Genomic DNA, 61034 nt, shown 5'->3' with positions numbered 1-61034 from the left:
GACAGAGATGAGTAAGAGCAGACAGCCTATTCATCCTACTCTACTGTTTACTATGGCTTGAACTCCCCTGTTCCTGCCTCCTCCCTGTTTTGGTTGATTCCTTGAGACCAAATGGTTGCCATTTCAGCATTTAAAGATGGAGCATCCAGATCCTTCTGGGGAGAAGATTCTAAAAGCTGACAACGCCGTTAGTGGAGCAAGTTTTCATCTCTGTCCTAAATTATTAACTTTGTCCCACTATTCCAGATTTCTCTGCCAGAGAAAATTCTTCCCCCCCATCAAGCCTTTACATCATATCTATGTCACTAAGGGTACATCTCTCATTCTTCTACATTCCACAAAATATAGACTTCACTCACTCAGCCTCTTAGAATGAGATATGGATAGGGTGAATAGCCAAGGTCCTTTTCCCCAGGTTGGGAGTCCAAAACTAGATGACTTAGGTCCTTTTATATCTTTTACCTTAAACCTAAGTGGCAAAAGTTTTCATGCGGAGGCTGGTGTGTGTATGGAATGAGCTGCCGGATGAAGTGGTGAAGAAGTGACAACATTTAAAAGGCAACTGGCTAGGTACATGAATAGGAACAATTGAGGGGGATTTTGGGAAATGGGACTAGATTCATTTAGGATAGCTGGTTGGCATAGACGAGTTGGACGGAAGGCTTTGTTTCTGTGCTGTATGACTGTAGCTCTCATCCCAGGAACCAGTCCTGTAAACATTCACTACTGTCTCCAAGGCTCCTATATTCTAATGTAGCAACGTCCCATAAATACACCCTTTACAAAAAGGCAAATTCAGAAAGATAGAACTGCATGTGAGACAATCAATCAATCAGTAAGAAAGAGATACGTGCAGGATCTCCCCAGAGAGAGACAGCAGTAGCAGCCAGGAGACATTCCCTGCCTTCCAACCCTGCTAAGACCCCAGCAACAACTGCTAAAAGGTAACTAAAAATCCTGGATCTGAGACAGCTAGAGCTAATACACACACCCACTCAAACTGCTTCTATTGTTCCAACTTTCAAAAAAACACCTAAGGCCTTACAAGTTGTTTATCTTCTCATAGACCGGTATCTGTCTCCCACTCTGTCTCTCTTTAAAAAGTAAGGACAAAAATAACCTTGTAAAGCTACAGCATCGTTACGCCATAGTGCATATCAAGAATCTCCTTTCACACAACAAAACCATAACAATGTGAATGGTCCCCTGGGACCTCCATTCACACAACAGAACACTGACACAATGCATCTGCCTCAGGATGTCAGGCAGACTTGGGCAACGTTTAATGTAGATGTAGCTTCTGGGCAGCTTGAGGCAGTACCTGATAGTTTACAGGTCACCTTTCCAGGTAGGCGGAGTCAGGCAGTTTGTTGGCTTGTAGCTAGTGATTTAACACACCAGGAAGAGGAAGCATCTGGTGAATGGTTCACATGAAAGTCCTGGATGGGAATGGGAAGCTCTGGCCTGAAGGCACAATCCAGTTCAGTATCAGGGATGCAGCGTATGCCAACAGTTCTCATGGCAAGGTGAAGCAAATGGACAAAGAAAGCATTGCCATGCGTTGGTTGGGAACATACTCAATTCCTACACCTCTGCTGCATCTGCTCCCTGTATGAGGCATTCTACTCTAGGACTTCCAGATAACAACCTACTTTAGGGACTGAAGTTTACCCTCCTGTTATTAAAAATGTCCTCGACCATGTCGTGCCCTATTTCCCACATTTCTGCCCTCAATCTCATTTCTCCCCCCCCCCACCCCCACCGCCAACAATAAGGTTAGAGTCCCCGTAATCTTCACATACAACCCTACAACCTCTGAATACAAGGCATCATCCTCTGACATATCTGCCACCTACAATCAGACCCGATGACCAAAAAGATAATTGCCTCCCTACACTCTGTTTTCCGTAGGGACTGTTGACAACTCGCTTGTCAGCTCTGCACTCCCCACCATATCCTCCACCATAACTCTTCTCCCGTCCCACCCCGCTGACCTGTCCATCGTTGGCCTTGTCCACCGTCAGAGTGAGGCCAAACATAAACTGGAGCGACAACACCTGGCATTTCGCCATGGGAGCTTACAGCCCAATGGCCTGAATATTGACTTCACCAGCTTCAAAATCTCTCCGCCCCTGTGTCCATCTTCCTACTCACCTATCTGCTCCATTCTTCCCACTGACCAACCACAATTAACTCCTACATGCATCACCTATCTCCATCCAACTGACCCTCCCTCTAGCCCCACCCCCTCACTATCTATTTCTGGCTCCCCTTCCCAGACCTGACAAAGGGTTTCCGCCCAAAATGTTGACTTTCCTACTCCTCAGATGCTGTCTGATGTGTTGTGCTTTTCCAGCTCCATATATGTTGGTTCTCACGGCAAACACACTGCATCTGTTTGAAGGGAATGGTGGCGTGCGGGAGAGAAAGGAGGTGGACTCAAGTCAAGGGCTACTGCTGCAGTCAGTTTAGGGGCTGGACTGTGCTCAATAAGATGGCTAGTCCCACACAAGACCAAGGACTGGATCATGGTCAGTCTTTACAGTCAAACAAATGCAGTCTGGACTTTGCACTCAATAGACATTTGAAGGGAATACATTGTGTGAAATCATTTTCTAAAACTTAGTGACCATGAACATGTCTTCTGATCAAGCAATCTTTTAAAAAAAAGTAACAATGTTCAAAAAGGAAAGCAAGACTTCAAAAATGTGAAATGCCCAGATCCTGGTAAATTGCAGAGACAGTAAGAACTGGAAAGGGACAATATTGGTCACAAGAGTTACAGAAAGGAAGCATGAAAAAAAAAACTGGTCATGGTTCTCAAAGCTTTCACAAAAAGTACTACAATTATTTGTAAGAGGAAGCTGGTCAGGAACAACATTGAACCTTTGAAAACTTATTGTCGATGTGATCATTGAAACCAGGGAAATAATGGCAGGCGTGTTTGCTGAGTTGAAAGTTGACAAACAGAAATCACCGCAGAAACTCAACAGGTTACGCTGAAGACAGGGGCTGGAGGTAGCAGAGGAAAGGAGTGAGCAGAAAGGCAGACATGGAGCCCAGAGAGAGACAGAATTATACTTCAGCAGTCAAAGAGATGGATAATAGTCAGGAAAAAAGAAAAGCGGTCATGGGGACCATAAGTGGGTGACAATGGGTTGGCTGTGCTGAAAGCTGGTCATTTTCATGGCAGGGGGAAGAGGGTAAAGGACATGGAAGATAATATTCAGGCCGTAAAATTATTGAACTCAATATGGAGGACCAGAGGCTCAATATAGGGTCCCCAAACAGAAAATGAGGTGCTGTTATTCCAGCTTGCACTGAGCTTTGCTGGAGCACTGCAGAAAGCCTGAGACAGAGATGTTGCCCAAGGAAAACGGTGGTGTGTAGAGGTGGCAGGCAACTGGAAGCTCAGGGTCATTTTTACAAACAATGCTCTGCAAAGCGATTGTCCGGACTGTGTTTTGTCTCCCCAGTGCAGAGGAGACCACATTGTGATCAGCGAACACAGTAGGCTAGATTGAGTGAAGTGCAGGGAAAGTGTTGCTTCGCCTGGAAAATGTATCTGGGGCCTTGGATAATGAGGGAGGAAGTAAATGGACAGGTGTTACACCTTCTGTGAATGCAGGAGAAGGTGCCATCGGGGTGTGCCATTAGAGGTGAAACAGAATAGGAGCAGGAGAAGGCCATCCAGCCCTTTAAGTCTGCTTCACTATTCATTATGGTCACGATTGTCCAACTCAATAGGCTGTTCCTGTTTTTCCACAGTATCCTTTGATCGCCTTAGCCTCCAAGTACAATATCCAATCCTTTGTTTTTAGAAACCCTAGTGTGAAAGCAGGCCATTTGGTCCATCAAATTCACAACAACCCTCTGAAGAGCATCTCACCGGGACTCTACTCCTACCCTATCTCTGTAACCCAGCCTTTCCCATGGCCAATCCACCTAACCTAAACATCTTTGGACTATGGGAAGAAACCGGAGCACCTGGAGGAATTTCATACTGCCACAGGAAGAATGTGCAATGGTGTAGTGGTTCTGTGAGAGAATATTTTTCAGAGGGGCCGAATGGCCTGCTTCCACAGTGTAGGGATTCTATGATCAGTCCTGCCATCCCAGGAATCATGCTGGTAAACCTTTGCAGCACTCCCTCTCTAGAAAGAACATCCTTCCTCAGATCATAATCTGCCTTCATGTTTTTGCTCCCAAAGTAGATGACCTGACATTTTTCACATTAGGCTACCTCGACCAAGTATTTGCCTACTCACTCAAGTCATCCAAATCACACGAATGCCTCTCTACATCCTCCTCACAGCTCACCCTCCTTTTTGAACATGTGAAAATTTGAAGATATTCAATTTGATGCCCTCACAAATTATCGTGAATAAAATATTGTGAATAGCTAGCACTAAACTCAACAGTGCCCCACAGTAACAGCCTGCTATTAGGAAAAAAGACCCATTTATTCCTGCTCTTTGTTTCCTGTCTGCTAACTAATTTCCTGTCCATCTCAATGCACTCCCCTAACCTCACACTCTTTTTAGTTCTGCTATTAATCCCTTATGCGTGACTTTATTGACAACCTTCTGAAAGTCCAAATAAACCACATCTACTGGCTCCCACCATCAACTTTACTAGTTACATCCTTACCCTTTCTGTCTTTTGCTCTTGTCCTTGATTTCCCTTCATCTGACTCCTTGCACAAGTTCCCAATTTCAATTCAACCCATCCCAACCACTCCAGCAAATACCTGTTCTAGGACTTCATTTTCAGTTCTGCCCAGGAATAATTTGTCCTATTTCCCCCAGAACTGGTCCCATTGCCCCCTGAAACCCGCTCACACCATCTCTTTAGCCAAGTGTTCATCTGATACATCCTGCTATTTCTACTCTGACTAGCGCATGACGTTGGTATTAATCCAAAGATCACTACCTTTGAGGTCTTACTTCTGAAGTTACTTCATAACTTCCTATATTTTGCTTTTAGGACCTCATCCTTTTTTGTTAGCCTATGTTGTTGGTACCAGTGTGTCCCACAACCACCGGCTGTCCACCCTCCCCTTCCAGAATATCCTGTAGCTGCTCTGAAACACCCTTGACCCAAACATGAGGGAGCCAACATACAATCCCGAGTCTCATTTGCAGCCAATGAAATGCCCAGCTGTTCCTGTTACAATTCAATCCTCTATCACTCTTGCACTGCCATTCATTTTGACTCTTTCCTCTGCAGCAGTGTCAACTGTAGTGCAATGAATGTGGCTGTTGCTTTTTTTCCTCATGAGAGATCATTGCCCTCAGAAGTTATCTAAAGTAGTATATTTCTGTTGCAGGGGAATAGCCACAGGAGGCTCCTGCACTGCCTGATTCTCACCCAATGCTTGCCCGAGCAATCTCAGCCTGCGGTGTGACCACCTCTCTTTCATTGTGCTATCTTGTGAACACAACTCAGCCTAAGTGAAGACAATGGGCAGCAGAGTTCTGAGTTTATGGAGGGTACAGAGGGATGGGCTGGATACGAGCTAATCAGGATAGATAGATTTTCAGATAACAAAGGTGTGGCTTGACAGTTTGAACAGCAGATGAGCTGCGCAAGTGGAGGAGTTGGTATCAGAGGTGGATATAAGTGGCTCTAGTTATGCCGCGGATATGAAGTTGGAATCTTGTCTCAAGGTTGAATGAGACAAAGGTTAGTCAGGATCAGATAGCGGCTAAGGACAGCAGTGGAGTCAGGACGTAGGAAACAGAGCACAAGGACTTCAGTCTTCCCAATGTTTAATTGGGGAATATTTCTACACATGCAGTATTGGATGCCAGATAATCAGAACCATGGAGGGGTATGGTGGTGAAGTAGAGCTGGGTGTTACCAGCCCTCTAATGCATACTAACATTTGCCTCAGATAATGTCACCAACGAGCAACATGGAGGTGAGAAACAGGAGATGGCCTGGGATAGATCCTTCAGGCACACAGAGGTAACAGTTTGAGAGAATGAAAATAGGCCACTGTTAATGATTCACTGTTTCTGAACAGGTAGATAAGAATGGTACAAGGTGAGAGTATTCCCATCCAGCTGAAGTATCATGGAAAGCCACTGGAGGATAGTTTGGGCAACCATGTCAAAGATACTGGCAAAATAGTATCAGAGATAATGGGAACTGCAGATGCTGGAGAATTCCAAGATAATAAAATGTGAGGCTGGATGAACACAGCAGGCCAAGTAGCATCTCAGGAGCACAAATGATGAAGGGTCTAGGCCCGAAACGTCAGCTTTTGTGCTCCTGAGATGCTGCTTGGCCTGCTGTGTTCATCCAGCCTCACATTTTATTATACTGGCAAAATACTTTAATTTTGGCAAAGTAACACAAAGATACCATCCGTGGCTTTGACTTTCAGTCCTCTTGCAGGAATAGAAATATAGTTGAAGAGATTCAAACATCTCAAGCACAAAGGCAAGACAACAGCCTAATGGTATTATCACTGAACTGTTAGTCCAGAGACACCCAGGTAATGTTCTGTGGACCTGGGTTTGAATTGTAACACAGCAGACAGTGAAATGTGAATTCAATAAAAACCTGGATTCAGGAGTCTAATGATAATGATGAAGCCATTGTTCACTGATGTCCTTTAGGGAAGGAAACTGTGACTCCAGACCCACTACAATATGGTTGACCCTTAACTGCCCTACGGACAATAACTGCTGTCCTAGCCAGTGATACCTCATCCCGTGAACGTATAATGAAAAAAAAAATTAACATTGTGGATAAAATAGAGCTTTCAGAGGTGACAATAGATTCAAAGTCCTAGGAAAGGAAAGCCGAAGTTCGGGTGGTTGTTTTAAGGCTTAGTTCTACGAGATGTGTACCAGAAGATTTAAAAGAGAGAGACGTGAAGAGAGTAAACTAGCTAATGGGCGATGGAATGGCAGATGGAGTTTAATTTAGATCAATGTGAGGTGCTGCATTTTGGAAAGGCAGATCAAGGCAGGACTTAAACACTTAAAGACAAGACCTGGGGATTGTTGCTGAACAAGGAGACTTTGAAAGAGGAGTCTCAGGTAGACAGGATAATGAAGCAGGCATTTTTTTATACTTGCCTTCATTGGTCAGTGCACTGAGTATAGGAGTTGGGAGGTCATGTTGTGGTTAGGTCACTTTTGGAACACTGAGTTCAATGCTGGTCTCCCTGCTACAGAAAGGATGTTGTGAAACTTGAAAGGGTTCAGAAAAGATTTACAAGGGTGTTGCCAGGATTCCAGGGTTTGAGCTATAGGGAAAGGCAAATAGGCTGAGGCTATTTTCTCTGGAGTGATGGAGGCTGAGGGGTGACCTCATATAGGTTCATGAAATCATGAGGAGCATGGATAGGGTGCATGAGGCGGATAGGATGAATGGGTGGGCGGGGGAGTAAAGGAGGGAAGAGTCCAAAACTGGAGGGCAGAGACTTAAGGTGAGAGAAAAGAATTAAAAGGGACCTAAGGGACAACCTTTCCCACACAGAGGGTGCTGCACATTCAGAATGAGCTGCCAGAGGAAGTGGAGGAGGCTGGTACATTTACAACATTTAAACGGCATCTGGATGGGTATATGAATAGGAAGGATTTAGAGGGATATGGGCCAAATTCTGGCAAATGGGTCTAGATTTATTTAGGAAGTCTAGTTGGCACGGACAAATTGGACCGAAGGGTGTGCTTCCATGCTGAATAGCTCTATGGCTAAATCAGGGGGAGAAAAAAGGGGATCAGAAAAGGAACCAGGATCGTGAGCAGTTTCATAAAAGTCTTGGGGGAACAGTAACTGGGTCTTATTGACAAGATGAGACCAAAAGAGCAGGAAAGAAGATAGGAGAGAAACTGAAGGAAGATGAATGCTCACAGTTCAGTGAGCGGTGCTGGGCTGCTTTGAAAGTAGTTTAACCCAGCCAGCTGGTGGGAAGGAAGGAAAAAGCAGAGGTAGCCAGTCTTAAACATCTCATTAACAAGAGTAAGATAGCCTTAATGAAGAAAACCACAGCTTAATAGAATGACATATCCTTAAAATCAGATGTTTTCCTCCAAGGTTTTTATGTAGCTGAGTAAATTTCACTTATTCTCAAAACATTTATTAATTTGGAAAGTATTCCCTTAGAAAGGAAAAATTACACATATCACTGTACCATTTGGAAAAAAAACAGGAATTCTGGAATGTAAAAGCCTTGTTTGCTTAACATCTGTATCAGAAAATGACTGAATTTACCTGGGGAACAGGGTGACCTTTTCAGCAGATCAGTTATTTTAAATCTGAGATAAGCAAATGGCCTGAGGGAAATGGGCATAAGACAGGAATATGGAGTTAGGCTACGCATATGAGCCAATGATACCACTGAATAGTGGAGCAGGCTTGAGGGGCTAAATCACTGATGACAGGCATACAGCACAGAAACAGACTCTTCAGTCCAAACAGTCCATGCTAAACATAATCCCATAAACTAGCCCCACCTGCCTGCTCCAGGCCCATTTCCCTCCAATTTCTTATTCATGTATTAATCCAAATATCTTTTAAATGTTATAACTGTACCGACATCCACCATTTACTCTTAAGTTCATTCCACACTTGAACCACCCTCTGTTTAAAAAAATTGCCCATCAGGTCGTTTTTTTGAATCACTCTTCTCTCACCTTAAAAATGTGTCCTCTAGTCTTGAAATTCCCCATCCTAGGGAAAACACAACTATCACCGACCCTATCTATGCTCCTCATTATGTTATAAAGCTCTATAATGTCACCACACAACTTCCCATGCTCCAGCGAAAAATGTCCCAGCTTATCCACCCTTTTTTTAAAAACAGCTCAAATCTTCCACACCCGGCAACATCCTGGCAAACCCCTTATGAACCCTCTCCAGCTTAATAATATCCTTCCTATAACTGGGCGGCCAGAATTGGACACAGTATTCCAGAAAGAGACCTCACTAATGTCCTGTACAACCTCAACATGACTTCCCAACTTCTATACTCAAAAGGACTGCACAATGAAGGTAAGAGTGCCCAACACCTTTTTTAACCAAGATAACAAAGTGTGGGGCTGGATGAACACAGCAGGCCAAGCAACATCTCAGGAGCACAAAAGTTGACGTCTCGGGCCTAGACCCTGCTCTCTGATGAAGGGTCTAGGCCCGAAACGTCAGCTTTTGTGCTCCTCTGATGCTACTTGGCCTGCTGTGTTCATCCAGCTCCACACTTTGTTATCTCGGATTCTCCAGCATCTGCAGTTTCCATTATTTCTGATCACAATTTTAACCATCCTAAATATATGTCATGTAAACTTTGAAAGAATTATGTACCTGCTCCCCTAGGTCCCTCTGTTCTACAACACCTCCCAAGGTCCTACTATTCATTGTATAAGCCCTACCCTTGTACATTGCACCAAAATGCAACACCTCACATTTGTCTAGACTGAACTCCAACTGCCATTTGATCAAGATTCCCTCGGTAATCTTACAAAAACCTTCTTCTGCTACTGGGTAAACATTTGATGGGATGGGAGATGTTATATTTCAAAAACCTTAGGGGCAAAATAGAAAATTAACCTGCTCTGCCGCGCGGTGCAGCTTGGGATTCCTGGCGCCCAGCCGCCGCGGCCGTGGCCGCGCGGGGCAGCGTGGGATTCCTGGCGCCCAGCCGCCGCGGCCGTGGCCGCGCGTTGCGGCCTGGGATTCCTGGCGCCCAGCCATCGTCGCCGTGGCCGCGCGGGGCGGTGTGGGAATCCTGGCACCGGTTGAGGAAAAGGTGGGTGGGGCGGCGGGGCCCGCGCAGTGCATCATGGGCCTTTCCCCCCCCCCCACGCCCACCACCGCCGCAGCCGCTCGAGGGTCAACGGAAGTTGGTGAGGAGCTGGAGAGAGGGAGACAGAGAGAGGGGGCAATGAAAGTGAGGGATTTAAACCCCTGCAACCAATATAACTCCCCACCTCACCCTCGGGCCCAGCTGAGGACCACTGCCAGTGAGTCGGTGCCGCTGTCTGAGCCGCTTTACGTTACAATGTGTTTGCTCCCTGGCAGGGCCTCCCCCCCCCGCCCCACCATCTTTTTAATCAAATCTGAGGGGAATAGAGTCACAAGGAAAATGCGGGAAACTGGGATGGAGGAGCGGTGAGGCCCCTACCCCCGTGAGGGGGCAATAATAATACCCTCTGAGGGGCAATAATGCTCTGAGGGCGGCATCAATACTAGAGAGAGAGCAATAATACCCCCTGAGGAGGTTAAAAATACCATGTGGGTGGCATTAATAACCTCTGAGGAGGCAATAATATCAGATGGGGGCTCCAATCCCCCCTGATGGGTTCAATAATCTCCCAGAGAGGGAGCTGTAACACCCACTGTGATGGGGACAACAATGCCCTCTGAAAAGGTGCTGAGCAGAAGAACCCTCGTCCTCGCAGTGAACAGGGGTCACCCATGCCCCACTGAGAAGTCAATCCCTGTGTAATGCTGCCCTGTCAGGTTTACAGTGTTTCTCCAGTGAGAGTGGAATTAATAAACTCCAGAGAGGTGGCAGTAATTTGGCCCAGTGATAGAGACAGTAATATACTCAGTTAGGGGTTGCTGCAAAATCCCCCAGTGAGTGATATTCCCACTGAGGGTGGCAGTAATCCATGACCAACAACCACCTCCAACCTCCACTGCTGATGACAGAAATATCCTGTTGGAGTGAGACAGAGGAATATGCCTAATGAGTGCAAGGATGGTCGCCCCTCACTGGAGGTGATGGACCCTAATACTCCTAATGGTAGTAAGGGACATTAACAAACTCTCTCCTAGGTATGGGGTGTTCTGAGATTGGAGATTTGGGATAATAAGAAAGCCCAACCGCGTTAGGAAGGGGAATAACTCCCAATCGGGGTGAGGGTTGGTAATAACCTCACTGGGAGTGAATGGCAATGATCCCTGCCCCACCAACTGATGATAGGACAATACAGTACCAGCCCAAGGGAGTGCAAATTGGTAGAACCCTTACAGATTTGGGAGTATTAGGAAGGAATGCTAAAAACCCTAATAGTAGTGTGGAGGCACAGCGTTGCAGCTAATGTGGCATATGATGTAGAGCAGAAATGTAAGACATTGTGAGTGAGATTGTCAGTGGGTACAACACTTGTTTAAAAATGACCAAATGATAATTTATGCTTCCTATATTCAGGACTTCCACATTATATGGATTTTGATTCTGAATGTTGTACTCATATTTGCTGCTTTTCTATTAAAAATGTTTTTCTTATGGCGATGGTTTTAGTTTTATAACTTGACATTTACACCGTCTGGTGCAGTTGAATTCCAATTAGATAACGGTTGGTCTATGGCATATTGAATTTTGTGATCACCTTAACAGTTCAAATTGTACTAAAAGGTTTAGGGTTTTTACATAGATTTTGCATTCCATGTTTGTATCTAAGCAGCATTTTTATGTGAAGCATTTTGTGTTAAATTTTCTCAGGTAATGTGGGGAATTATTTAGAAAATCTAACATTATAATCTCAAGGTGTGCTCACAGATAAGATTACAAAGCTTGGTCCTACTTACTGGATTTGTGTCTCAACATGTTTCCCACTTCCTAATTATTTTACACCTGACTTGCTTTTCTAAATTTACTCCGACAATTTACTCATGAGTATGCATGTTTGGTCTTCCTCACTTTTGTAAAAAAACCTTGTGGTACATTTATTTTGAAATTAATCTGTATAGCACATTTAGACAGCTGGTGTAGAAATGGCTATGTGTGTTGCAAACGTATCCATTTACAGACGTTGCTTATCTATCTGCTTTAATTCATGGTTATTTTCTCAGTGTTGGTACAGAGTTTTCTACTTGTTGAACTATGTAAGTTTGCCTTTCTATTTTATATCTTTTTGGCCTTTTTTGTAGGAAAACAATGTTTCAGCAATGAAACCCTTTAGTTGCAATGACTAAATTAAACTTTCAATAAAGCCTCAGTAAAACCTGAAAAGGACATCTGATATAATCTCTCCTGCTGTTTCCGCAGCTTCACTCATTTTCCATTTTGAACCAGTAATTTTCTCTGTGGTCAGAAAATAACAATGGTCAGTTGTGCTGTAAAACCTTAGCTGAAAAAAAACTGTGGATGCGATCCTGCGCACCATCATGGTGAGATTATTGTACTGTCTACAAGAAGCTGTGTTATTCCTGCGTTTGGATAGTTATTTACAAGTGCATGCATGCCCACTGTTGCACAAAGGAATTGAGTGCAATACTGATCAAGGATGAAGTTGACTGGGCCAGTAACTGATAGGGAAAATTACTTTGGTTTACATTTCATAGGAAATAAACTGAAGCTTTTACTGAGACATTGATTGTTGATTATCTCACCTATATCAATGGTACAAAGTATGCACGTGTGTTTGCTGATTCTGACTCTCATTGCCCGTTGTTGAACATTGCAGGCATGTTTGAGCCTGCGCCAACTTTCAGTGAGCAATCCAGTTCATCCCATTTCCTTTCTCAATCCCATGTCCCTGAAACATTTTTGCTTTCTATGCAGTTTCTAATTGAAAATGACAATTGATCCTCCATTCTATCAGATGGTGTACACACATCTTTTAAGAAGTTTTCCCTTACATCCTAAATGTGTCTTTTATCAGTCATCTTAAACTTACCTTGTTGATATTTTCCTTTAAGCCAATGGCAATAGTTCTCTTAATTTACTCTTGTCTAAAATCTTTTTGATCTTAAACACTTCCATCAATTTCTTAGCCTTGTCTGCAATATGGAGAAGAATTCTATCTTCTTCAGCCCATCTACATAATCATATGCCCCATTCTATGAACTGTTTGAATGGTTTTTCTCTCTACCCTTTCCAAAGCTTTCACATCCTTCCTGAAGTGTAATGAACAGAATTGGACAGCTGAGCTGCAGTCAAACTATGATTTTATATAAGTTTAGCATAATTTCCTGACATTTGAAATCCAGGTTTCTTTTTATAAAGCATAGGATTCCATAAGCTACATTAGTGACTTTACTAATTTGCCCTGCCACCTGCACAAACAGCTTCAGGGTGTTCTTTTGTCTCCTATTCTCTTTAAAATAGCACAATTTCTTCTCTAAAATCACTGCACAGTTTTCTGTATTGAATTTGATCTGACACATTATCTGCTGATTCCAGCAAATTGTCTGTGTTCTCTTTAAGGTATTTATACTCATTTTCCTCATAGTTTAATACATGTCAAGTCTTGTGACATCTGCATTTTGAGAAGTGAGCCCTGTGCCCCCAAGTCAGGTATATGTCTCAAAACAGCGGTAATTGTGAACTTTGGGGGATGTTACCTCCCACCAGTCTGGAAAATGGATGACGTAGCACTCTGTTTTCTATCCCTCATCCAATTTAGTATCCATCCTGCTGCTTTTCTTTTTATTCCATTGGCTTCAGTGTTGTTGAAAAACTCTGCTGTGGTACTTTATCAAATGCTTTTTGAGCATTCATGTACACAACAACAGCTGCACTACTACAATTGCATAATCAAATACTTTGAATATAGCATGTTTAGCTTTTACATTACCTGCATGACCTGCAAGTGTAGCTTTTTTAATCTTACAGGTTCTCAATTTTCCACACTTATTTGTATATCCAAATTGATGTAAATGAAACATGCTATCGTTTTATGGTTTCTAAAATAGCTCTTCAAGCTACTATAAATATTATAGTTAAGTTTTAAAATTTGATTTACAAGTAATTTAAGTACTTGGTTCTTACATTTTCTCTTTACCTTTCAGCTCGGAAACATCAGCGAGATTATTTCATCTTGTTTTTAAAAAGCTGGACAACATTCCTATAATTTCTTACTACTACTGAGGGTTCAGAATAGCAAACAATTTCAGCAGACTTGATGTAGTGCACTGTCAAAATGTCAAGGGGTCAGCACATAATTAGCAGTGCAAAAAAGGTTCATTTTCAAGTTGCGAATGTTGGCCTGTCTGACCAATCCCCCGTTCAAATAGAATTTGAGAAACTGAGCCACATTCCATACGGTACGATACATTTAGGAAGAGATCAGAAAATTGAACAAATTGTAGAATCCAGTCAGAACTTTGAACTGCTGTCTCAAGATGAGACTTCAGTTAGTGCATCTTCTCGCAAAATCAATATTTTCAAAAGTAGTTTGCCTTCCTTTGAGGCTCAACAACAAGACCAGTTATCTTCACATGTTAAAAAATCAGTCAGTTCACAGAAGGCAAGTAATGTATTAGCTGCTCTTGGCCTTTCGTCTAAGGATTTAGATGAAGTGAAGGGCTTTCCCGAAGACAAACTTACACTTGACACATTGCCAAAGATTCTTAAGCAAATTAAGAAGAAACGAGCATCTTTGAAACACGGGAAAAGTGACAATTCTCCACAACAAAACCAATCCACCAGTACTTCTCGTTATGGTGGCATTGAAGAAAAACTATCGATAAAAGGTCAAGGCACTGTGATCAAACCACTAGTCAACTATGGCTATGATCCTTCCTCTGGAGAATCCAGTCCTGGATCTGAACGGGAAGAACTAAGTGGTGATGGTTCTCGTAAAAAACAGAGACATTTCACTGAGTCCCCAAATTATCGAAGTAAATTTGATTCTGATTCTGAAACGGAATCTGATTACGAAATAGTTGAGGAACATCACATGCCATGTGAAGAAGAATCTCTCCTTGAGACAAAAAGGAAAACTCCTATTCTGCAAAACATAAAGGATTTTCTTGGTTACTTGCCTGTGGTGCTTCCACACTGCTGCTCACTCTGTGACAAAATAATTGATACTCTCCAGGTGAGTTCCTTGACAATATCTAATTCTATTGATATCTGGCATTATTTATTGAGTCATGGAATCATACAGCATGGAGACAGACCCTTCGTCCAACCAGTCCACGCTGACCATGTTCCCAAACTAAACTGGTTCCACCTCCCCGAGTGTGTCCCATATCCCTCCAAAACATTGCAACTCGTGAACTTCTCTAAACGTCTTTTAAATGTTGTAACTGTACCCACATCCACCACTTACCCTCACAGTTCAATCCACACATGAACCACTCTGTGTGTAAAAAAAAAACAAATTGCCCCTCATGTCCTTTTAAATCTTTCTCTGCTTATTTTAAAAATATGCCCCCTAGTTTTGCACTCCCCCACCCTAGGAGAAAGACCCTCGCTACTTAGCTTATCTATGCCTGTCATGATTTTCTCAACATCTATAAAGTCAGTCCTCAACCACCTATGTTCCAATGGAAAATAGTCCCAGCCTTTCCAGTCTTTTTTTTTCATCTCAAAACTTCCATTCCTGGCAACATCCTGGTCAATCATTTCTGAATCCTCTCAGGTTTACTTATATCCTTCCTATGACAGGGCAACCAGAACTGCACACACTACTCCAGAAGGTGCTCATCAGTGTGATGTACAATGTTAATATGACGTCTCAACTCTTATACACAAAGGTCTGAGCAATGAAGGCAAGATAAATGCTATCTTATCCGCCCTGTCTACTTGTGAAGCAAATTTCAAAAAATTTATGTACATGAACCCCAAGGTCTGTCTATTCTACAATGTTAACCAGGATCCAACAATTAACTGTATAAATCCTGTCCATGTTTGTTTTACTAAAACACCATACTTTACATTTATTCAGATTAACCCATCTGCTGCTCCTTAGCCCATTGACTCAGTTGATCAAGATCTTTTTAATAACTTTCCATAGAGTGGATAGCCAGAGACTTTTTCCGAGGGCGGAACTGACTATCATGAGGGGCGTAATTTTAAGGTGATTGGAGGAAGGTATAGGCGAGAGGTCAGAGGTAGGTTCTTTACACAGAGCATGGTGGGTGCATGGAATGCACTGCCAGTGGTGGTAATAGAGTCAGATACGTTTGAGACATTTAAGCGACTCCTGGATAGGCCAGTGGATGATAGTAAAATGTAGGGTATGCAGGTTAGCTTGATCTTTGAGTAGGATAACAGGTTGGCACAACATCATGGGCCAAAGGGCCTGTACTATGCTGTACTGTTCTATGTTCTTAGATAACCTTCTTTACTGTCCACTATAGCCAAAGATTTTGGTGGTATCTACAAACTTGCTAACTACGCCTCCTATTTCTAATTCAAATCATTTATATAAATGACAAACAAAAGTAGACCCAATACTGATCCCTTTGAAACACACCTGGTCATAGGCCTCCAGTCCAAAACACAACCCTTTATCACCTCCCTCTCCCTCCTACTGTAAAGCCAATTTGTGTCCAAATGGCAGGCTCACCCTGAATCCAATGTGATCTAACTTTATTAATTAATTTACCATGCAGAATCTTGTCAAAGGCTTTACTAAAGTCCAAGTAAACAATGTCTACTGCCATGACCTCATTAGTCTTTTTGGTTACTTTCTCAAAAATCTCTTCAAGTTAGTGAGACACTATTTTCCTTTCAAAAACCATGCTGACTGTCCCTCATCAATCCTTGCCTCTTCAAATGTATGTAAATCCGATCTTTCAAAATCACCTGCAACAACTTACCACTGCTGATGTCAGACTCGGGTCTATAGTTTTCAGGCTTCTCCTTAAAGCCCTTCCTAAATAATGGCACAACAATAGCGACCCTCCAGTCCTCAGGTACTGCGTCCGTGTTTATAGATGATACAGATATTTCTGTTTAAGGCCCTGTAGTTTTCTCCCTGACTTCCCATGACATCCTGTGATACACTTGATCAGGCCCTGGAGATTTATCTATCTTTATATTTTATAAGACTCCAGCACTTTCTCTTCTGTAATGTGAACTATTTCCATAACATCAATATTTATTTACCTGAGTTCTTCAGCCTGTATTTCTTTCTCAATAGTAAAAACTGATATGAAGTATTCATCTGATATCTCTCCCATCTCCTGAGGTTCAACAAAAGATGACCTGTTTGATCTTTAAGGCATCCTACTATCTCTCTAGCTGCTGTCAACATATTTGTGGAATCTTTTTCGATTATCTTTGGCCTTATCTGCCAAAGCTGTGTTGTTTCTCCTCTTTGCCTTCCTGATTTCCTTAAGAATGCCCTTACCCTCTTCATACTCTTCAAAATTTGTTCTCCTTGATTAGATTCTCACATTGCAGCTCATTATATGAATTTATTGCTGTATCCTATTTCATAATGTTGCTTCACAAATCTAAATAATTGCATTAAAAATTGTGTTGGCAGATGTATTACATTTTAACTTTGCATGCTCCAGTTTGATTGAGAGTGGCTGTGTTCGATGTATTAGTTCACATGGTACATATCTAGATTTGTTCACACTGAATACAGAATACAAATAAATAACCACAAGTTCCAACATGGAACTTACAATCAACAGGGAGTTCAGATGATGTCTTGTAAAATTGGTGTGATTTTTCAGGAACATTCTAACTGGAGACTTCCACATTCACTATCCTCACTGCTCTGTACAATATATACAAGCATGCTGTCAGTCAACTTGCTTGAATTAACAAAATGAATTCTACTTGCTGGAGTTTTTGATTTTGATTTCTGATGAGGTTGAAATATTACCTATTTGTAATCGTATAGCCTTTTGTTATTGGAACACTAATCTTTTTCATGTTCTACAGGATTGGAATGGCCACATAAATGATCCATTACACAAGCTACGTTGTCTGCTTCTTCAGAGAGTGTATGTATTAATATTAGGATTTGTTTATTGACTTCGGCGTTTGCGCCAGTTTTTTTTATTGGTAGGATATAAGGTTGCAGGGTGTTTAAATAATTTGCATGAAGCTCATTTTGTGATATTAATTTCTGGAATTGTACAATGAGCATCAGTGATGCTTCTCCGTTTTCGGTGGTATATCAGAAAAAGCTTTTTTTTTGCTGTCTGTGTTCATATTCTTTGACCATCAATATTATTGTAAGATGATTATCCAGTCTGGCAATTTGAAGAGAGGCATTGGCTCTCTTAAGAAAGGGCAAGCTGAAAAATAATGTTCTGTTCTTGCAGAATTTTAGCAATTGCCATGTATTGTCTCTATCGTCAATGGCTTTATGGTTTTTTGTCATGTGATCATTCATAGTGGTACCCATTACATTGTTAATCAAGTTAACACTTGTTTTATTTCTAGCTACCCAGAGTGGAACCCAGGAGAACTGCCAGATACAAAGTAAGTGGAATGATATTCAGCAGGACCTGTGTGGATAGAAGCTGCTCCATAGTAGCTCAACGTTTTAGAATGATATGGTAATTAAACTGTGGATCATTAAGATAATTGGAATGGTACCATGATTGGTTGTATTGTTCACTCAAGGAGTTGTGAACCTTAAGGATTCTCTGTTGTGGAGAAGTGATGATGTTGATTGGTATTCACATTTGAGGTTGGCAGATTTTTCGGATAGTAAGGGATACAATAAGAGTATAGTGTGTGAAGATGGAGCTGAAGCCGAAATTCACCCATAATTGCACTGAATGATGGAGGTGCCTCAAAGGACTGAATGGCCTACTCCTCAGATTTCTTAGGTTCCTACGTATTCATGTAGCCAGTGGAAGAAGTGAGCTTAATGAACTGAATTTTTGTTTTTCGTTCTTGGCTTGTGTGCCATAATTTTTGATTAGTTTTTGATTAACTTGAATTCTCAAGTCTTGGTTTTACTGATTTTATTTCTTTGTTGGGTGAGTTCTTTGCTTGATAAATTGTTTGGTGTCATTGGCTTATAGCATTGAACGTGGACAGAATATTAAGGTATGGTCACACCTTGTCAAGGTGCATTAGTGCTGACGTGGATTTTGGGGACAAAGACTGCGTGGAGAATTGATATATTTACACTGAAGTTTAAATGGTCACTTAGACAGTCTGTGTGTCTTATGGACAAGAGTTCCTTTAAATGTAGAAATATGCATTAGATTTAAACAGTAGTTTTGTTGCTGCAACAATCATGGGCAAAAGGAAACTAGATTCTTGGGCTTTCTCGTGCTTCAATTGGACTGACAGTGCAGTGAAAATTAGTTGTTGCATATGAACAAATAATATCACTAAGAACTTAGAACTTCCATTTGACAATTGGTTTTCTGCGATGTAAACTAAAAATGCTGGAAATATTCAGCAAGTCAAGAAACCTGTTCAGAGAGAAAAATAGAAATCATGTTTTTCTAACTGTGACCTTCATCAAAATTAAAAATTATTGTCCCATTAATAGCAGTTAAGCGAGCACGAGTTTAGAGAAAATGATGGGGAAAGGAAGGACGATAGAACAGTAGGGAGAATTGCTTTTTGTCTGCACCTTCCAGAACATCTTACCCTGGACTTGATGCTAACCTGATCATATTTAAAGTTTTCTCATTCTGATGGAAAGTCGCAGATCTAGAATATTAACCATGTCCCTCACTCAAGACGTCCTCCCTGGCCTGAGTATTTCCAATCTCTCGTTTATCTTCAAAATTTCTAAAATCTCCAGTGTTTTACCTTTTGTCTTTCATGAGTATTATGGAACATAAGTAATTTTCTTCCATTTTACTAGGATTTCTTTGCTAGGATTATAAAAGCATCACTTGCAAAATCTACATGACTAATTATGTTTGTTTGTAGAGTGGGATCTAATTTAAGTGTAATCTTTCAGTTTGATGCAATATTTATAATAAATATAAAAGCCTGCAATTCAATTCTGAGGGAAAATTTATATGATATTCAATTGCTTGAGTTTATACAAATTATGAACATTGGTTTTCCTTGTATTTTAATTATCATGACAACTCTCCTCTTCATTGAAACCTCTTCTGCTCCACTTATTAAGTTGTAGTACTCCTGTAAATTTTTTTGTTGCATGCAGGAAAAGTCCAGAGAAGATCAAAGCTCCAATTGTCGTCCTGAAAAAAAAGATCAAAAGAAACACAGGTAAAAGTAATTTCAGACCACTGATATTGCTTTGTTTCATTTATAATTGTGTTAATCATTTGGTTTATTCCTTAATACAATCATTTCACAAGTTGAATATACCCCCCCACCCCCACCAAAACGGCTAGTTCCGAGTCCAGTATTTCCTTTTGCTTTTGCTTCATCCTCTCAACTTTACTAGAACTCTTTTCCTCTTTGACAGTTCATTCAAATTTTTGTCTCCTCTCCTTCCTCAGTATGTGAGTGAGTTTTCTTTCACAGGATATACACAAATCAAACTTCTGCCACTCTATCCAAGGACCAATCTACTAACTGGATTGTCTGCAATATTGAAAGATATTTACAAAATCAGTTAGATGCATGGGAATGAATTAGGGTGTCAACATAGTCTTAATTACTAAACCTTCCACAGAAAGCAAAATGCTGGTACTGCAAGCATCTCATGAGAGAGGAAGAAAAATCATCCAAGGACTTTTAATGCTTTTGGAAATCTACACCATAGAGCCTCTATTTTAGTCAGAGCATTGTGTCAGTCTATAATATAAAAGATCACTACTCATCACTATTATCCACACGTGCCAGGAAAAAAACTATTTCAAATCCAGAAACTTAAGACTGAGCATCCAGGAGGTGCTCTGGCCCATCATCAACAATTGAATTGTACTCTATCACAATCTGCAATCTGATGGCCCAGCACATTCCCCACTCTTTCTCTGTCAGAGAATCAATCCTGATTCATTTGAAGAGTGCAGGAGGGCATGCCAGGGGCAGCATCAGGCATACCTAAAAATATTGGTCCCAGAAACTTCAAGACAAGACTATGTGTGTGCTAAGAAAGAGACAAGGAAAGGGGCTAAGCGATTCCACAACAGACACATAGCTACTAAACTTTGGAGTCCAGCTACATCTAGTCTTGAATGCTAGTGAATAATTAAACAGCTCACTGGGAGAGACGGTTCCACAAATACCTTCATCTCAGTGATGGAGGAGCCCAGCACATCAGTGTAAAATTGCAACAATCTTCAGCCTGAAATGCCGAGTACATCCTCCACTCTGGCCTCCTCCAGAAGCCCCAGAAATGTGTGGAGGAACTGGAGACTGCAAACGTTTCTGCTCCTTAAAACATTGTGGCAATTGTATCAAAGATATCTGCTTCAGAGCTTGTCATGTCTCTTGTAAAGTTGTTCCAGTACAGTTAGAACACTGGCATCTCCTGATAATGTGGAAAATTACCCAGGTATATCCTGACACAAAAAACAGGACAAATCCATCCTGGCCAATTACCCCCCAATCAGTCTACTCTCAGTCATGAGTAAAGCGGCGGAAGGTGTCATCAACAGTGCTGTATACAGCACCCGCTCAGCAATAATCTACTCAGTGGCACCTAGTTTGGGTTCTGCTAGGGCCACTCATCTGCTGACCTCATTACAGCCTTCTTTCAAAGACATGCAAAGGAGCTGAATCTCAGAGGCGAGGTGGGAGTGACAATCCTTGATATCAAGGCTGCATTTAACTGAATGTGACACAAAGGAGCCTTAGCCCTAGAAAAACCAGAATTAGTGGAAATCACGGGAGAACTCTGCACCGGATGGAGTCATAATGAGAAGAAACAAAAGTGGTTGTGATTGTTGGAGGTCCATCACGTCAGCTCCAGGACATCTCTGCAGGAGTTCGTCAGGGTAATGTCCTTGGACCAGCTATCTTCAGCTGCTTCAATGGCAGAAGGTCAGAAGTGGTTTGTTTGCTCATGGTGCATTATTCAGCATCATTCATAACTCCACTGGTACTAAAGCTATTCTTGTCCAAATGCAGCAGGATCTGGACAATACTCAGGCTTGGATTGACAAGTAGAAAATATCATTTGCCGCACACAAATGCCAAACAATGGCAGTCTTCAAAAATAGAGAATGTAACTATTTCCCCATGATGGTCAACTGTATTGCCATTGCTGAATCCTTCATTATCAACATCCTGGGATTACCATTGACCAGAAATTCTACTGCATTACCTGTATAAACACAGTGGCCACAAGAGCAGGTCAGAGGCTAGGAATATTGCAGCAAGTGACTTTGCACCTGAGTGCCCCCAAGTTAGTTCATTGCCCACAAGTTGTAAGCTTGACGGACTACTCACACTTGCCTGTTCCACCGACACTCAAGAGGTTTTACACCATCTAAGTCAGCGTGCTTGCATAAGAGAATCAAAGGTTATGGAGTAAAGGCAGGAAAGTGAAGTTGAGGATTATCAGATCAGCCATGAGTTCATTGAATGACAGCAGACTTGTTGAGCTGAATGGCCTACTTCTGCTCCTACATATTTTGGTCTTCTGGTCTTGATTGGAATACCATCCACAAATGTTCAGTGCCTCCACCACTAATGGCCAGTAGCAGCAGTGTTTACTATCTACAAAATGGTCTGCAAAAATTCACCAGAAGCTCCTTAGGCAGCATCTTCGAAACCCACAATAAATAGCAACTAGAAGAAGAAAGGCAGCAGATACTTGGGAACACTGTCATCTGTAAGTTTCTCTCCAAGCCACTTGCCATCCAGATTTGGAAATATATTGTCATTCCTTTGGTGTTGCTGGCGCAAAATCCTGGAAGTCTCTCTCTAACAGCATTGTACACCTACCCACGCCAAATGGACTACAGTGGTTCAGAAAGACATTCACCAAAACCTGAAGGACTGTTAGGGATTGGCAATAAATGGTGGCCCAGCCTGCAACATGGATATGTCCCAGATATGAATTTTTCAGAAAAACTGCTGTCTATGGGGAAATGTAGAATCACTGTCAACTCCTGGATCTCCAATCTTCACAATAAGTGGGCCTCTCCATTAGTTGCTGTTAGCTTCACCATCATTACATATTGCAAAATTGAAATCAGAGTACTTGTAGGAAATGCTTTGGCTTGATTTTAATAATTCACATACACTGAAACTGTGCTGTAACCCAGCCTGCATTTTTTTTTTGTTTTTATGGGGTTGACATGTTGAAGCTTTTTTTACTGTAAATGTGATATTCATTGATGTTTGCAATTTAGTCATGATACAGTAGTGTGCTGTAGTGGTTGTTCACTGTATTGGAAGGTACAATACAAGAAAAGAAAATCAACTGCAGGTTATTTGAGAGAACTTGAACTGTAATTCAGTTATTAAATTACAATTTTAATATTCATCAAATCTTTGGTCAGTCTCTGAAGGTAACTGCATTGAAAGCCAACCTCATTGCAATGCTTTTTTTCATTTTAGAATTTCCTGAACAAAGCAAACGAGAAAATCTGGTCAGTGTAAATTTTATTACAATGTAACTCTAATTCTTAAAAATGCAATATTTTCTTAATACAGTATTGAGTGTAGAATTGATGTGGAGGTGCTGGTGTTGGACTGGGGTGGACAAAGTCAGAAGTCACGCGACATCAGGTTATAGTCCAACAGGTTTATTTGGAATCACAAGCTTTCGGACTGCAGACCTTTGTCAGCTGCAGTCTGGTCCACACTGTGCCTGATGAAGGGACAATGCTCTGAAAGCTTGTGTGACTCCAAATAAAACTGTTGGACTAGAACCTGGTGTCGTGTGACTTTGGACTGAATATAGAATTGAATACAGTATAGGATTGATATAGTGAAGTTGAAAATGTAGGCTAGAGGTCTTTTTTGTAGATTTCCCTTTCAGTTTTGAAACTGAATTCTTATGGTGGTCTTTATTTCAGTTAAAATGTCGGTTAATTGGAAATGGCGTCCTTCTGTTGACCTCTGCCCTTTTAACTTCCCACCCCTTTTTCAGAAAGTAAATATGTTTGGCTCATTGATGTGCTTTAATATAAAATCACATTCTTCCAAACATCTGCCCTTTTTTTAAACCTCAATCTGAACCAAGTAGTTCCCTTTCATTGTATATCATTAGACTCAGAATTCTGGAAGGACCTCCAAGAGGCTTCAAATGATTCTTAGCCAAATTCCAAACAATAGGATGGCAAGTTGGTCTCTTTAGATCATCCAGTACTACTTATTCCAGACAGGGAAGGTAACAGGTGAGTTTTACTGAGAGCTTTATTACTTATGGTCTTGAAGAGCCCAGTGGAAAAGTTGGTCAAACATGGGCAAGAAAGGTTCTAGCTAATTGCCACCTATATCCTTCCTTCAGCTAATTAATGTTGGATCCTCCACATTGAATAATGCTCAGAAATACTGAAGATAGCAAGGACACAGAATGAACTCTTGATGGGAATTTTAACCTCTCATCAATCACACCTTTACTGGCTGAGTCCTGAAGGGCATATTTGTCATTTTAAGCCTGCAGCAGGTATCTGGAGAACTAGCATGGGGAGAGAAAAATCACTTGAGTTCATCCTTGCTCCTCTACCCGTCAAAGATGCATCAGTCCGTAACAGGATTGGTGGACTGCACAGTCCCGGTGGGTGCCAAAGGAACTGGTTATGTTCTTAAAAGAGAGAAAATTTCAAGGCTGAGGAGAGAGTGATGTCAAATGCAACTTACTGGATAGCTCTTTCAAAGGAAAAACTGAAAGGACTGCAGATGTTGTAAATTAGGAACTAAAACAAGTGGCTGGAAAAGATTAGTAGTTCTGGCAGCATTTGTGAAGAAAAAAAAAAATCAGTTAACTGAGTTCTGAGGAAGGATCACCAACCTGAAACGTTAACAGCGATTTTTTTTCTACACATGCTGCCAGAACTACTGAGCTTTTCCAGCAACTTCTGTTTTTGTTAGCTGTTTCAAAGAGCTGGCACAAACATGAAGTACTGTTCAGTTCTGTTCCATAAGCATCTTCCCACCTTAGTTCATCTCTCCATATCCTCCCATTCCTTTTTCCCCACCTTACCTAGCTTCCCTTTAAAAGCTTCACTCTTTTTAACCATAATCATCTGGGTTCTCACTATGTTTCTGCAGCAAAGTGGTCAATAATCTGGAAGCACAGATGTGAAGTAGTTGGTGAAAGAATTAGATGGATTGAGAACTCTCTTTATCCAGAGAGTGATTATGTTGTGAAATATATTACATGAAAGAATTTGTCAACTCTATGGAGCTGGAAGAACACAGCAGCAGCACACTGTATTGACTCTGACTCCAGCGTCTGCAGTTCTTGCTATCTCCACATGAAAGAATAGTACAGGAAGAAACCCTCATTCCGCTTAATAGAAAACTTTAACTTCCAGATTAAGAGCTGGATAATTGGAATAGAGTGGTCTCCCAGAGAAGAAAATGATGTGAACAGCAGATTGAATTCCAAAGGAAAGTTAAAGCAATTGAAAGAGCCCCTTGCAAAGTCTCAATCACCTCAAACCACCAGTTTTAGCATTGAGCAACCCTCTGGCTTTTTGGCAATTAGGATATGTTCTTTATGTTTATAACTTAATGTTGACAGCATATCAGCCAACAAGTGAAATCTCTCTGGAAGTCTAACCACTCAATACTCTCTTGATTCTATCATTACTTTCAAGCCAGAGGAGGAGCCCTATATGAATGAGTGCAGAAGAGCCTGCCAAGAGCAGTACTAGACCTGTTCAAAAATGAGCTGCTGACCTGGTAACGCTACAACACAGGATTTAAATGCATGCTAGACAATGGATGCAGTGTAACATAGACAGCCAAGTAACTTCACAATAAATAGATCAAATCACAGCAGTCAAAGTCCATTCATAAATGGAGGTGGACAATTAAGTAAGTAACCCTTCTATTTCACTAACCGTAGACTCATGGAGATGTACAGCATGGAAACAGACCATTTGGGAACGAAATGTGCCATCCTCATCTGGTATGTGGTATGTAACATGTGACTCCAGCCCCACAACAATGTGATTGACTCTTAACTGTGCACTGGGCAATGGGAATGAGAAGTAAATGCTGGCTTCGTCCATACCCCATGAATGAATAAAAAATATATGCAGAGAACTCTCCATGGACATCCCCATCCTTGATGATTCTGAAGTCCAGTAGGTGAACACAAAGGACAAGGCTGAAGGATATGTAACTATCTTCAGTCAGAAGAGCCAAATATTTCATCTATGCTCTATCCTAAGATTTTCATTAACATGTACCAGTTTCAGCCAATTTGACTCACGCTGTGTGATATCAAGAAACAACTGAGTGAACTTCACACAGCAACAATTCTGGGTTCAGCAATGCCCTGGCTGTAGAACTGAAGGTTTGTGTTAACCTTGCTTCAATATAGTTACAATACTGACACTTAAATTAAGAATTGCAAAATTTCCCTTGTATATTTTATTCACAAGATAGATGGAAAATTACAATTTAACCAAGTGCTGTTAAATTAGTCAACCGTCTATGATCAAAAAAGTTTTGGAGGGATTTGTTGGCATTGTTATCTCATGGTATGTACAAGTAACAAGCTTACTGATTTCAGTGTGGTTTTTGACAGGGCAACTCAGCTCAGATCTCAGTATATCTTTGGCTGAAATATGGAAACAAGTGTGGAACTCTGGGGGTGAAGGAAGAACCATTTTTCTGTAGATCATGGGAACATTTTCCCAAGTGTTAGAACAAGGACCCCTAGTTAAATTGAAGTCAATGGGTATCAGGATAAGAACTCTAGTTGGAGAAATGCCTCGCACAAAGGAAGATGATTGCGGTTTGTGGAGGCCAGTAGTTTTACTCCAGACATCACTGCAGAAATCCCTTAAGGCAGTAAGCTAGGCAAAATCCTCTTCAGCTGTTTCGTCAATGGTCTTCCCTCTATTCAAAGGTCACAATTGTGGATGTTCACTTCTGGTCACGGGCTATTCACTTATATTTACAATTCTTCTAATAGTGAAACAGTTTTTGCTTGTATGAGGCATGACACACACACATTTAGACTTAAACTGATAATGGCAAGTAATATTTATGTGATGTAAATATCAGACAATGTCCATTTCTAACAAATGAGCCTAACCATTTCCCCTCACCACTTAATGACATAATCAGGGTCAAACCCTTTCACTGTCAACAGCTAGAGGGGCAATCCTTGACTAGCAATGTATCAGGAGCAGCCACACAAACACTATGGCTGAGAGTTTTGCAATTACTAACATAACTCCTGACTCACCTAACATATAAAAGGCACAAGCTTGGAGTGCAATTGAGTAGACTCCATTTGCCTGGATGAGTGACTATCAACCAAATCTCAAGAATCTTCCCTCAAGAATCCAAGACAAAGCAAGCCACTTGATTTGTTTTGTCTCTACTACCTGCGGACTACAGCTGCAGAATGTGTCTTCGGTCAGATGCACAGGAGTAGCTTGCTAAGCCTTCTTCAGGAGCACTTTCACGACCTGTAACTTCTACAGTCTAAAAGCTCAAGGACTGTACATGTGAGATTGTGATCACGTTGTAGTTTCCCTCCAACTCTCACACCAACCAGGAAATATATCACCATTTTGTTCTTGTCATTGGGTCAAGATTTTGGATTTTCCTAATGACCAGAAGTGTCATGATTTTCAGCAGTTCAAGAAAGCAGTTCATGACCTGTTTTTCAAAGCCAGTTAGAGATTCATAAGTAAGTTCATGCTGACATATCCTGAGAATGAATGAAAAGAAAATGGTAGATTTCTTTGCCCTTTGCATTTCCTCCTTTCTTTCTCCTTTGAGGAAACGCCTGATGTTTTCTTGGTATTTGGGAACCATATGATGTGTAGCAAAGCAAAGCTAATTGTCATTATAACATTAATTTATTTCATAGTATTGGTTTTAAGACTCAAAAAAAAATTCACATTTAATACGTTCCATCTCCTATTGTAATATTCTTTGCACTTTTATAACTTTCAGAAAGAACTCCGTAGTCGCGTTGTGGTCCTCAGCAATTTGCCATCGTCTGGTTTTTCAGATTTTGATACTGTGAGGCTTGGTTCTGCTTTTGGAAGGGTCCTCAAGTATTTAAAAGTTGGGGAAAAGGTAATGCAACATCTGGTTTATTTTTAAGCTATTTCAAGTAAAGAATTATGCCTTTGGGGCAGCTTTATATATGAAAGTGCCAGATCGGGGATGCATGTGCATTTGAATGTATTAATATCTAATTCCAACTGTGCAAAAGCCATAGTTACCCCTTTGCTGAGTTCTTTATTTGATCGGTGCCAGGCAGCAAGTGTCAAAAAGCAGCGGCACTATCAGGTGAAGAATCCTTCATAGTTGCGTACCCAGTTAAGGCATATTTTGAGACAATATTGGAATACAAATCAATTAGGCATTGTACTTTTCCAGCGTCTTTCTGCTTCCAAGGCCTGAGAATTAAAAGTGAAAGGTGAAGTTGTCATGGTTCTACTAGGCAATAGGTCTGCCCTGTCAGAGAGCTGGTGCGGAGCTGGTGATAGTTTAACCTGAGAGTCACTACGTCTCAGGTGAGGGGAGATAATGAGAAGCAGAGCCCTTCATGGTAACTTCAGCTAGTACGGCCACATTGTTGGTCTAACTCGACATTACAATCCAACCGTCCAGCCAATTTCGCTAACTGATTCCAGACTTGAACTGAACCTTGGCCTCTTTTACCAAAAGTTGGTTTCAAACCAACTGACTTAAGAAAGGCTGCTCCACAAAAATAATGCATTGAGGGCAGCCTATATTTGTAAAACCTGCCCCTAACACCATAGATTCTTACCTTATTTAGCGACCTCCTGTGCAGTCACATGCCTTGTGAAAATCCAAATAGATCACACCCTCTCTCATTTGTCTAACTTGCTCTTTACCTACTCAAAACATTTTAACAGATTTGTCAGATATGACCACCCCTTGAAGAAGCCATTCTGATCAGCCCTATTTTATCACCCGCTTCCAAATACTCTGCGGTCTCATCCTCAGCAATAGGCTCTAAAACCTTACCAACAGCTGAGGTCAGGCTTAGTTTGGTAAACTTGGTCGCATGGGCAAGTTGGACCGAAGGGTTTGTTTCCATACTGTCTGACTATGTCTGTGACTCTAGTAATAAACTTTGTTAAATGTAGAAAAGTTCAAAAAAGTTAAATAGGTGTTGATAATTTAATGGTTTGAGGGAGGGTACGGTATCAAAGTCTTAAGATACAAAGCTACTGTGATTGCTATTAGGTAGATGGACTTAATTTTTAGATGTCAGGCAGATAAGCTGCAGGGAATGAAAATTTGCAACAGAAAATAAAGCATCTTACTCTTTTTGCAGTTGTAATTGGTAAATAATTGTATTTCTTCTGAAAATTATTTAATAATGATTATATGTATGATTTAATGAATAGGCTTTCCTGAAAATGGATTCTGAAATTGCTACTAATAACTTGATTGAACACTTCAGGAGGAATCCTTTATTTTATGGTAGATTATTGACTGTAGGTATATCTTCTGCTCAAATACAACCATTGCTTAAGGTAAGTAAATTTAGGCATATTTATACCTAAAGTTCTGAATATTTGACCATTATATTTTTGTTTATTTAAGTATGCAAAACGAAGTAATAGAAAATACTTTTCAAAATAATTCAAAGTACAAGCTTTTTAACGATTATTTATTCTGTGCAAGTTATCTGCTGTTCTGTTAACTATGACATACTCTTATTGAATCACTGTTAATTTAGTTAAGTTTTAGATTTGAAGATACACACACTTGGACTAAAATTAAGCGTTGTGTTTGTATGCTATAATGGATATACTCACAAAATTGTACTGCTGTGTTCTCATAAGGAATTGTAATTGCCTGTGTCAAAATTGCCATTGTAATTGGTTGGAAGCTGTACTTACAAATCAGCATGTTTACACAGACTATTTTAAAATGTATTTGAACTTGCAAAAGTTGACAAAGCATGGAGCTGAAAAATATCTAGGAAAAAAACATTATCCTCAGGGACTTGATAAAAAAAACCACAACCAACCTTAAGCATGATACAAGTTGAATAGTTTATTTTCCTTCGTGTTGATGAAACCTGTAAATAGCTTGGCATTCCAAGGAAAGGTTTTGAGTTCTGAGGAAGGGTCACCAGACCCAAAACATTAACTCAGATTTTTCTTCACAGAGGCTGCCAGACCTGATGAGCTTTTCCAGCAACTTCTGTTTTTGTGCAAAGATTTAGATTTTGTTTGATTCAAAACCAAAATGTTGTCAATTTGTCATTACTTGTACTTACATTAGCATTAGTGAATTATTGAATTTTGCAGTAAAATAAAGTACGTAATTTGTGGAACTACAGAAGGTACTTTGCCTTGTGAACGTGTTCTTTCCAATCTCGTTGACTATTTCAACTCCCATGAGCTCTTACTAAACTGTTAGTCTCCAGGATATATGTCTGAAAATCAAAATCACCCCTGCTTCAGACCACCACGTGTTCATAACCAGTGTGTTTAATTCATTATTTTCAGAAACCATCTGCAAAGATTGAAGAAATGCTGAAGAAAGTAAATCAGGCAGATATAAGGTAAATGCTTTAGTTGTGTGTTTATCCAGATTTGCAGACCTAAATTATGTATTTCATGGATAATGAATGTTTTAGTGTTCTCCTAGCCTTGGAATTAACATTAAAGACGGATGGAATAATGGGTCTATTAGCTACTCCGTTCAAGCGCAATTAGTGAATTAGCAATAAATGCTGGCCCAGTGATGCTCATTTCCACAACTTTTTTAAAAAACAAGTGAGGTACTGAAGGCCTGTTTGTGTGCTTGAAAATAAGCTCGGAGATATATCTTTAAGTTAGAGGCTGAGGACAATTGAATGAAAGGGAGGGACAAAGCTCCAGATTTTCTCTTATAGGATGTCGAATCAAATATGGGAGAGCATTGAACTGCTGTTCATGACTTGGACTGTTGGCGTAAGTAAATGAGATACAAACGAGCTGTTTCTCTGGGAGAAATTGGATAAACAAACTAGAGACACAACGGCCAAAAGAAGGCAGTATAATTTTGTATACAATCACTTTGTTTTTGTTTACAGTACAAAAGAATGTTTTCTGGGTCCTATCTTAAAGCATAAACCTGATGATTTAAAAAGGTCCTCGCCATCTGAAAGAGAGAGGAAAAGTTCTGAAAGTAGTGAGAAAGCAGAGTCAAAGAGCTCCGATGAGAGTGATGGAACAGAGGGGTGGAGAAGTTTTTCAAGGACAAGGCACAGAAACCGTGAGAAAATGCAACACGGAAGCCGAGATAGAATAGCACGAAGAAACTCTAAACTAAAACAGCAGCAAAGCCATGAAAGTAGAGAGTGGAGGGCCAACCAAGGAAGAGGAATGCGGAGAACCAGCCGCGAGAGGGGAGAGCGCAGAGGTAGCCGCGAGAGGGGAGAGCGCAGAGGCAGCCGCGAGAGGGGAGAGCACAGAGGCAGCCGCGAGAGAAGAGAGCACAGAGGTAGCCGTGACAGGGCTGAACATAGGGGTGGCCGTGAAAGAAGGGGACATAGAGGTAGCAGGGACTGGCGAGAGCAGAGAGCCAGCATTGAGAGAGGGGTGCGAGGAGGCAGCAATGAAAGACGGGTGCGGCGAAGCAGTAGACAGAGAGTAGAAAGGGGAGTTGGCAGCAGCGAACGGAGAGACAGTAGTGAGAAGGGAGGTAGCAGTGAAAGGGAAGAATGGGGAAGTAGTAATGATAGGGAAGAACGGGAAGGCAGCAGTGAAAGACTGGAGTGGGGAGACAGCAGTGAGAGATGGGAGTGGGATGATAGTAGTGAGAGACGGGAGTGGGGTGACAGCAGTGAAAGACAAGTGTGGGGTGACAGCAGTGAGAGACGGGAGTGGGGTGACAGCAGTGAGAGGCGGGAGTGGGGTGACAGCAGTGAGAGACGGGAGTGGGGTGACAGCAGTGAGAGACGGGAGTGGGGTGACAGCAGTGAGAGGTTAGAGTGGGGTGACAGCAGTGAGAGACGGGAGTGGGGCGACAGCAGTGAGAGACGGGAGTGGGGCGACAGCAGTGAGAGCCGGGAGTGGGGCGACAGCGGTGAGAGAAGGGAGTGGGGCGACAGCGGTGAGAGACGGGAGTGGGGCGACAGCGGTGAGAGACGGGAGTGGGGCGACAGCGGTGAGAGACGGGAGTGGGGCGACAGCGGTGAGAGACGGGAGTGGGGCGACAGCGGTGAGAGGTGGGAGTGGGATGACAACAGTGAGAGACAAGAGTGGGGTGACGCCAGCGATAGGTTAGAATGGGGTAACATCAGTGAGAAAGTGGAATGGGGAGACAGGAACTCAAGGATGGAGTGGGGCGACAGTCATGAGAGGGTGGAGCGGGAAAGGGCTGAGAGTAAAGCAAAAGAGTGGACAAAATATGAAAACACAGGAAGTGCAGAGTGGGAAAGCTATGCAAATAGAGGTGGAGCAGAGCAGAAAAATTATCCGAGGTATAATCCAGAAGATAGGAGGGAGCCTAAAATAAATGATGTAGAAATGAATGCAGAGGAGCTTCGAGAGGAAAGTGCTATTCCGTTTCTGGGAAATAATTCAGAACTTGAAGCTCTGTTGGACAAATCTGAAACGAACAATGATGGAGGCATTCTAAAGCACGAACAGGATGAATCGAAGGATGAATTGAAAGAAACCGGTACTCAAGTTGATACGAAAATAAATCTACAAGAGACAGTGTTGGAGAAGGTAAACAATACTGAACTGTTTTCTTCATTTTTGAGGGCTCCTATGCCATCTTCAACTATTGTTCATTTTTTTTGGGTGCAAGAGGTTATTGCTATGAATAGAGCTATTGCTGAAGACAAAAGTTCCATGGAACATAAGATGTAAATAGTTATTTGCCTGAACATTTAATATGAAGTACTTATTTATAAATCAGCAAAAATACCAAAAGGAGTTAAAAGCAGATACTTTGCAATGATTTGGCTTATTGGCAAGACACTTGTAATACTTAACTTAAAGTTTTAATGATCTTTTTAACAAGACTTCTACTCACCAACATATTTGGGATTAAGTTCCTCTATTTTGACCTAATAACTGGAATGAAACTTTCTTAAGCTCTCGTTCCTTGAAAGTTGCCTTTAACTGTGGGTATTCTTAACTGTGTAGCTGTGTCTACCATTGCAATAATACAATATACAACTGCTGGTGTGTATGAAAGACAGACCTACAAAAGCCTAACAATTATGTTTAATTGGGCCAAAGAAGGAGAATTGTGTTTAGTGTCACATACTTTTCCTTGGTCCTAATTTTTAATATTTTGGTGGTTTAGAACTTTAGGACCATAGAAACGTTACAGCACAGAAATGAGCCATTTGGAATAAACTGGCCACCCATTCTAATCCCACTCTCTAGCACCTGGTCTGTAGCCTTTCAGCTTATAGCACATCTGATGCTGATCTGGCTTCCTTATAAATGAGTTTATGGTTTTCAGCTGAACCGCCAACCTGGGCAGCAAATTTCAGACACCCATCACCCTCGGAGCGAAAACACTCTATTGATCTTTCTACCAATCACTTCAAATCTGTGTCTGCTGACCTGGGAATTGACCTGTCTGATTAGTGAAACACCTCTTTCCTGTGTGCTCTATCTAGCCCCTCATTATTTTGTGTGCCTTAATTAAGTCATCACATATCCTAAGGAAAACCCAAGCGCATCCAGTCTTTCCTCACAATGGCAATTTTCACGCCGTAGCAACATGCTTATAAATCTCCTCTATAAATTCTTTAGAACAATTATGTCCTTCCTGTAATGTAACTGGAGCTGTACACAGAGCTTTAGCTGTAGCCTAATCAGTGTCTTTCCTAGTCCCAGAATTACATTGCTGCTTTTGTATTCAATACCATGCCCAATGAAGGAATATATCTCATGTGTTTTTACTTCCCACTTTAATGATTTCTCCTGCCACCTTAAGGGGTATGTTGACATTCTCTCGCAGGCCTCTAACTTCCCCAACCCCCCTTGATGTCTTCCTGTTTATTGTGCCTGCACTGTTAGCTCTCCCCAAATGCATAAACTCTAATTTCATTTGCCCCATCCACTCACTCAACCAAGCCATTGTTATCATCCTGCAGTCAATATCTTGCTTCTTCAGCGTCAATTGCCTGGCCAGGTTTTGAGTCTTCTACAGATTTTCCAGTTGTGCCTCCCATGTTTAAATCCATGAGTATACGTAGGAAACAGCAAGGGACTCGGCACTGGGGAGGAAATGGCCGAGTGGTATTATTGCTGGACTGCTAATCCAGACATACAGAGATACAGAGATCCAGATATTGTTTTGGGGACCTGGGTTCGAATTCTGCCACGGCAGATGGTGGAATTTGAATTCAATAACTATCTGGAATGAAGACTCTAATGATGACTGTGAATCTATTGCCAATTGTCGGAAAAGCCATCTGCTTCACTAATGTCCTTTAGGGAAGGAAACCATCATCCTCACCTGGTCTGACCTATATGTGACTCCAAACCCACAACAATGTGGTTGACTCTTAACTGCCCTCTGAGCAGTAAATGCTGCCTGGCCAGCAACGCCCGCATCCTGTGAATGAATAAAAAATAACACTGACACCTGTGGAATACGCGTTGGAAATTGCTTTCCATTGACAAAAAAGTTCATCAACTTTTACCCTTTGCTTCATTGAGCCAATGATCAGACTGACCACATTTTCACGAATGCCATGGGGTTTTTTTATGTTTCTTTCTGACTAGCCAGTCATGTGGGACCTTGTTAAATGCTTTACCAAAATCCATTTAGACATTGACCACAGTGCTATCCTCATCTATCCTCTTTGATATTCTCTCAAAAAAGTTCAATTAAGTTGATAAGTCAGAACTTTTCCTTAACAAAAACAAGCTGACTTTCCCTGATTAATCTATGCCTTTCTAAGTAACAGCTGATCTTGTCTCTCAGTATTGATTCTAGTAATTTGACCGCCACTAGGGTAAGATTGACCAGTCTACATTTAAATGACGGTTACATGACCATAGACCTCCAGGCTTCTGCAACCTTGCCCCAGTGTTCCAATTGTGGTCTAACCAGGATTTTGTGGAGCTGCAGCATAACCTCGCAGCCCTTAAACTAAATTCCTCTGCCAATGAAAGCCAACACACCATGTGCCTTCTTAACAACATTATCAACTTGGGTAGCAACTTCGAGGGATCTGTGGACGTGAACCCTGAGATCCCTCTGCTCCTCCACACTGCCAAGAATCCGGCTATTAACCATGTATTCTGTGTTCAAATTCGGCCTTCCAAAATGAATCACTTCACGTTTTTCCGGGTTGAACTCCATCTGCCACTTCTTTGCCCAGCTCCGCATCTTGTCAACACCTACAACAGCCCTCCACACTGTCCACAGCTCCAGCAACCTTCTTGTCATCGGCAAACTTACTACCCCACTTTCCACTTCCTCATCCAAGTCATTTATAAAGATCACAAAGAACAGGTCCCAGAACAGATCCATGCGGAATACTGCTGGTCACCGAGCTACACGCTGAATACTTTCCATCTATTTACACCCTCTGTCTTCTATTGGACAGCTAATTTTGCATCCAGACAACCAAATTTCCCTGAATCCCATGCCTCCTAACTTTGAGTGAGCCTACAATGGGGAACCTCATCAAATGCCTTGCTAAAATCCATATACACCACATCCACTCCTCAACCTTCATCAATATATTTTGTCACAACCTCAAAGAATTCAGTAAGGCTCCTGAGGCATGACCTGCTCCTCTCAAAACCATGCTGACTATTTCTAATCAAATTGTACTTTTCCAAATATTCATAAATATTATCTCTCAGAATCCTGACCAAAAATTTGCCCACTACAGATGTAAGACTTGACTGGTCTGTAATTGGGGCGGCACGGTGGCTCAGTGGTTAGCCCTGCAGCCTCACGGCGCCAGGGACCTGGGCTCGATTCCAGCCTCGGGTAACTGTCTGCGTGGAGTTTGCACGTTCTCCCCGTGTCTGTGTGGGTTTCCTCCTGGTGCTCTGGTTCCCTCCCACAGTCCATAGATGTGTGCAGGTTAGGTGGATTGGCCATGCTAAATTGCTCGTAGTTTTCAGGGGTGTGTGGGTTATAGGGGAAGGGGTCTGGCTGGGATGCTCTAAGGGGCAATGTGGACTTGTTGGGCCAAAGGGCCTGCTTCCACACTATAGGGAATCTAATCTAATCTAATTTCCAGGATTATCCCTATTCCCTTTCTTGAACAATGGAATAACATTTGCCACACTCCAATCATCTGGTACTACTCCAGTGAACAGTGAGGGCGCAAAGATCATCGCCAAAGATGCAGCAGTCTCTTCCCTTCCTTCCCGTTGTAAGCTTGGATATATCCTGTTTGGCCCAGAGGACTTATCTGTCCTCATGTTTTTCAAAATTTCTAGCACATCCTCCTTCCTAACATCAACCTGTTCGAGCATATTAGTCTGTATCACGCTGTCCTCACAAACATCAAGGTCCCTCTCACTGGTGAATACTGAAACAAAGTATTCATTAAGGACCCCTGCCTCCTCTGACTCTGCGCACAAGTTCCCTCAACTATTGGCTGTACCCTGTCTCTGGCCATCTTCTTGTTCCCCACATAAGTATAGACTGCCTTGGGGTTTTTCTTAATCCTACCTGCCAAGGTTTTCTCATACCCACTTCCAGCTCTCCTAAATCCATTCTTCAGTTCCTTCCTGGCTACTTTAGAGCCCTCTAGAGCCCTGTCCAATCCTTGCTTCCTCAACCTCAAGTAAGCTTCCTTCTTCCTCTTGACTAGATGTTCCACATGTCTTATCGTCCAAGGTTCCTTCACCTTACCATCCCTTCCTTGCCAATGTGGGACAAACCTATTCAGTAGTCGCAGCAAGTGCTCCCTAAACAACCTCCATATTTCTGTCGTCCGTTTCCCTGAGAACATCGGATCCCAATTTACGCTCCACAGTTCTTGCCTAAGAGCATTGTAATTCCCCCTCTCACAATTAAATACTTCCCAATACCGTCTGCTCCTATCCTTCTCCATGACTATAGTAAAGGTCAGGGAGTTGCGATCACTATCAGTGAATATATAGAGGGATTTTGAACTGTCATCCTTGCCCCTCTTTAAGCCAAATTTCTATTATAGAACTGACATCATGCTGTGTGTCTTTCCTCTCAGTCTGTCAGCTTTACTTGCTGTACTCCTTCTTTATATGTATATACCGTTTACTACCATCAAATTCTTGTGCTGGACACTTTTTAGCTACTGTTTTCTCTCTTTTTAAGAATCACTCACTTCATTTCCTCCTCCCAGTCCTGCTTTGAATTTACCCTCAGCTTCCCAAACTCTTGCCAATCTCAATAAAACCCTCCTCAAAGGTCTTAGTGACTCTTCCTCCAAGAATATTTCTTCCAAACACAGTCAGGTGTAGACCATCAGCAGGTCCCACCTTTCTCAAAAGAGCTCTTGTGTTGCAGGTGTAGTGTCCCTGCCTCTGCACTGGAAGGCCTGGGTTCAACTCCACCCTGCTACAAGCCTACATCGTGATATATCTGAATTTGTTGATTAAAAGATATCCCACCTTTCTTAATGCTGGTCCCAGTGCCCCAGAAATTTGATGCTCACCCTCCTATACAGGTTTTCCAACCACTTGTTCCATTGCTCGATTTTCCTAATTCTATGCTGACTAGTGTGTGGGACTAGGAGTAATCTTGAGACTACTGTTTTCGAAATCCTGCCTCTTGATCTCACACCTAGTTCCCTGAAATCTTTATTTCAGTTCCTGTCTAAGTCTTTGGCACTTGCTGTGGCTGGTCACCCTTCCCCAGATGAATATCTTACAGCAGCTCCGTAACATGCTTTACTCTGTTACCAGGGAGGCAACATACTGTCATAGAGTCATATTGCCAGCCGTAGAAAAGTCTGCTGATTCCCTGGCTGTGGAATCCCCTGTCGTTATTGTTCTTCCATTCTTTTTCCTCCTCATCCTGTACAGCTGAGCTGCCCGTGGCACCACTGACGTGGCACTGGCTGCAATCTCCTGATAAACCATTGCTGGCACCAGTATTCAAAATGGAATACTGATTAGCAAGTGCTGAATCTTTTCTTTGCTTTCTTTGGCAGCCTGTAGTCACCCCTTCCATCTGCCTTGTAGTATGAATGTCTGTAAATCTGTCATCTACTTGATCCTCTGCCTTGTGAATGGACAACAGTGACTCCAGCTGCTGTTCAAGTTCCCAATCCCAAATTTGTGCAGATGTGTTCATCTGGGACATATGGTGTGTCCATGACTTCACGCATAACATATGATGTGCAAATCTGTCATCCACAACTTTCAAAATTATTTATTACAATTAGAGAAGTAGAATAACTTAGTCACCAATCAGTTTCATCCTCAGTACCTAAGTGTGAGATACCTGCTGGAGGCTGTGAACAAAGAAAAGAGCACTTTTGTTTTTCTTAAACAACAAACTTAATTTTCCAAAGACTAATGTAAACCAGCTGCTAATTAACTGAACACACCTCTGTCAAAACTTGTATACCCCTGATTTAAGACTAAAATAAACTTAACAGCTCTTTCCTCAGAGAGTAAAATTTAAACAGAAATGGCCCTTTACACTCTCTCACTCACCAGCTACCAGTGCGGATTCATTTTCGTTCTTGCAAATGTATTGTCATTATTGGAGACTGGAATGTCAGATGTGTGGTGCGTCAGTATCACCTGTGCACAAGAGATAGTAGGAACTGCAGGTGCTGGAGAATCTGAGATACCAAGGTGTAGAGCTGGATGAACACAGCAGGCCAAGCAGCATCAGAGGAGCACGAGGGATGACGTTTCAGGCCGGGCCCCTTCTTCAGAAAAAGGGTCTGAAGAAGGGTCTAGGCCTGAAACATCAGCCTTCCTGCTGTTCTGATGCTGCTTGGCCTGCTGTGTTCACCCAGCTCTACACCTCGGTATCTCACTTGTACACAGGTTGAAGATAGCATAACCATGCTCCCTTTGGATTAATACGTTACCAATATGCAATCATCAGCTCAGAAAAACGTACTCCATGTAATGTGAATGTGGTAAGACAAAAAGATATGACATTAAAATGCGATATCTGATTGTAATATATTTTCTTCTCTTTCAATCTAGAAGAAAAAAGAATCATGTCCAGAGAAACACATAACATCACATGTAAATTTGCCTCACAGTGGGTATTCAAAAGTTGCTATTGGAAAACTTGGTGCTAAATTTGGAAAAGTTCAGAATTACCCCATGATGAGGCCTGTGAACCAGGTATAACCAAGAAAATACCATTTCTCACTTGTCTGACAACGTATAGAAATTACCTCAGTTCTGCAGAAAAAAGTATGTAATGATATCCATATAAGGTTGATCACTTCCTCTACTCTGTGCAGCAGCAAAATACACACAATTTTATTCTTTAGGCACTTTTCATGAAATTAAGTAAAACATTTACTCTGTACTCATAAGACGCAGTGAGGCACAGAATTATTTTTAAGGACTCGTCTTTAAATTTTCCCTAAGGCTGCATTTTCATTCTTAGTAAAATTTATTGGTTGATTCAGTCACATAGGAATTATACCTTTTGAATTTGTGTTCATAAATGAAATATTTGAACTCTCAACAAAATTAGAAGAATTCATCAATAATACCAACACTCCATTAAAGTTAAAGCCACAGCACACAGAAGTCATTAATTTCTGAGAGACCATTATTTAATTTGGTACAGGATAACAAGTGTATGTTTGCAGAAGTCTTTTTTGTGCAGTAACTGAGTCATATTTGCATTCAAAAAAGCTAGTAGCATAAACTACTCATTCTTCAAACTAGTGAGGTCACTGCATTTCCATTGCATTTGTACAAAGCAAGAATATTTTAATCTACCAGTTACCACCATCTTATTGTACATCAAATTTCAGTTTCGGGTTTCGAGGCTTTGTCTGTCCCCTTCTTGCAGCCTCCGTAATGCTCCTGCCTGGCAGCTTCCCTCTTCTTTTCTATTGAAGTACCTCTCCTCCGCAGCACTCCTGCCGAACACCCACATGCACACACTCCCATATGCCCATATGCATGCACACATACCCAAACAATACAATCTCCATCTCTTTCGCCTTTCAATCTTCCCACATTCCCCTTTCAAGTTTGCCCTCCCTGGTTTGTAGCCAGAGCTGATGAAGAGTCATCTAGACTCAAAACTTTAGCTTGCTCTGTCCAGTATGCTGCCCGGCCTACTGTGATTCCAAACTTTTTTTGTTTTCAGTTCTGAGAGCCTTTGTCTCTTTTATTTATGAAGGTGATTTTCCTGGTCATTTTTGGAATTTTGGAGGTAAATTCATCCCCCTGTGTGTTTTAGACATTGGGTCCTGTGAGCACAGTTTGAGCTTTTGGGATTGTGGAGAGCTAGTGTCCAGGATGTGCTGTCAGCAAGTACAGTACAGACAATGATGTCTGATGCCAGCGGTGGAGGTGTAAACAGGAGACTGCAATGTTGAATGATTGTCTGAGTTTATTCCCTTCAGAGAAAATGTTTGAGATGATTCGATGGAGGTGTTCAAAATCTTGAATAGTTTTTAATAAAGTGAATTTAGATATATATAATATGAAGAGACATTTTTGACTGGCAGAAGGAGTACTGCTCAAAGCAGACAAATTTAGAGAGAACCAGAAATAACATGAAGCAACATTCATTTTACTGACGTTTCTTTTTAATTATGACATGGAACACATTCCTGAAAAGGTAGTGGAAGCAAATTCAACAGTGATATTGCAAAGAGAAATACTTGGCAAGAATATGATTTAACACATAGTCCTTGTCATAGGGTAGAAATGCTGCAGCAAATCCATGCACAATCTTGACTTTTACCCTGGCTTAAGTTAAAGAATGCTTACACTTGAGAATTGCTTGATTGAACATGATTTGAAAAAAAAATGATAGCTGTGACCTATTACTTGCCCAAGGTTGTTTCCTGGGCTATCTGGGAGTATTTCTACGAATGATTACTTGGAAGATTCAGTCATTTCTCCTTCATCCCAAAGGTGCCATTAGTACCGGGCAAGCTCTTTGCAGACTGCTTTGTTTCAGAACCTTTGCATTTGGAGTGAATTGTAAATTTGCTGCTGTTTACTGATTGACGTTTTCATGGCTACCACTCTCTTCTTGAGATTTTCTCCCCCATGAATCACAGAGGTTGTCTTGCAGATGTATCTGATTATATCTCATGTGCTCACTGAATGAGCATCTGCTTGATGGTCCCTTTACCCTGCACTAATACATTACAAAAGTTATAACAGTGACAATTATCTCTGACTGCAAGTACAATGCAGCATTCAAATAAGATGCAAAGGTATCAAACCTTGTCTTCACTTTATGTATTTATCTGCTATTCTCACAAATGCAATTTATTTTCGTTGTGTTACTTTCTATACACACTTAGATGTTCTATATAACATTATGTCATGTATATACTTTATACATATGCAATAATTGAAAATAATGCTTCCCAAACTAACTAGTACATTTCAGCACCTGGGTATAGAACATAGAACATTACAGCACAGTACAGGCCCTTCAGCACAGTACAGGCCCTTCAGCCCTCGATGTTGTGCCGACCTGTCATACCGATCTCAAGCCCATCTAACCTACACTATTCCATGTACATCCATATGCTTATCCAATGACGACTTAAATGTACCTAAAGTTGGCGAATCTACTACCGTTGCAGGCAAAGCATTCCATTCCCTTACTACTCTCTGAGTAAAGAAACTACCTCTGACATCTGTCCTATATCTTTCACCCATCAATTTAAAGCTATGCCCCCTCATGCTCGCCGTCACCATCCCAGGAAAAAGGCTCTCCCTATCCACCCTATCTAACCCTCTGATTATTTTATATGTTTCAATTAAGCCACCTCTCAACCTTCTTCTCTAACGAAAAAAGCCTCAAGTCCCTCAGCCTTTCCTCGTAAGACCTTCCCTCCATACCCGGCAACATCCTAGTAAATCTCCTCTGCACCCTTTCCAAAGCTTCCACATCCTTCTTATAATGCGGTGACTAGAACTGTACGCAATACTCCAAGTATGGCCGCACCAGAGTTTTGTACAGCTGCAGCATAACCTCTTGGTTCCGGAACTCGATCCCTCTATTAATAAAACCTAAAACACTGTATGTCTTCTTAACAGCCCTGTCAACCTGGGTGGCAACTTTCAAAGATCTGTGTACATGGACCCCGAGATCTCTCTGCTCATCTACACTACTAAGAATCTTACCATTAGCCCAGTACTTTGCCTTACAGTTACTCCTACCAAAGTGCATCACCTCACACTTGTCTGCATTAAACTCCATTTGCCACCTCTCAGCCCAGCTCTGCAGCTTATCTATGTCTCTCTGCAACATACAGCATCCTTCGTCACTATCCACAACTCCACCGACCTTAGTGTCATCTGCAAATTTACTAACCCATCCTTCTACGCCCTCATCCAGGTCATTTATAAAAATGACAAACTGCAGTGTACCCAACACCGACCCTTGCGGTACACCACTAGTAACTGATCTCCAGGATGAACATATCTCATCAACTACCACCCTCTGTCTTCTTTCAGCAAGCCAATTTCTGATCCAAACTGCTATATCTCCCACAATTTCATTCCTCCGCATTTTGTACAATAGCCTATTGTGGGGAACCTTATCAAACGCCTTGCTGAAATCCATATACACCACATCAACCGGTTTACTCTCATCTACCTGTTTGGTCACCACCTCAAAGAACTCAATAAGGTTTGTGAGACACGACCTTCCCTTCACAAAACCGTGCTGACTATCCCTAATCAATTTATTCTTTTCTAGATGATTATAAATCCTATCCCTTATAACCTTTTCCAACACTTTACCAACAACTGAGGTAAGGCTCACTGGTCTATAATTACCAGGGCTGTCTCTACTCCCCTTCTTGAACAGGGGAACCACATTTGCTACCCTCCAGTCGTCTGGCACTATTCCTGTAGACAATGACGAGTTAAAGATCAATGCCAAAGGCTCGGCAATCTCCTCCCTGGCTTCCCAGAGGATCCTAGGATAAATCCCATCAGGCCCAGGGGACTTATCTATCTTCACTCTCTAAGTGATTTCTAATGCCTCTTCCTTGTGAACCTCAATCCCACCTAGCCTAGTAGCCTGTATCTCAGTATTCTCCTCGACAACATTGTCGTTTTCTAGAGTGAATGCTGTTGAAAAATATTCATTTAGTGCTACCGCTATCTCTTCTGACTCCACACACAACTTCCCACTACTATCCTTGATTGGGCCTAATCTTACTTTCATCATTCTTTTATTCCTTAAATACCTATAGAAAGCCTTAGAGTTTACCCTGATCCTATCCGCCAACAACTTCTCATGTCTCCCCCTGGGTCTTCTGAGCTCTCTCTTTAGGTCTTTCCTGGCTACCTCGTAGCCCTCAAGCGCCCTAACTGAGCCTTCACGTCTCATCCTAACATAAGCCGCCTTCCTCCTCTTGACCAGAGATTACACCTCCTTCGTAAACCGTGGCTCCCGCAATCTACAGCTTCCTCCTTGCCTAACAGGTACATACTTATCTAGGACACAGGAGCTTTTCCTTGAATAAGCTCCACATTTCTAATGTGCCCATCCCCTGCAGTTTCCTTCCCCATCCTGTGCTCCCTAAATCTTGCCTAATCTCATCGTAATTGCCTTTCCCCCAGCTATAACTCTTGCCCAGTGGTATACACCTATCCCTTTCCATCAGTAAAGTAAACATAACAGAATTGTGATCGCTGTCACCCAAGTGCTCACCTACTTCCAAATCTACCACCTGGCCATGCTCATTACCCAGTACCAAATCTAATGTGGCTTCACTCCTTGTTGGCCTATCTACATACTGTGTCAGGAAGCCCTCCTGCACACACTGGACAAAAACTGACCCATCTATAGTACTCAAACTATAGTGTTCCCAGTCAATATTTGGAAAGTTGAAGTCCCCCATGACAACGACCCTGTCTCTCCTTCTCCTATCGAGAATCATCTTTGCTATCCTTTCCTCTACATCTCTGGAACTATTCAGAGGCCTATAGAAAACTCCAAATAGGGTGACCTCTCCTTTCCTGTTTCTAACCTCAGCACATACTACCTCAGTTGATGAGTCCCCAAACATCCTTTCTGCAACTGTAATACTGTTCTTGACCAACAATGCCACACCTCCTCCCCTTTTACCATCTTCTCTGCTCTTACTGAAACATGTAAATCCCGGAACTTGCAACAACCATTCCTGTCCCTGCTCTATCCATGTCTCCGAAATGGCCACAACATCGAAGTCCCAGGTACTAACCCATGCTGCAAGTTCACCCACCTTATTCCGGACGCTCCTGGCATTGAAGTAGACACACTTCAATCCAATTTCTTGCTAGCCAGTGCCATCTTGCGTCCCTGAAACTTTATTTCGGACCACCTTACTCTCAACTTTTTCTATACTCGAACTACAATTTTGGTTCCCATCCCCCTGCTGAATTAGTTTAAACCCACCCGAATAGCCTTAGCAAATTGCCCCCCCAGGATATCGGTACCCCTCTGGTTCAGGTGAAGATGATCTTGCTTGTAGAGGTCCCACCTACCCCAGAAAGAGCCCCAATTATCCAAGAATCCAAAACCCTCCCTCCTGCACCATCCCTGTAGCCACGTGTTCAACTCCTCTCTCTCCCCCTATTCCTCGCCTCACTAGCACGTGGCACAGGCAACAAACCAGAGACAACAACTCTGTTCGTCCTAGCTCTCAACTTCCATCCTAGCTCCCTGAATTTCTGCCTTAAATCCCCATCTCTCTTCCTACCTATGTCATTGGTGCCAATGTGGACCACGACTTAGGGCTGCTCCCCCTCCCCCTTAAGGATCCCAAAAACACGATCAGAGACATCATGCACCCTGGCACCTGGGAGGCAACACACCAACCGTGAGTCTCTTTGGTTCCCACAGAACCTCCTATCTGTCCCCGTAACTATGGAGCCCCCAATGACTACTGCTCTGCTCCTCTTCCCCCTTCCCTTCTGAGCAGGAGGGACAGACTCTGTGCCAGAGACCTGTGCCCCACTGCTTTCCCCTGGTAAGTCATTCCCCCCAACAGTATCCAAAAGGGTATACTTATTGTTGAGGGGAATGGCCACAGGGGATCCCTGCACTGCCTGCCAGTTCCCTTTCCCCTGACTGTAACAGTAGGTTGGAGTAGAATATTTGGTTAATGACTGAAATAGTGCATGCAACCCTCCAAGGAATGATTCAGATATGAATTTCATAAGTCAAAATGTTTTTAAAAATAATTGAATGCTGAAGATATCAATAATTGTAAGCATGAAAAACAGAATCTACCTATGTTATGCAGTGGAATTTCAGCACCGTGGTGTCCTCTACTGGCATTGTGCAGAGCACTGTGTGTTCAGCATAGTATTGTATTGTGATGATATCCTTTTGACTATAGGATATTCTCTTTGTCTTTAGGATGCGAAGGAAGAGCCTGGACAAGTTGTTTACATCGCTGACATGGTACCAGGCAAATGCACAAAAAATGATTTAATCCACCTTGCAGAGCTTTTTGGGAAGATTAATAACACCTTTCTGATCAAAGCGAAGGGTGAGGTAAGCGCAAGTATTGATTAAACTGGAATCAGTTTGAATCTCATTAGTGAATGGAAGTGAGATTATTTTTTCATTCATGCATTGTGCGCTTTGCTGGTGAAGCTGACATTTATTTCCTAATCGGCAATGAGAAAATGATGAGCAATTCACCTTTTGAATTGTTGCAGTCTGTGTGATTCTGTTGGATGCATAAGATTGTTAGAAAGGGAGTTGCATGTTTTGACCTAGTGAGATTGAAGGAACAATTATATAGTTTCCAAGTTAGGATGATGTGTGGCTTTGACAGATATTTGCAGCGGGTGGTGTTCCCATTAACCTCACCCTTCTAGGTGGTAGCAGTTGTGAATTTGGGAAATGCTGCCAAGTGAGTTTGTTGCCGTGTATTCAGTAGCTGATTGGTAGTGTGTGCTGCTGGTGGAGGATGTAAATGCTTAAGATTGTAGATAGGGTATTGATGAAGTGGGCTCTTTGTGGGTTGGATTGTATTGAGCTTCCTGAGTGTTATTGGAGAGGCAAGCATTGAGGAAGTGAAGAGTATTTTCATCACAGTTCGAACTTGTGCCTTGTAGGTGGTGAATGGACGGGAGGGCGTTGGTTATTTACTGCAGAATTTGCAACCTTTAAGTGACTTCTATAGCATTTATAAGCCTGGTCATTGGAGTTTGTGGTCAATGGCAGCCCAGCAAGATGTTGAAGATGTGGGATTGACAATTAGTGAACTTTTGAACCAAAAGGGGAGATAGTTATATTTCCTGTTTCTTGAAATGTTAATTTCTTGGCACTTGTGCAGTGTAAATGTGACATGCCACTTATTAGTGCAAAACTGAATATTGCCCTAGCCTTGCTGCATGCGGGCATGGATTTCTTCAGTATGTGAGGAATTGTGGATCATGCTAGACCCTGCAATCATCAGTAGACATCCTTACTTCAGATCTTATGTTTGAGGGGAAGGTTATTGACAAAACAGCTGAAGTTATTTAGGCCTAGAGTTCTGCTGAGGAATACCTGCAGTGATGTCCTGGAATTGTGATGTTTAACTTCCAGTTACCACAACATCATCTCTTGTGCCAGACAAACTTCAACTACTGGAAAGGTTCACCTCTGTGATTTTCATTGACTTTAATTTTGCTCTGGTTTCTTGATGTCACATTTGGGTAAATATTACCTTGATCACTTACAGGTTGTTGCTTTCATCTCGCTTCTGGAACTGACTTTGTTCATATTTAGACTGAGGTTGTGTTGAGGTCTGAAGCGAAGTGACCCTGGTGAAACACAAACCAAGCATGGTTCAACAATTTATTTCTGACTAGGTGCTGTTTGATGGAATTGTCAAGGTCATATTCCGTACTGATGGTTGAGAGCAGACTGATCAGACCATAATTGGTGGATTTGATTTGACATTTTTTGTTTGAGGACATATCTGGACAATTTGCCGTATTTGATAAGTACCAACGTTATAGCTGGACAGAAACAGCTTCATTCTGTAGCTACCGAATACCAGGAGGATAAGCTTATAGAGATCAGGAAATAAATCGCACAAACTATACCTGCTTGGACATTTTAGATAGAAGAATGAGCTGGAAGCTCACCATGCAATTTCTGGCTGAATATAGTGTGGCATGAGGTCAAACAGTAACCTTTGTCACTATATTAGCTTACAGGCTATAATATGTCCCTAGATAGTTTCATTGATTTGGGAAAGTGCAACGTCATGGACTTGGCTAGAAAAAATCAACTGTGTCATTACTGTAATGTGCAGATCCTGTCTTCTAATTTTTGAACATATAAGCTAATCTTAGAAATCATACATTAATGGCTACTGTAAATTGAAACGCTGCTCATGAGAAAACTCTGTTGTCTGTGTCTTCCTCCTTCCCGATCTTGTACTGTTTCAAAATAATTGGTGAATAAGGGAGATCCATCTGGGATACATGTTCATAGAGATGGGGAGACATTTCTTCACCAAAGTGTGGTGAGCCTATGGAATTCATTGCCACAGGAAGTAGTTGATGCCAAAACATTGAAGGTATTCAAGCGGCACCTAGACATAGCAGTTGGGGCAAATGGGATCAATGGTTATGGGGAGAAAGCAGGATTAGACTATTGAGTTGGGCAATCAGCCATGACTGGGATGAATGGCGGAACAGGGAGGGGCCAAATGGCAGCCTCCCGCTCCTGTCTTCTATGTTTGAAAACACAGAATATCAAATATGATTACTGTAAGGTTGCATTGATTTACTGAACATCTGGATGATAGTAAGATGATTGCTGCGCAGATGCTAAGATCTAATTATCACGTGAGCTTAACAGTCATAATGGCAAGCAGAATCATTATAGGTGTCAGAGATAGTGGGAACTGCAGATGCTGGAGAATCCAAGATAACAAAGTGTAAAGCTGGATGAACACAGCAGGCCAAGCAGCATCACAGGAGCACAAAAGCCGACGTTTCGGGCCTAGACCCTTCATCAGAGAGGGGGATGGGGAGAGGGTTCTGAAATAAATAGGGAGAGAGGGGGAGGTGGACCGAAGATGGATAGAGGAGAGTATCGGTGGGGAGGGGATAGGTCAGTCCAGGGAGGACGGACAGGCCAAGGAGGCGGGATGAGGTTAGTAGGTGGGACGTGGAGGTGCGGCTTGAGGTGGGAGGAGGTGATAGGTGAGAGGAAGAACAGGTTAGGGAGGCGGGGACGAGCTGGGCTGGTTTTGTGATGCATTGAGGGGAGGGGACCAGCTGGGCTGGTTTTGGGATGCAGTGGGGGAAGGGGAGATTTTGAAGGTGGTGAAGTCCACATTGATACCATTGGGCCGCAGGGTTCCCAAGCAGAATATGAGTTGCTGTTCCTGCAGCCTTCAGGTGGCATCATTGTGGCACTGCAGGAGGCCCATGATGGACATGTCCTCTGAGGAATGGGAGGGGGAGTTAAAATGGTTTGCGACTGGGAGGTGCAGTTGTTTATTGCGAACTGAGCAGAGGTGTTCTGCAAAGCGGCCCCCAAGCCTCCGCTTGGTTTCCCCAATGTAGAGGAAGCCACACTGGGTACAATGGATACAGTATACTACATTGGCAGATGTGCATTGTATGTACATTATAGGTGTCCCTTGATTCTGGGATGACTTTGACTTAGGGTTGCACATTTCCGCTATGATACTTCATGTGACTGAACAGGATTATCTAAAGTGCAGGATTTGCTTCTGTTTCTCTCCTTCTCTAGTGCTGCTGTGTCTCGTCATAAATGTTTGGATTCAAAGTGTGATGCACTTCAAAGAGAGCTTCAGAATGCCTTTTTAACAGTTTCTTTGTCCTCCCTAGAACAATGGTCATTTGAGAGATGACTAAAACATTGATCCAGGATCTGAAAGGGAGGCTGTCTGGACATAGTATTCAGTCTGTCGTAGATGATTTTCATGAGCCTTAACTCAATGCATATGGAGTTGGCTTCAAGAAGGACGCTTGTTTTTGTTTTGTCTGTCCTCCCGTTGAATCCAGAGAATGTGTCGGTTATTGTTGGTGGAAATTCTCTGGCATTCTTATGTATCACTGAAAGACAGTTCAGGTTCCACTGCAGCACAGGCATTTGGTGATACCTGCTGTTGTTGTGCCTTGCTGGAAGTTAAGCCCTACTATTCCTGTGATTTCACAAAAGGGAAAGTACATAAAATCTCCTTATCTGCCTGTCTTTTAGATCCAGTTTGACAGAAAGCATAGATCAGGTTTCTGTACTTAACAAGAATTACTTTTTATTACGAATAAATAGATTCTAGCGGCAGGTAAACATTCATGACAACATTCATAGAACATAGAACATAGAACATAGAACATAGAACAGTACAGCACAGAACAGGCCCTTCAGCCCACAATGTTGTGCCGACCATTGATCCTCATGTATGCACCCTCAAATTTCTGTGACCATATACATGTCCAGCAGTCTCTTAAATGACCCCAATGACCTTGCTTCCACAACTGCTGCTGGCAAGGCATTCCATGCTCTCACTACTCTCTGCGTAAAGAACCTGCCTCTGACATCCCCTCTATACTTTCCACCAACCAGCTTAAAACTATGACCCCTCGTGCTAGCCATTTCTGCCCTGGGAAATAGTCTCTGGCTATCAACTCTATCTATGCCTCTCATTATCTTGTATACCTCAATTAGGTCCCCTCTCCTCCTCCTTTTCTCCAATGAAAAGAGACCGAGCTCAGTCAACCTCTCTTCATAAGATAAGCCCTCCAGTCCAGGCAGCATCCTGGTAAACCTCCTCTGAACCCTCTCCAAAGCACCCACATCTTTCCTATAATAGGGCGCCCAGAACTGGACGCAGTATTCCAAGTGCGGTCTAACCAAAGTTTTATAGAGCTGCAACAAGATCTCACGACTCTTAAACTCAATCCCCCTGTTAATGAAAGCCAAAACACCATATGCTTTCTTAACAACCCTGTCCACTTGGGTGGCCATTTTAAGGGATCTATGTATCTGCACACCAAGATCCCTCATGAACTGTCGACATATAACTCTGCTAGTTAAACCTCAAATGCCTTACAAAGCTCCCCCAACACAAACATACAGGTGGAGAAAAAAATCTAGTGACGTTATGGGCAGAAGGAAAATCTGGGGAGGCTATTCGATGGCCCCTGTCCTTGGGATTTGCTAAGATGATCCTTATGCGTGTAAGGATTTGTTGCTCTTCTATCTTCTCTCCAGGTATTTTCATTTGCTTGCAGAAGGCACCGAGCAACTGGTTCAAATTTATAAAGCCTCTGACTTATTAATCAAAAGCCATTGTTTAGGGCAACTGATGAGGGGAAATAAACTGGCTTTTTTGTGGCTTGAGATGTCTTTTTTATTGCAGAGAAAAGGACAACTTCTTTTTCAAGATCCAATGGCTTAGAAACATAGTGACAACAAGTAGGTCACTCAGCCTTTCGAGTCTATTCCACCATTGAATATGATCATAGCTGATCCTCTGTCTCAAATTCATGTTCCCACCTTCTCCCTTTAAAACCTTTTGATGATTTGAAATCTGAAAAAAAAATCTATCATTTTCTTGAATGTACTTGGACTCCACAACCTATGTGGTAGAAAATTCCACATTAATCTCCTTCAGGGAAGGATTCTGCCATCCTCGCCTGACCTGGCCTACATGTGACTCCAAACCCACAGCAATGTGGTTGACTCTCAATTGCCCTCTAAATCACTGAGCAAGCCATTCAGTTGTACCAATCGCTACAATGTCTCAAAGAAATGAAACTGGACAGATCACCTGGTATCGACCGAGGCACTGGAAAAGATAATGGCAGAAACAGTCCTGTCAAGCCTGCAAAGTCCTCCTCACTAATATCTGGGGTCTACTGTCAAACTTGGGAAAGCTGTCTCACAGCCTAATTAAAGAACAGCCTGACATAGTCATACTCACAGAATCATACCTGACAGACAATGTCCCAGACACCAACATCACCATCCCCGGATATATCCTGTCCCACGGGTAGGATGGACCCAGCAGAGGAGGTGGCACAGTGATATACAGTTGGGAGGTCGTTGCCATAGGAGTCCTCAACTTTGACTGTGGACGCCATGACATCTCATGGCTTCAGGTTAAACATGGGCAAGGAAACCTCTTGCTGATTACCACATACCATCCTCCTTCAGCTGATGAATGGGTACTCCTCAATGTTGAGCAACACTTTGAGGAACTCTGAGGATGGCGAGGGCACAGAGTGTACTCCGGGTGGGGGATTTCATTGTCCACCACCAAGAGTGGCTCGGCAGCAGTACTACTGATCAAACTGGTCGGGTCCTAAAGGATGTCACTGCTAGACTGCGTCTGCAACAGGTGTTGAGAGATGGAAAGATGGAAAAACATACTTGACCTCATCCTTACTAATCTGCCAGCTGTAGTTGCATCTGTCCATGACAGTATTGGTAAGATTGACCATCGCACAGTCCTTGTGAAGACAAAGTTCCGCCTTCACATTGAGAATAACCCCCATTGTGTTGTGTGCCACTATCACTGTGCTAAATGGGACAGATTTCACACAGATCTAGCAACTCAAGGCTGGACATCCGTAAGGCGCTATGGGCCATCAACAGCAGCAGAATTATACTCCAGCACAATCTGTAACCTCATGGCTCGGCATATCCCCCACTCAACCACTACCATCAAGCCAGGGTAACAACCCTGGTTTAATGGGGAGTGCAGGAGGGTATGGCAGGAGCAGCACTGGGCAAACCTGAAGATGAGTATCAACTTGGTGAAGCCACCAAACAGGACTACTTGCATACCAAACAGCATCAGCAACAATGATAGACAGAGCTAAGCAATCCCACAACCAATGGATCAGATCTAAGCTCTGCAGTCCTGCCCCATCCAGTCATGCATGGTGGTGGACAATTAAACAACTCACTGGAGGAGAAGGCTCCATAAATATCCCCATCCTCAATGACTGAACACATCAGTGCAAAAGATAAGGCTGAAGCTTTCGCAGCAGTTTTCAGCCCAAAGTGCTGAGTGAATGATCCATCTCAGCCTCCTCCAGTGGTCACCAGCATTACAGATACCAGCCTTCAGCCAATAAGTGGATACTGCAAAGGCTACTGGCCCTGACAACATTCCGACAATAGTACTAAAGACTCGTGCTCCTGAATTTGCTGCTCCCCTAGCTAAGCTGTTCCAGTACAGTTACAACACTAGTATTTACCTGACAATGTGGAAAATTGCCCAAGTATGTCCTGTACATAAAAAGCAGAGTTAACATTTCTGGTCTTTAAGTTGGAAGACTGAAATACTGTATCTTTTAATTTTTGTGTATTTTTGATTGTGGCTGAAATGGGAAAATAGTTGTTTCAGAAAACAAGGATTTTGGAAAAGATTACATCTCTTTTTAAAAGCAAGTGATCTGACACTTGTCATAACTGCAGTTTACACAGTTGTTTGTTCAAGTAGTGGGAGAGGTTACTACAGACAAGCTGGAGCAAGCGGGAATATAGGAACAGAGAGTCAACTAGCAACAAGTAACTGGTTCGTCTCTGGACTTGTGACTAGTTGCTGACGACAAAAGCCTTCTGCCCGTCCACAACCATGTGATTGGCTCCCTGGTAGCGGAACAGCTCATGGGTGTGAATGTTTAATCAGTTTGATTAGTTATGTTGGAAGAAGGGTTACTTGACCCAAAATTAATGTTCTTCCTTGGTTTGGCATACATGGGATTCTGTTCTCATAGTAATTTCGTCAATCTTAACTATCTTCTGAAATGACGAAACAAAACACTCAGTTCAAGGATGGATGACAAATATTCAAAGAATGTTGCAGCTTTGGATAATGTTATATATTTAGGTGTAGTCCTCAGCAGCCTTTTCCTCTAGTGGAGAATAATATAAAATCAATAAGTCAGTTCAAATCAATTTTTGCCTCTTTGAAGATACGACAAGCACTGTGAGCTAATATAGGCAACCTCCTAAACTCAGTCTAGCACCTATCCTCGAGCACAGACTGATTTTTGGAGGAATTTCTTGGGTTTGCTAGCTTAAAACAAACTGCTACGCAAAGACAATCTATTCCTTGATCATATAACCCTTGACTAAATCAAATTTATCAACCTACACTATTATTCTTTGCAATGGCAGTGATTTATTGTGTTTGAATTAACTTTTTCTGCGTTATTATGTAACCTTGGCAATGCTTATATGCCATAAATTTAATATGTGTTTTTAAGGGATTTGTGGAGATGTCCCAAAGTGCAGAAGCTCAAGCTATGGTGAAGTTTTACCAAACAAAACCACCTGTTATTCAAGGCAACATCATCAGAGTGGAAATGTGCCAGAAATACAAGAAGCTGAATGTGAAGGTATGCATAAGAACAGTCAACCCATTGTTAATTGCACCCTCACTTACTCGAAACACATTTCTCCTTTGTTCATGATAGTAATACTAAGGACAAAGTGGCTGTCAAATGAATGTTACATTATGTTGTTAATTGTTATCATTTGGCCCTTGTAGAATGACAGTAATCCTAGGACTTGGCCAAGCAATGTAACAATGAATGGTAGCATTGAGAATTATTTAATGCAAACAAACAAGTCACCTGGCTTGGCTAGACGAGCAAGCAGCTTGCCTGTTAGGATGAATAAACTTTTCTACCGACAGGTCTTCTAAAAAGTTTTGCTGTGTTAATATAGGAAGCTACGTGAGACTACCTGTGCCGCGCACCCCCCCCCCCCCCCCCCCACACACACACGCGCGCGCGCACACAAACTGTAGATTGTGAACTGTAGACAGTAGGGAATAGATGTGAAATGCATGGATGAAGAAAATTATCAGGCCGGATTTAACCCCCCAATAAAATACGGAACTGTGAATGCTGGGAATCTGAAACAGAAATTGCTGGCAAAACTCAGTCGGTCTGGCAGCATCTGTGGGAAGAAAGCAGATTTAACATTTTGTCCAGTGACTCTCTAAGAACTGCTGTGAAGAAGAGTCACCAGACTCAAAACATTAACTCTGTTTTCTCCCACAGATGCTTTCAGAACTGCTAAGTTTCACCAGCAATTTCTGCTTTTGCTTCAAATTTAACCCTGTATGCTTAAAGATTACTGAACATTTGGTTAAAATTGACAAGAATGTGGAACTCACTCTGTTTGTACTGTACGTAAGTGTTTTGAATCTGTTACGACCAGGTGAGGAGTGGTAAAATGGCTCCCCTCTTTTTAGTCTCTCAGGTTTGACCACGTCAAATGTTTTTAAAAAATTTTGCATACAGCCATATCTCTTCTCAGTTGATATGTAGTTAGCTAGTTTTTCTTGTAGCAATGAGGAGCATTCACAAGGTTTTGTTGAGTAAAAGCACAATTTTATTACCTGCTAATCATGAGAAAAAATAAATTTGTGATGTTACTGTGCAGCCCTAGTGAAATCACACACATACGCACACAAAAATTTAAAAGGGGCTAGTGTCCAGTACTAACGGAAAATAAAGGAATGCAGAGTTTTCAGAGTCAGTCATCAAAGTATCATAGAACCTCTCCAGCGTGGAACAGGCCCTTCGGCCCAACAAGTTCACACTGACCATTAGAGCATCCCACCCAGCTCCATCCCCCTATAACCCACCTAATCTGCACATCCCTGAACAATACGGGCAATTTAGCATAGCCAATCCACCTAGCCTTGTCCTTAGGGTAATTTGAGGTTTAAGGCTTTAAACTAAGACCATGGTTGGTTGGCGTGCCTAGATCAACAATGATTGTAAATATTGCAGATATCTTTTTAAATTCTCAGTATCCTAACATTTCTCTCCAATTAGTATGGTCACTGGGCATTTTTCCTTCTTGAGAAGCAGATAGAGATCTCTAGTTAGTTCAGCTCTATAGTTAAAAATCCACCTCTTATTTGTTCTGTCAAAAGGGAGCTTCTTAAAAGTATTAATGTATTTCAGTGTCCGACTTCTTTGCCTTCAAGCTTGATAATTGCAGATGATGTTTTCATCTCCAACATACCAAAAAGGTATAAATCACAAAGAAAGTTAGGTTTGGATGGCTAGCTTAATTATTTTTGATACAATGTTAATGTTAGTTTTGATTGCTTTGATTCCACTTTGGTTTCATGAAATTTGGCAATTACTGTGACATTGTTAAATCAGTGTTTTTGCCCTTTTTTGAAATCACTTAACACAAAAGTCCTGGATCTTCTAGTCAGACAATGGAATGTGAGAATCAATTTTCTATATTTTACTGTCATCATAGCCATGATTCCTTTGCTGGAGGCAGGTTAGGATCTCTCAGATTTGTGACACTGGGTCCATGATGTAAATAAGGCTTGATATAATTTTTAAGACATGGTTGCGTGTTTGCCATTCACAATCACCTTGCTGGAGCAGCCTGAGACAAAGTAGAAACAAGCCCAGAAGATGGCTGATTAGTTTGCATTTCCTTATAAAGCAGGAATGCTTCTCTAGATATCACAAGGAAATCTTGAACCCAGTCTGTGAACCACCCCCACTTGTTGCCCTCTCCTTGTGCCTCCCCAAAGCCCTTAACTGTGAAAATTGGTGTCATAGTATTTGTATCACTTAAATGGTAGGCGGGAAAAGAACCAAGTTTTTTTATTCAAAAGACTAAATGAAGCATGTATTGTAATGTTGCTGTTTCAGCTTTGATATGTTTTTGATGTGGACCTATGAGGATTTAACGTTTTATTGCCAATAGCAGCCAGTGGAAAAAGCATAATTGTAGCTTGAGTTAAGACCCTGTTTGGGAAATGAAACAAAATGAAGAAAACCAAAACAAAGCTTTTTTTCCTCCTACTCAAAAAGGCTTCTTTGAAAGCGCATTTTAAACCCACAGCCTCTAACACCAAGACGAACAAAGACAGTCAATGGCTGAGAGAACCAAGACCTACAATTTCCCTTCCAAGCCGTGCATGATCTTGACTTAGAACTATATTCCTGTTCCTTCAATGTGACTAGGTCAAAATCCTGGAGCTTCCTAAATGGATGGACATAAACAGCAGTGGTTCAAGAAGGCAGTTCACCACCGCCTCCTCAAGTACAAGAATGGATAATAAATGCTGACCTTGCCAGCCACACACCCATCTCATAAATGAATTAAATGAAAAATGCAGAATGTTTGCCATCAGACTGAAAGCCACCAAGAAGAATAATACTCTGACATGTGCAATATCATAGCTCTGTAATTTTCACTTGTCATGGTGTGCATTGGCACCATGTTATTTTAAACTAAGTAGTCGATAGTAGATGGTGAATGATTAGTAACATTTTATTGGTTTGTCATTACAGTTTCCAGACTGGGACCCAACAGCTGGTGGTATGCCTCCTTTTGCAGCATCTCTGTACAGGCTACATGGTATTCAGCAAAATATTACTGCACCTGAAGAAGACATTTTTGCACCAACATGTGCCCCAAATTTAGCTGAACTCAGGGCTAAACATTCAGAACAGCTGCTGAGGTGGACCAAAGTGCCGCTTGACGGCAGTATGCCATTTAAAAGTAAATTGTGGGATCCTGAAACTTATGAAGGAAAAGAACTTGAGTGTTTCAGGTTGTTGCCATATGCTTTCAAAGTTCCAATGCTAGAAACTCATGAACGATATTTACAAAGTATTACTGGAACTCCTGACATGTATGATTTAAATACACCAAAGATAGATGATGCATTTATTCAACTACTGATTGGCAAGAAAGTTGTACGTTCCCGTGAAGATCTCGATAAAAAGTTAGGAGAACCAGAGAAGGTACTATGCAAGGCGCAGTCAAAAGTAGCCGAAATTATAAGTCCACTTTTACTTGCCATACAGAAGTATGAAATGGACGAGTTATCTGGAGAATTAGATTCCTTTACTACAGAGCAGCTGAAAGAGAGACTACAGTCAACAGTAACCTCGTGCCATCAATCAATTCTGTGTGCTGGACAGACTCATCGCTGGTTGACTGGGCTTCGTGCTGAAAATTTGTTACAGTTATTCAAATTCAAAACCCCAATTAAACCACAAGAACATCCAAACATGACATCATCCGACCTGCTGGGGGCTGAAATTGCAGAACAGGTACAAAAAAGAGGCGAGGTGTTGAGGCGTAACACTCCTATGCCTGCAGCAAAGAAAAGGCCACTTTTCAATATTAATAAGAAGAAAAAGGTTTTCCAAAGACAGCAGAGGAAGCAGCTACCATACTACCGGAACCCAAATCCACCCAGAGGCCGTGGTGAGACTTCCTTTTGTGTCTGGTTGGAGTTAGGGGCAAATAAAAGAGGAAAAAAAAAACTTAAAGTTCTGTTTGGGGAAAAAAATACGAGATCATGATTAGATTAAATTGTTTAAAATTTATTAAAATTAAGCATTCCAAGTTTTACTTTCAAACTTAAGTGCATATTTGCCTCTAAAAGAACATAAGAGCTAGGAGCAGAATAGGCCATCCAAACCCTTGAGCCTGCTCCGCCATTTAATAAGATCATGGCTGATCTTTTTGAGATTCAGCTCCACTAACCCACCCACTCACCCTAACCCTTAATTCCTTTACTGGTCAAAAATTTATCTAGCCTTGTCTTAAAAACATTCAGCGTGGTAGCTTCAACCGCTTCACTGGGCAGGGAATTCCACAGATTCACAACCCTTTGGGTGAAGAAGTTCCTCCTGACCTCGGTCCTGCATCTGCTTCCCTTTATTTTGAGGATATGCCCCCTAGTCCTTATTTCACCTGCTAGCCTGCCTCCACCTTATCTATTCCCTTCATAATCTTATATGTTTCTATAAGATCTCCCCTCGTTCTTCTGAATTCCAATGAATATAATCCCAGTTTACTCAGTCTGTCCTCATAATCTAACCCTCTCAACTCTGGAATCCACCAAGTGAATCTCCTCTGCACCCCCTCCAGTGCTAGTATATCTCTTCTCAAGTAAAGAAACCAAAACTGCACACAGTACTCCAGGTGTGGCCTCACCAGGAGTCTCTACAGGTGCAGCATAGCCTCCCTGTTGTTAAATTCCATCCCTCTAGCAATGGCAGACAAAATTCCATTTGCCTTTTTAATTACCTGCTGCACCTGCAATCCTACTTTTAGCAATTCATGCACAAGGACACCCAAGTCCCTCTGCACAGCAGCGTGCTGCAATTATTTTACCATTTAAAACAGTCAGGTTTGCTGTTATTCCAACCAAAATGGATGACCTCACACTTATCAACATTGTACTCCATCTCCATCTGCCAGACCTTTGCCCACTCACTTAGACTATCTGTATCCCTCTGCAGACTTTCAGTGCCTTCTGCACACTTTGCTCTACCACTCACCTTAGTGGCATCTGCAAATTTTGACAGACCACACTTCGTGCCCAACTCCAAATCATCTATATAATTTGTAAACAATTGCGTTCCCATTGCTGATCCCTGAGGCATACCACTAGTCACTGGCCGCCAACCAGAAAAACACCCATTTACTCCTACTGTTTGCTTTCTACTGGTCAACCAATCCTGTCTCCATGCCAATAAATTACCTGTACTACCATGCAACTTTATCTTATGTAGCAGCCTTTGGTGTGGCACCTTGTCAAATGCCTTCTGGAAATCCAGAAACACCACATCTACAGGTTCCCCACTGTCCACCATGCAAGCAATGTCCTCAAAGAATTCCACCAAATTAGTTGAACATGACCTACCCTTCATGAACTTATGCTGGGCGTTCCCAATGGGAAAATTTATATCCAATTTATAATATTATTGGAAAATGATTGGCAATATTTCACTTTTTAAATAAACAATTTGAAAATTGTAAACTTCAGTATAATTACATTGTTTGAATATGAGTGATGGTAAGATCAGTTCTCAGCTACAATAGATATGTAATCATTTCAACATAGAAATTACTTTTTAATGAAGGATTAAATTGATGTGCATTTTAAAAGTTTAGAATATGACGTATTTGTCAATACATTTGTAGAAAATAGGGGAAGGTTCATTAGATTCCAATATAGACCCGCTCTGAATCGAACACAACTAGGGGGTAAGAATAAGGACGTGGTGAATAAAGCATTTTGTCCTAGCAAGGTTAGAGAAGCTAAATTTAGGAAGAGCAGCAGTTTTGCAACTCTACATTTCCTTCCTGATCTATTTATTGCTTAAAGGCTCCGCTGAACATTAGTCTTGGAATAGGTACTGCATTCTCAGTTACTTGTGTCTGCCTTTGACTGGACCTTCTAATTCCAAGATTGAGAGTGAGAGAGTGTTGAGCTCAGCCACAAAAATTCTCTGGAAAAGGTTGAACTCTTTAAAACAAAAAGTTTAATCTTCCTTATGAAACCTAACATTTAGAACCCATCGCTAACCTGCAAAGTGAATTTGTATTGGGAATGATATGGACTCGAAGCTATAACCATCTCTTTCAAAACACTGCAATGCACCGTGGTGCTATATCAGATGTTTTACCAAATGTTAAATTGTCTCTTGATAATACGTTTGAAAATATCCTTCATTGTTTTATTACAGGACGATTATACAGAGGACACCCCAGAGTGCACCCTATCTTAAAGAACATATTCATCCCTTGAAACTGGTAAGAGCAGGATGATGTTCACTTGATCACAGCAGAAGGAATCTCTCCCATTTTGGATTTCAATATTTTAGAACAGTTTTGTTGTTGAATATCAAAAAAACAAAATTAAACTGGCAAAAGTGAAATTTTTCTTGCATTTATTGTTGCAGAAGTAGAAATTTGAGATTTATGATCTTGCTGTGCTACACTGTTCTCTAGCCAAAATGGTGAGTTATTGATTTGTTCTGAACATGTACCATTTTGTTACGGGCAGTTAGGTAGTCAACTTACTTTGCAGAAATCTGCCAATATTCTCAAGCCAGAACCTGTTACAAATTTTCTATGACAGCGCAATCTACTTTTTGCCACCCTGCCTTGGCTCTTCACAACTACTTCCAGTGCAAGGACGATATTGTTTAACTTGCTTTGTGGGAGTTTTTTTTAATCCTTGTGTTACTATCTAAGTCAATGATGTTTAATGTACTAGAATTCCATTAACGTTGTAAAATGATGTGATCAAAATAAATGTTGAGTGTAACAACCTTGTAATAATATCTCGTTAATAAAGCTGGAAAATTTAAAGCTTTATTGTCCACATGCTTGCAGAATGCAAAGCTGTTATTGAAATAATCGGTATTCCTACAGGAATTTATCTAGTGCCTCAAAAAGTCATTTCTGCCATGATATATTTGATAAAAACGGCACCTTTTGTGATCTAGAGATGAGAGTAATTGAAGACCAGTAGATGTGAATGTTTTGTCACAAGGAATCATGTACACATCGTAGAGCAAAATGTCAAATGATCTGTGATGAAATGCAAATACTTCTGAGTGGAACTTTTGGATTTCAAATGAGTAGAAACATGACTGATCCTTTGTTCAGCATCTGGTATCGTGCAGACTGTGACTGTACGCTTTTGTGTAACATCATCAAAGTGACCTTTGTTTTTCAATGTTTAGTGCAGTTCATGTATGTATTACCGGGTCCATGCTAACAACAGAAACATTACCTTGCTGGGTTACGTGCATTTGAAACGAAGTGTGGAAGTCAGTAAAGCATGTAAATGGATGCAGTTCCATAAATAACAAGTCAGAATTCTGCGAAAAGGTGGAAATTTCTCTTCTCTGATAATTACATCAAGTCCTGATCCACCATTTGAAGCCACAGCTTGGATTATTCTCAGCTCTCAGTCATTCTTAACTGTCCCCAAAAGGGATTTTTTTTCACACTGTCGTTTGGAGTTTTTTATTGTTAGATTTTTTAGTAATTAATCATCCACTTACTGAACTGGTGCAATTACAGATAGAGAATCCCTTGAAGATTGTTCAAGTATGGAACCTGCCAGCTGTTTTAAATACAGACATATTTGTGCTTCCTTTGTCCCCGTTAACATCCTGGGCTGCTAAGGGCAGTGACTTGGGCTGACCCTTGTTGACTTCTTCGCAGTCTTCGTTTGAAATTTTATGTGGCATATCACATTGTATGGTAACTGGTCCCCCTGACACCTATCTTTTATGTTTCTCAGAATATCAAGCCTTTTCTTCATGTAGGAGGTGCTACTTTATTTTGAAGTGTCGCGTTTGTAAGTCTTGCCTTAAAAATGCATTTCTTGAACCGTGCTGCATATTGTCTCTCACTTCAAGGGAGGAGGTCTCAAGTGGAACTCCTCCCCCATATAAGCTTC

General features: G+C 41.7%; 1 protein-coding gene across 6 annotated transcripts; it reads left to right on the top strand.

Moving 5' to 3' along the window:
• Positions 1-9675: 9675 nt before the first annotated feature.
• On the top strand, positions 9676-59917 carry LOC125458298 (uncharacterized). Of its 6 annotated transcripts, none has more exons than XM_059650792.1 (16): positions 9676-9760; positions 13753-14783; positions 17591-17652; positions 18098-18136; positions 19797-19861; positions 23111-23142; positions 25572-25634; positions 27644-27769; positions 29077-29205; positions 30190-30245; positions 30759-32400; positions 38818-38961; positions 45188-45325; positions 53032-53163; positions 56107-57031; positions 59305-59917. In XM_059650792.1, the coding sequence occupies exons 2-16, from the start codon at positions 13884-13886 to the stop codon at positions 59364-59366; spliced, it is 4515 nt and encodes a 1504-aa protein (XP_059506775.1). In that variant the 5' UTR covers positions 9676-9760; positions 13753-13883; the 3' UTR covers positions 59367-59917. The 6 variants fall into 6 exon arrangements, with proteins under 6 accessions (XP_059506775.1, XP_048399433.2, XP_059506776.1 ...); XM_048543476.2 differs by having other exon boundaries at positions 9743-9857; XM_048543475.2 differs by lacking the exon at positions 9676-9760 and adding an exon at positions 9806-9974.
• The last annotated feature ends 1117 nt before the right edge of the window (positions 59918-61034 follow it).

This window comes from Stegostoma tigrinum, chromosome 13, assembly GCF_030684315.1.
Source record: "Stegostoma tigrinum isolate sSteTig4 chromosome 13, sSteTig4.hap1, whole genome shotgun sequence".
NCBI classification, from domain to species: domain Eukaryota; kingdom Metazoa; phylum Chordata; class Chondrichthyes; order Orectolobiformes; family Stegostomatidae; genus Stegostoma; species Stegostoma tigrinum.
This window is presented reverse-complemented; position numbering and strand designations above follow the sequence as displayed.

Excerpts from the sequence above, each read along its gene's own strand:
- LOC125458298 (XM_059650792.1), top strand. The coding sequence starts at position 13,884 with ATGTCAAGGGGTCAGCACATAATTAGCAGTGCAAAAAAGGTTCATTTT. Across the intron at positions 29,206-30,189 it reads AAATACAACCATTGCTTAAG|AAACCATCTGCAAAGATTGA; the intron begins GTAAGTAAATTT and ends CATTATTTTCAG. Across the intron at positions 32,401-38,817 it reads AAGAGACAGTGTTGGAGAAG|AAGAAAAAAGAATCATGTCC; the intron begins GTAAACAATACT and ends CTTTCAATCTAG.